The sequence below is a fragment of the Sciurus vulgaris genome, assembly GCF_902686455.1.
Source record: "Sciurus vulgaris genome assembly, chromosome: 6".
Lineage (NCBI taxonomy): Eukaryota > Metazoa > Chordata > Mammalia > Rodentia > Sciuridae > Sciurus > Sciurus vulgaris.
Window position 1 is genome coordinate 151,742,411 of NC_136466.1, and position 72,089 is coordinate 151,814,499.

The 72,089-nt window shown below is 38.1% G+C and overlaps 1 protein-coding gene across 1 annotated transcript; it reads left to right on the forward strand.

Annotated features, from left to right (window-relative positions):
• Positions 1 to 18,702: 18,702 nt before the first annotated feature.
• On the forward strand, positions 18,703 to 49,942 carry LOC306663471 (poly [ADP-ribose] polymerase 2-like; the record flags this gene model as incomplete). The annotated part of the gene is made up of 2 exons (XM_079143799.1): positions 18,703 to 18,765; positions 48,124 to 49,942. The coding sequence occupies 2 exons, from the start codon at positions 18,703 to 18,705 to the stop codon at positions 49,228 to 49,230; spliced, it is 1,170 nt and encodes a 389-aa protein (XP_078999925.1). The 3' UTR covers positions 49,231 to 49,942.
• Between the last annotated feature and the right edge of the window lie 22,147 nt (positions 49,943 to 72,089).

The following is a 72,089-nucleotide window of genomic DNA, read 5'->3' on the forward strand; positions in this document are numbered from 1 at the left end:
CAGGTGGTGGCCAAAACAATACTAGAAGACATCTACCCGAGGTTCGGGGTGCCCAAGGTAATTGGGTCAGACAACGGCCCTGCGTTTATTGCCCAGGTAAGTCAGGGACTGGCCAAAATCCTGGGGCTTAATTGGAAATTACATTGTGCTTATAGGCCCTAAAGCTCAGGGCAGGTAGAAAGAATGAATAGACCTTTAAAAGCGGTCATGACTAAATTATCCTTAGAGACTGGACAGTCCTCCTTCCCTTTGCTTTGTTTCGGGTGTGCAATACCCCTGGCTCCCTCAAGCTAACTCCTTTTGAAATCCTTTATGGGACTCACCCTTACAGAAGTCTCTGGGCAAGGCACTTGCTTAGGTACAGTTCCTGCAAACCGTAGACATCTGTGCAATCAGACAATAGAAAACCCTCAAACAACTACCAACTATCATCTGGTTCCCCCCGTAGGCGGATAGTGGGCCTGCAGCACAGGACTGACCCCATGTGTATCCTCATCAGTGTTCAACACCACCAAAGACTACTGTGTCCTCGTACAACTGGTACCTAGAGTTATCTACCACGAGGCAGGTTCTTTTGAGGCTGAGTTCGACCTACGGCCCCGTAGACAGAAGAGGGAACCGATCTCACTCACTTTGGCTATCTTTCTGGGCCTAGGAGTAGCGGCTGGAGTAGGGACAGGGACTACTGTACTTGTTCAGACTCCCCAGTACATCGAAGGGTTATGGGCAGCTGTAGATGAGGATCTGAAGGCTATAGAGCAATCAATCACAAAACTAGAGGAGTCACTGACCTCTCTATCCGAGGTGGTACTACAGAATAGGTGAGGCTTAGATCTCCTATTCCTTAAGGATGGTGAATTATGCACTTCACTAAAAGAAGAATGTTGTTTTTACATAGATCACTCTGGTGTAATAAAATATTCCATGTCCAAACTTAGAGAAAGGTTAGAAACAAGACAACGAGATCAAGAAGCACATCAAGGATGGTTTGAGAGTTGGTACAGCTGGTCCCCCTGGTTTACCACCCTCATGTCCACCCTGATGGGTCCCCTTGTTACTCCTCAATTTTGGGCCCTGCATCCTAAATCGCCTAGTCACCTTCATCAGGGAGAGAGTAAGTGCTGTACAGGTACTAATGCTCAGGCAACAATACCAGTCCTTCCACCAAGGAAATAGCTTCGGAGAAGAGTATATAGAGACAGAAGTTCCATGATTAGAACTTACCAAAAAGCAAATGGGGGAATGAAAGAATGGACTTTTTTTTAAGCTGTTTTAACTCAACTCCCTAAGGTCTCCCTCCCAGTGATGGGAACAAAGCCCTTAAAGCTGTTCCAGGAAACAGCCCCAAACAGAGAGTAAATTGAGCAAGACAGTGCTCAGACAGTTAAGATACACAGGATATAAGATTACCAGAAACTGTTGACCAGAATCTACGCCCTGTTGTAAAACATTGTGAAATATGTTGTATGTTATCAGCAAACCCAGACCCCCTTTGGAATTTCCCGGCGGCTTTGTTCCCCTTTTCTCCTTCCGTGTGTGACCCCTCCTGATGTGTGGTTTCTGCCTTTATAAACTTGTAAGATTTTCTGCTAAGGACTCAACTCTTCGACTCCTGCATGAGTCACGAGTTGGGTTCCAGCGCACTGGAATAAAAGCCTCTTGTTGTTTGCATCAAGTGATGCCTCCTGTGGTTGATTGGGGTTGCCGTTGATCTGTGGGACAGAGTTAGGGTCTCCTTTTTGGGGGTCTTACACTTCCTGCCGGGAGAAGTCTATATTATTACCTTTAAATAAAACCTGCTTAATATGCTTGCCTTGGCATGCTTCTCTAGTGTTTAATCTTCAACATTAAAAGGAAAAGAACTCATCACGCATAAACAGTGGTATCATTACCATCAAGGACTGAAAGGTTTCAGGGCTGATGAACACACACTCATGAAATATGGCTTACCCTGGAATCACCAATCTCTCACAGCAGATCTCTTAATATGTACATTTCCCATTTGTTCCATTTCTCTGGTTTGATCCATAACTGATTAAAAATTTGGGTATCTAGAGAGGAGGACTGCTATAACAAATACCTGAAAATATGGATGTGCCTTCACAGTATGGTAGAAGGTAGAGGGTGGAAGGATTTTGATTACAATAATTGAAAATAATCTAGTTTTCTTTGAATAGGCCATTGCTAGAAACAAGGACATGAAGGACAATGTGGATAAAGGCTCAAAGAAGAAGTGGGGATCATAGAGTAAACTAGTTTCATAGAGAATATATTTTTTTAAATTTTTTTTTCAAACTTTATGGAGTTATGATTGACAGAAATTATTTTATTGTTTTTGGTGTGTGTGTGCCACATTATTTTTTATTATTATTTTTAAAGTCTCATTAAAAGGGTTGGTGGCCCAATGAGAAAAAGAACCTGTAAAAGAAGACTTAGCCTTTTGCCCTAGTGCATCAGAGGCTTGCATGATCCCCAGGCTATTGGTGGGATGGTAGTTCCCACAAACTGGCTTGGCTGCCCTTCTAAGGAAGTAGCTCTCCCTGGTGTAAACAATAGCAGAATTTCAGATGGGAAAGAGACAATACCTTAGTAACTGGCTGTAGATTCTTTTGCTCAACTAGGGTAGAAATCACAAATAGGCAAAGTGCAGATCCATGAGTGCTAGCTACTCTAGGCTTCAACACCTGTGGCTCTCAGCTCTGAGTCAGCAGCCCCTCATCCTGCTCTTCCAGCAGCTGGAATAGGCAGCTATGACAATTCCCTGGAGCTCTTCTAGTGGCTGGAGCTATCAGCTCTTGGCAGTTCTGTGTGGCTCCCTGCCATTCTCTGGCTACTGGTGACTCTCAGTGTTACCAGTTCTGGCTGCTGCCTCTTCCAGGGCTACAGACTCAGTGTTGCCAGCTTTTGCTGCAACTAGTTCATGGTGATCTTCTTGAGATAGGATTTATGAACAGGCAAAGCATAGCCCTTGGAAGAGGATCTACTTAGGCTGTAGCACAAGGGAAAGCAGCACAGATTGCCTGTATCACATACTTTCTTTTTCTCTTTGATTTGTTCTAATTAGTTATACATGACAGCAGAATGCATTTCAAACTCATACACAAATGGAATACAACTTCTCATTTCTGTGGCTGTACACGATGCAGAATTACACCGTTTGTGCAATCAGACATGTACGTAGGGTAATAGTGTCTGTCTCATTCAACCATCCTCCTCACTCCTCTTTCCCCTTGGCCCAATTGAAAGTTCTTCCATTCTTCCCCAGTCCCTGGCTCCATTAAGGATCATTATCCCAATATCAGAAAAAAACATTTGGCCTTTGGTGCTTTGGAATTTGTTTATTTCACTTAACATGATATTTTCCATCTCTATCCATTTACCTCCAAATGCCATAATTTCATTCTTCTTTAAGGATGAGTAATATTCCTCTATGCATATATACCACATATTCTTTATCCATTCATCTGTTGAAGGGCATCTAAATTATTTCCATAGTTTAGCTATTGCAAATTGAGCTGCTATAAACATTGATATGGCTGCCTCACTGTAGTATACTGATTTTAAGTCTTTTGGGTATAAACCAAGGAGTGGGATAGCTGAGTCAAATGGTGGTTCCATTCCAAGTGTTCCGAGGACTCTCCATACTGCTTTCCAGAGTGGTTGCACAATTTGCAGACCCACCAGCAATGTATGAGTGTGCCTTTTCTCCCACATCCTTGCCAACATTTATTGTTGCTTGTATTCTTGATAATTGCCATTCTGATTGGAGTGAGATGAAATCTTAGAATAGTTCTGATTTGCACTTCTCCAATTGCTAGTAATGTTGAACATTTTTTCCATATATTTGTTGATCGATTGTATATCTTCTGTGAAGAGTATTGCATCCTTTATCCATTAATTTGCTCACAGACATTTAAGTTGTTTGTGTCTTGGCTATTATGGAATTAAACAAAGAATTAAACAATTGTGCAAGTGAAGCCAGAATTAAGGACAGGTAGTTAGTGTAGAAATAGGGGAACGGGTCAAATCAAGGAAATGAAGCCATGAAGTCATCTGCCTCTGGAAGTTGGAGATTGTTCCTGGAAGAATGGAATGTCAAGGATCTCCAGAACTCATTGATTACCAAATTTAACCTGCCTTTATCAAGGACTGAAAGCAAGGAGCTGCTAATTAATGCCCCCTGTGCCCTTGCCTGGCTGAATCACCTTGGCCCTCCCCCTGCCCATCACTTCTCATTTTATGCAAAACTGGGACTAGTCACATAGGCAGGAAGGAGAGATAAGGGGGGAGAGAACTGGAGAACAAAAGAGACCTTGACCTATACAAGATGTAGGGTGCGATCACTTCTGGGGACTTTAGAACATCAGCCACAGTCCCCTTCTCCCTTTTGGGAGAAGTCTGTATTATTACCTTTAAATAAAATCTGCCTAATATGCTTGCCTTGGTGTGCTTCTCTAGTGTTCAAACTTCGTCACCAGTCAATGGCAGTATCACAAGTATCACTTTGAGACAGTAATTTTCTTTTGGGTATATACTCAAGATTGCTGTATCATATGGTAAAAAAAAAAAAAAAAAATATATATATATATATATATATATATATATATATGTATATACATATATTCTTGTGCCCAGATCACGAATCCCCAAAGACCACCAGGGTACCGTCTCTGATGCAAAAGCAAAAGGGTCTTTATTGCAAGCTCGAGCTCGGACTCACAGCGTTCACTGACGCAGCAGGTACTGACTGAGAGCCCCGAGTCTCGATTTGGTGGGATTTTTATGAGCTCCACAGTACAGCAGGAAAATTTGAACAAAGCAGAGAACACAATTGGCTGATCTTTCAGCATGTGTGGTTTGGCATGTTTCCATTGGCTTAGGGTACCCAGGTCTTAACATTTTGACGTATATGGTTTGGAATGCTAGGCAATGGCTTGTTAGCTCCCGATTGGTTGTTGGCCAAAGGCCAGTCCTAATCTAGTAGCCTTCCAGGAATTGGCTACCTAGGCCTGAAATCTTTCATGCCCTAAATGCAGCCTGTCATGGCCGTGGTTTAGCTCCCTTTTCAATATATATATATATATATATATATATATATATATATATATATATATATATAGTCTCCCTTGTCTTATCAAATGAAAATGTCAGAAATTTGGATTTTGTTTGTTTTCATACAAAATAATATTTTTCATTTATTTTATATTATACATTAAGTAATGGTATAGAAATGTATAAGAGATAAAGAACAACATTTAATCTACAATCAAGATAGGTGCATTTTGTATGCATTTAAAACATTTCACGGATGGGCATGGTGGCTCATGCCTATAATCCCAGCAAACCTAGGAGACCGAGGCAGGAAGTTTGCAGGTTTGAGGCCAGCTTAAAGAACTTAATGAGACCCTGTCTCAAAATAAAAAAAAAAAAATAACAAAAAGGGAGCAGGGCTGGGAATGTAATGCACCCCTGTGTTCAACCCCTAGGTTAAAAAATTTCAAGTAGATTATTTCTAGGTATATGGATAGATGGACAAATAGGAATTTTCCACAATTTTGACATGAATACCCTTGTCAGGTCAGGACTTCGAATGGCAGAAACTACTAACCACTTCCCACTGTCTGGTTTCTCCCATTTTTTCCAGTAATATTTTTTCTCCTTTTATTCAATTTTTGTAAAACACAGGCCAGGTTACCTATAGGCTACATCTTGCTTCTCTAGCCCCCTGTGTAGTGAGGTGACCTAAATTCTTACTAACATGAATGCAAATTCTGCATTAGTCCATTTAAGAGAAAATTGCTTGCCCTTCTCTCTTCTTCCTTGCTGGACCCATAACAGAAAAAATACATGTGAGACGAGGTGCCAAATTCTATGAAACTGAAGCCAGAACTGAGGACAGGCAATTAGTGTAGAAATAAGGAATCAGGTCAAATCCAAGAAATAGGACATAAAAGCCATCTGCATCTGGAAGTTGGAGACCGCCCCTGGGAGAATGGAATGCCAGTGTCTCCAGAGCCTTTTGATCACCAAGGTTACTACCACTCCCAAAATGCTGCAGGCAGGGAATTGCTGATTAATGTCCCCTGGGTCCCTACCTGAATCTCCATTTGGCCCTCCCCCTGCCATCTGCTGCTCACCTTTTTGCTAAGTCACTGGCAACTCCTGGGCCTAATCACAGAGGCAGGAAGGAGAGATAAATCTGCCCTGGTCCCCTTCTCCCTCCCAGGAGAAGTCTGTATTATTACCTTTAAATAAAACCTGCTTAATATTCTTGCCTTGGTGTGCTTCTCCAAAATTCAAACTTCCACATTTGAGGAAGCAGAACTCATCACGGGTAAAAGGTGGTATCAGAACAATGAAGATCTGCCTGTGGTAATACAAATAATAGTCAAGAAATCTTCATATCTTAATGACCCTTGCAATTGAGCCACCTGCCTGTCCTGGTACTTCTGCTTACATTACAAGAGAAAAATAACTTAAATCATTTAAATTGAATTTTAGAGTCTTCAGTTTTATTTCCACTTAATGCTTATAGTATGTAGTTATTTTTTTTTTTTTAATTTCAACTGAAAAATAAGGGGAAAAATCAGGAGAGCAATTCCACAAAGTTACCATTAATTTATGTACAAACCACCTGTAACTGAAACTGTACATTTCAACTTTCCTCAAAAAACTACAGTTAACTTTTCTTTAAAACACTAACATTTTATAATGTGCACTATAGTCTATTTTGACTTAAAATGATGTATTTACAGAAATTGAAGGCATATGCCTTTTCATTATGAATTTTGCAACCATTGAATAATTTTCATGAATGTTCAAAGATGTATATCTACCTCATTGCATAAAATAGAATGAAACTTACACTTCTTATCAGTGACCTTTCATTTTTATTCTCTCTTAGTTATTCTGCCTTAAGTATAGTTAATACATTGCTTTGATAAATTTTCTTCCATATTTTATTTCATCTACTGTTTGAGTCATTTCATGATGCTAAAATAAAATACCATAGACTGAGTAGTTTATAAATAGCATAAATATATTTCTCAATGCCCCAGAGTCTGCAAAATCCTTGATCTGATCCAGGCTCGGACAGATTCAGTTTCTGGTGAAGACTGATTCTAGGGACATAGACAAATCCTTCCTTTGTTCTACACGGTGGAAGGAGTGAGGAAGCCTCTGATATAGGAGCACTAACCCCAATCCCGAGGCTCTGCCCTCCTCCCCTAACCAACCCCCAGATGACCCACCTCCTAATAACACCACATTGGGGATTAATATTTCTGTATAAGAATTTTAGTAAGTGTTAGGGAGATCTGAGCAGATGGATGGGGGCGGGGCATCAGGCAACCCACCCCTACCAAAGAACAACCAATCAGACGCTGGTAGATGAACCCTAACGGCACCTTGCACTCACTTGTCACTCATTGGGACCCCCAGCCAATTCCGGACTATAAAGACCCCGTCCAGCCAGAGCCAGGGGCGGACTCCCCAACCCTCTACGTTGGCCTTCACGCTAGAGGACTGGTGAATCTTGCCCAAGAGCCAATCGCAATAAAGCTTTGTTCAGCCGCTTTTGGTCTGACTCTTTTGGCCACCCTCATCTGGCATCTGACCTTACAGTAAGGGAAAAGGGTACCATTTTAGCCATGTTTGTCTTTTTGCCAAATATTTTCTCATATTACTGTCTTTTATGTCTAGTGCTTAGTGGTTTCTTGGATCTCATGTATTAAGGGCCCTAACAACACAGGCTGCTATATGATATGACTAAATATAAAATAAAAATCATTCTGTACTAGAAGAAAGTAAATGTCTTTAACTATTTTGCTTTAGTAATGGGCCCTAAAAAATGAACCGGAATGAAAAGGGCTAGTTATGTCCTTTTTAGAATGGAGAATTGATCAGGAAAAGAGAGAGATATAACCACTAGACATTTTTTAGATATGATCTTTTTGTTGAACATGTATTTCAGACATGACAATATAAATACATTGAAGACACTGTCAATAAAGCTTAAAATTTTTGAGCTTACCCAGACTATTTTAATGCAAACACAAAAATAATATTTTGTTTAAGAATGAACAAATTCAACAAAATGGTTAAGCTAGCAAGGAAGCTGAGGAAATAGACACAGATTAAGACTATCCTGGGGAATCCATGTAGTCACCCCAAATGATACACTTAAGAACTAATGGAGTCCATGGTGGGAAAGCTACTCAAGTTCACTGGAGGACATTGAAGAATTTTCCGTCAAGCTAAGCATTTTTAACTTTATCCTTAGGCTATGGATAGTTCAAGCATGAAAATACAAAATCACATTGGCATTTCAGAGTCATAACTATATAAATATAGGGAATGGATTGGACCAAGTATAAACAGAGTAATAAAAGGACAATAGAGAAGCTATAACCATTTTCAGGACAATAATATTAGAGGAGGGTATGAAAGAAGATTGTAGCAATAAGAACAAAGTAATAGGATTTTTTTAAAATAAAATCTAGAATAAAAATTAGAGCCACATAATTATCAAACTTTTAGTGTGGTATAGTCATTGCATTTTTAAACAATTTTAATTTTAAGGTAATGTTGAATTTAATAAATGATATTACTAGAAAATCCAGCTTAATTCTTGACCAGAAAATTAAGATTCAACTGCTATGCAGATCCTCTTTACTGATTTAATATTTGACATATTTCAACATCAACAAAAATTGACTCTTTATCAAAAGTCATTTCTAAAAATCCAGTTCATCCAGCTTAATATAATTTTAGTGCAACATTCCAATGGATTGCTTATTTTCTGGAAAATATTATTTTGTTTATTTTGTTCCAAATGGGACTATCTAAATGAGACATGAGTAGCTTTATGAAAGACCTTCATGTACAAAGCAGGCTGGCTATAGCAATAGAAAGACCAGTGCATCCACCCTATTTTTCATGGCAATCATTGATTTTATGGAAGTAGGGTGATTTTTGTTGGTTTACTATTTTCAACTTGATGCTTTTCAGTATTAAATATGAGGAAATTCAGACTTTCTCATGAAGTACGTTCAATGTGCATGGTTACCAACTTTTCTGAATTCAGTAAGAAAGAACTCTCACGCATGCAACAAGTTACATGAAGTAGGTTTATTACCTACAGATGAGCAGCAAGGGACAATAGAATCAGGATTAACTGCTCGCTGGTCCTTTAGGTTAAAGAAAGCTTCTAGTCTTATCTATACTTTGCCTACACAATAGATAAATTCTTCCCTGAAGAAAGGAATTTCAATTTGAGACCTGAAAGTAAACAGTTTTCTGAACTGAGATAGATTATGCAGAAGTTTAGATCTAGTTGCCTCTAGTTTTATCTACACTTACACTTATCTTACACTTATTCTCTTGAACTGGAATTGAGGTACCCTGAAAGATTGCCTATCCTGGGATGGATATCCTCCCCAGGACTACACAAATCTCTGGGCAAAAGCACCAAAGGACCACGTGCAGGGGGCCAGAAACAGACCTCAAACTTTTCTGACCCATTCCCCTTACTGAGGATGGTGCATTCCCTGCACGTTCTATAGTTCTGTAGTCATTATTGGGAACTACAAGCAAGAAAGGGGGTGAAACTGGGTTCATCAAAGGTCACATGAACTTCATGTTTTGAAGTTGACACACAAACATACATGGTGTTTCTACATAATCCACAAGGGAAAGTATGTAATAGCTTTCAGGAAAGCCAGGATAGCAAGAATTGGTGGGAAAGGGCAAATGTCCGAAAATTATTAATGATTTATTAAAATTATTAATAATGTAATAAATTATTACATAAAAGCCAGTTATGACGAGTGTGCCAAAATGCATTTTGCAGTATTCAATTTGCACGGGGTGCCATGTACTTTTTGCAACTGAGTTCTCTGCAAGAAAACTGAAATTATCATCCTTAGTTTTTACCTATAATTTTCCTTAGCCTAGAAACTGAAACATGTGTATTCTAGAATCCTGAGAAGAATTTCAAGTTTTTTCTCCTTTAGTCATCTTTTCTTATCCAAGAAAAACATCCAGGTATTTATTTTTTACTCATTTTGTGTAAATTTTCCTATTTATTTTGTGTTATCCCTTGGATTCATCTCTCTCCAATCACTCCTGCTTCACTTTCTTGAGCATTCACAATTTTTTTCCCTAATGTGTAGCAATCTGCTTCTATTCCACACCACATAATCATTATTTCAGCTTCAGGACACTAATTCATTTGCTCAAATAGGCCAAACTTGTTACTGCCTTATGGCATTCATATATAGATAGATCTAAACTTCTGCATAATCTATCTCAGTTCAAAAAACTGTTTACTTTCAGGTCTCAAATTGAAATTCATTTCTTCAGGGAAGGATTTTGTCTACTGTTGAACATGTTAGAAATGGCAATGATACCCTTATATCTGTTGTGTTAGTCATCATTCTTTAGAGGAACAAAACCAACAGGAGGTATGATTTTGAAAAGGGGATTTATTAGACTGGTTTACACAACCAGAAGCTGGATAATCCACAATGGTCATCTGCAGGCTGGAGAGCTGGAGGAACAAGTAGCTGCTGCTCAGTCCAAGAGGCTGAAGCCTCAGAACTAGAGGGTCAATGATGCTGCCCGAGTCTGAGACCGAAGGCTTCTGCAAACTCCCTGGAGAATCACTGGCAGAGTTCACTATGCAAGAGTGAAGGAAGGAGAGTCTGATGTCCTCTGGGGATCGTAGCAGCAATAAAGAACCCATTCAAGAAGAATCCAGGCTGCATATGCTGCTGCTTCCTTGTTCTTCCAAATGTTATTCTATCTGAGCATCCAACCTCTTTCATGGTGCTGCCCATGTTTAGGAGGGAGGGTATCCAATCCAATTCACTGTTCCACATTCCAATCACTCCTAGATACACCATCCTATACACACCCATAAACCTCTTAATCTTCAACATCTCTTCATCTAAGTAAATTGACAATTTAAAATAACCATTACACCCGTCAAATTTGGAACATAAAGGACTCTGAATAAAAATCATGCCTGTAAAATGAAGGAATCAAACTTAGTGAATCTGTAAAGTTAAGCTGATATTTGCTTTTTTGTTTCAAAGAGGAAACAGTGCAAGGAAGTGCAGACCTTTGGCTGGCTGGCTTTCTTTCTTCTTAATGAAGGTGTACAAGAGTTAGGGGAAAATGAGAAGAATGAGGTTAACAAGAATGAACATATGGGTTTCCCAGTTTAGTTACTGGTGGTAAAAATTGTTTACCAACTTTGTGATAATTGTTTTAAGAATAACCCCCAAAATTATCGTGTTTCCTTAGATCAAAATGGTGTTCAAAGCAGCCCTCCTGAGTCAAACGAGGGTTCCAGGACTGCACAGATGTCTGTCTATTCACTGGTCTTGTTGCCCGCAAAGTGACTCATGTTTTATCTACTAGAGATACAATAGGTACATAACTACAGATTAAGGCAAAGTCTAAATGTGGTCATTTCTGACTCTCTTTCTGTATATGAATAGAAATGAACACGACATTATCGGTAAACATTTAACATTATTTTCACCCTATTTTCTTGAATAACATTGATTTCATTGTTTAAATATATCAAGATATGTTTTTTTTTTTTTTTTGAGCTCACCAGTGATTAGTTATTTTATTTAATTAACATCCATCTAGAACTGGTAATGATACCGCCGCTTACCGGTGATGAGTTCTGCACCTTCTAATGTTGAAGACTGAACACTAGAGAAGTACGCCAAGGCAAGCATATGAAGCAGGTTTTATTTAAAGGTAATAATACAGACTTCTCCCGGCAGGAAGAAGGGGGCCATGGCTGATGTTCTAAAGTCCCAAGAAGTGAGTGCACCCTACATCTTTTATAGGTTAAAGTCTCTTTTGTTCTCCAGTTCTCTCCCCCCTTATCTCTCCTTCCTGCCTGAGTGACTAGGCCTGGTTTTGCATTAAATGAAAAGCCATGGGCAGGGGGAGGGCCAGGGTGACTCAGGCAGGTAAGGGCCCAGGGTGCATTAATTAGCAGCTCCTTGCTTACAGTTCTTGATAAAGGCAGGTAATTTGGTAATCAATGGGCTCCGGAGATCCTTGACATTCCATTCTTCCAGGGGCAGTCTCCAACTTCCAGAGGCAGATGACTTTATGGCTTCATTTCCTCGAATTGACCCGATTCCCTATTTCTACATTAACTACCTGTCCTTAATTCTGGCTTCACCCCCCCCCCCCCCCGTTAGCTTTAGGAACTCCTAACTGCTTGTTAAGGAAATGAAAGGGGGAGTCGATCGTTCTGGCTCCTTCAAAGCTGAAAGTGGGCAGTGAGGGGCAAGTAGTTTGGAGTTCCTTTTTTTAAAAATCGGGTCAATCGAGGGGTCCAAGGTAGAAGTCTGGTTGGGGAAGAGCAGGTTGTAGTCATCTGGGGGTGGGTGCTTCTATGATAGAAGAACAAAAAGACATGAGTACTGAAATAAGATTAGTACAAAGTAAATTCTGCAGCATCTGAAACATGCCACTGAGTATCAAGAAAATGACAGAAGTCAATCTCTCACCAGGAGGTGGAAGAACTGAGAAATTGTTCCCATAACTAGGCCTAGCAAATGCTGGAGAGGACAAGGCCTTTATTTAGGGACTTTAACATTGTCCAGGTTATCAGGAATATAAACACAACAATTAACTCTTAATGTCATAGAAGTCCCCAGAAAATATAGTTAAGCTACTTAATGTCATCTGATTTTTCTAAAATATCCCTTTATTGGTATAGCCTGTGTTTAGTAGAGATCTCTATACTTCTGTTACTTAGGGATAGATAATCATACAAGCAAACATAGATTAAGTCTGCCTATGTAGCTCAGGAAGGTCTGCAGGCCTTAAACTGACTAAAAACTTCTGACTCTGGCAGTTTCTCTTGATAGTTGTCAGAAACATTTGCTGAAGAATCTTTCTTTCATTTGTAGCTTCCAATCTTTATTCTAGTGGGCTAATAAAAGTGTACATCTTAAGTTACATTTAACTATTATTTCCTTTAAATTCCCAAGAATGGCTATACTTTGGTTTTAACTGTTTTGATGGGTGTCTAAGATCAAGCTGGTCAAATTGACCTGGTTTCTGTCTTGTTAAAGAGTCAGTTGAGTTCCCACAGGGGCCACTCATAGAGCAGCTTCTTAGAGCCACCAGGGCCATTGGTTAGGCAGGGTCTCTTTGATCAGGTGGCTTCCTTTGGAAGCATCAAGGGATGTCTCCCTTTTTCCATGACCCTCCTCTGCAGCAGATGCACTGAGTGATTTTTCATCCTCTAGTCTCAACAATCTCCTTGATCAGGAGGTCGTGTGACCCAGAGTTGCAAAGCTCCTTAGAGAAGTTCTCTTGTTCTTGGGTTCAGGCTGATTGAGAGCAAAAGATCCAAATACTGGTCTATTTTGCCTTCTGTATTTAATTCCAATCTCTAAGTTTGATCTTGATCATCCAACAAGCCAGTCTCACCAGTCATAAAGTGAGAGTACTGGGCTTTAACTTCAATGTCCATAACTTTACAGTTATTTACCCTTTTATCTAACTGGAGTCTGTATTAGTACTGGAAGTTACCACTATTTGTTCTATAGGTGATGGCTTATTATCACAAGTTACCTAGGTTGTGTGTTCTTGAAGCAGTTACTTCTGCAAAACATTAACAGGTAACAGTTTTACAAAATGAAATTAGCAAGAGTAAAAATATATTCAGCTTGTATAATAGCTATCTTAAATTTGGTTGAAAACCACATTATATCCCCTATTTGAGATCACAGTACTTTTACAACAAGAACCAATCTTTTGCCTATAACTTTAAATAAGCTGAAGTCTGACTTATTTTGAAGTCACTCTAACATGCAGTAAGGTGGGAGGCAGAGCCTTATCTCAGGTAAGGCATGGCTCTTTACAGATCTTAAGTGTTCAAATTCTATGTTGATCTTTGCTTCTTCCTTAAATATCATTGAGTAGTTTACATATACTATTTCCTGAGTCTATATAAACTTTATAATTAACACAATTTAACATTGTATCTAAAACATGATACAATGATACAGCCTATCATGATACATGATACAGCCTTTCTCAAAGAAAGGCTGAGAGAGCTTTTAACTTTCCTTTTGTGTGTCAAAGTGGCAAAATGTTTTCATATTTCATAATATTAACCTTTAAACAAGTCAGGCTCTAACTTTTATAAATACATTTATATTTGAAATTCTTTATCTCAGTGTAAAAAGAAACAAATTTTGCATATACCCTATTGATAGCAGGTCCTATAATAGGACATTAAATTATACAAATAAATCCCCAATAAAATTTACTCTTTATAAGTTTAAAATTACCATTACAGACAAGTTTAATTGAGAGAATAGCAGCTTGATAAATCCCCTACTTTAAAAACTTGTATACCTGGAAAATATGAACACCTTTAATATACAACTAGTGACCATTTCACAATTACCTTGACACTTTTATCTTATCAAATTTAGTTTTTAAAGAAAAATGTAGACTCTGTAACATAGTACAAAACTCTAACAGTTGTTTAACCATAATTGTATAAACCCCAATTTTTAAGACTAAAGAATAAAACTTAATAGACATAAAGTTAAGAGTAAATTAGTGTTTCTAAGAAATCCTTGTCATTTTGCCATATAGATTAAACTTTGGTTTATATGATAACATTAGTATTTCACCTTAGGAAAAACCCTAAATAAGTTTAGCTGTCTCACATACATACAACCAACTTAGTTTCACACAAACTTGTTGAAACTTGCCCTTTACTTACACAGACTTTCTTAGCACTTACTTAGACCCTCATGTATTTCATCACACAAGCACTTTCTTACCCAGAAACATTTCCTTTTCCCTTTTACTAAATATATTTCCATACCCAGAACCTTTTATTTTCTCTTTCCTATTTGTTGACCCCTTTTTGTTCACATTCTGAAACAACTCTTATGAAATTTCTGAATTTAGATAAATTACTCTATTTTAATAAGATTAAATATTTTGTTGTTTATAGTACTCTAATTGAAACACAGCTGAAACTTTTGGGACCCTTTGTATATAGAATCACACTTGTTAGGACATAACTCTTAGTAACCTTGTTTTTAGTTTAGTAATGACAAAAAGCAAGTTTAAACCCTTTTGTTTACTAACCTATGAAAACACCAATAATGTTTAAGTATGATACCCCACGGAATTTAAGGAGTTAAGAGTACTTGATGTTATTTAACAATTAGCATTTTTAACTTTGTAAATTAATCAGATGTCTCTACAAACACATTTCAGTAATCCCATACATGTTAACTCTAATTCACTTGTTCTGTAAAAACCAAGATATCAGACAAGTGTCCAGGACAGTATTTGCTGTCTCTTTCCTGTTGAAGGAAAGTCCTAGAAACAATTGATATTAGACATTTTATTAACATCAATATTTTATTAGCTTGACCACCTAGAGACTTGCGAGTTATTTTCAAAGATATTTTACTTTTATTAGTTTACCCAATTTGAATTGAACCTTTTTAAATCACATGAATTAAAATATCTGGATCCATTTTTAAATTTTAATTTTAAAAGTGCTCTGTTTTGATACAGGCAAAACATGACATCAGACAGCATGACATACAAATAACACAAAATTAAAGGCCTTGTAACTTTATAGGTGAATCTCCATTGCAATGTAACAGATGTTCAAAAACTCTAGTTGAATAAAAAATAGAACTGATCAAAAAAATCATGAGCTCAAAAAAAAATATAGAATTAAAAAAAACTAGAGTCCTGGAAAAATGATACGGCCGTTAATTACTTCAGTAAAGCACCATAAAATTTACTTTTGCTGGAGTTCAGGTAAGACTCTTTTTACCTTTTTTTCCTTGGGTTTGAGATCAGTCTCCTACTGAGCCTTTAGGCTTCTTTTATTTACATTTCAATATAAGCCTTGACTGAGATCTGGAAGAATCTAACAGGTTTTAACAGAAACCTTGTGCCTAGGGCATTTTAGCCATCTCATCAGGACAGGTTGGATGTCAAAGAAAATTATGAGACCTTATTTTTCATTACTTTTGAGAATGAAGTGTAAGACCACCAAATTGAGACCCTAACTCTGTCCCATGGATCGACGGCAACCCCAGTCAACCACAGGAGGTGTCACTTGATGCAAACCGCAAGAGGCTTTTATTCCAGTGCGCTGGGACCTGATTCTTGACTCACACAGGAGTTGAGGAGTCAAGTCCCTAGCAGAAAATCTTACAAGTTTATAAAGGCAGAAACCACACATCGAGAGGAGTCGCACACGGAAGGGGAAAAGGGGAACAAAGCCGCCGGGAAATTCCAAAGGGGGTCTGGGTTTGCTGATAACATACAACATGTTTCACAACAGGGCATAGATTCTGGTCAACAGTTTCTGGTAATCTTATATCCTAAATATCTTAACTGTCTGAGAACTATCTTGCTCAGATAACCCTTTTACTCTTTGTTTGGGGCTGTTTCCAGGAACAGATTTAAGGGCTTTGTTCCCATCACTGGGAGGGAGACCTTAGGGAGTTGAGATAAAACAGACAGCTTAAAAAAAAAAAAAAAAATGTCCATTCTTTCATTCCCCCATTTGCTTTTTGGTAAGTTCTAATCATGGATCTTCTGTCACTATATACTTTTCTCCAAAGCTATTTCCTTGGCAGAGGAGCTGGTATTGTTTCCTGAGCATTAGTACCTGTACAGCACTTACTCTCTCCCTGATGAAGGTGACTAGGAGATTTAGGATGCAGGGCCCAAAGTGAGGAGTAAAAGCAGTATAACAAGGGGACCCATTAGGGTGGACATGAGGGTTGGGGCTACTTATCGCAGGAGATGCGTCAACAGGAGCAGGAACATGGTAGATGCGGAGCTTGAGGGGGTTGTCCAATTTTTCCACTTTTCACGTTGGGTCTGGTGGTGGTACAGGCTTGACATGCGAAGCATGAATCCAGGTGGTGATGCTATCAACTTTTACTGCAGTTGGAGTGGTGAGCAGCACTATGTATGATCCTATCCACCTTGGTTCCAGACTGGCCACACAGTGGCGCCGGATGTACACTGAATCTTCAACCTGGAACTGATGAGGTACTTGCATATTTCCAGGCTTGTAGGCCTCGGCCAACCAATTCCACACCTCCCTCTGCACAGTCTCAAGGGCTTTTAATCTGGTGTACAGAGATTGAGAGGGGTAAGATTCTGGGGAAGGAAGGTGTTGTATGGTAATGAGTGGGGGGTGAGTCCCATAAAGGATTTCAAAAGGAGTTAGCTTGAGGGAGCCAGGGGTATTGCACACCCGAAAAAAAGCAAAGGGAAGGAGGACCGTCCAGGCTATTATGCCAGTCTCTAAGGATAATTTAGTCATGACCGCTTTTAAAGGTCTATTCATTCTTTCTACCTGCCCTGAGCTTTGGGGCCTATAAGCACAATGTAATTTCCAATTAAGCCCCAGGATTTTGGCCAGTCCCTGACTTACCTGGGCAATAAATGCAGGGCCATTGTCTGACCCGATTACCTTGGGCACCCCGAACCTCGGGAAGATGTCTTCTAGTATTGTTTTGGCCACCACCTAAGCAGTCTCCTTCTTGGTAGGAAAAGCTTCAACCCATCCTGAAAATGTATCTATGAATACTAATAAGTATCTGTATCCATACCTGGCTGGTTTTACCTCAGTAAAGTCCACTTCCCAGTAACTCCCAGGACGGTCTCCTCGGAGCCGTTTGCCGTGAGGTAGCTTGCTGGGCTGGGCATTCACCATCTGGCAAGACTTGCATTCTTTTACAGTTGTATCTGCAAGCTCCCGAGCTTCATGATGTAATACACTGAGGACAGGACAAGAGTTTTTAAAAGTTTTGGGACAGATGAGTTAACTTGTGAAGGTGTCGGGGAAAAATGATCGCCTGTTTTTCAGGGAGAATTCTTTTTCCTTCTGAGGTTTCCCAGATCCCCTCTGGAGTCTCCAGGCAAAATACTAATCTGTCCATTTCCTCAAGGTCTAGTTCTGAATATTCAAAGTTCCTAATAGAGGGGTATACCGCCTCCTTACAGTGAGACCTCAGTTTTTCCCCCGACAAGGACAGGACGTTAAGTCCTTGAGCCGCCCACTTGGCTTCCCTGTCAGCCCTTTGGTTCCCTCCAGCAACTTTTGACCCCCCTTTTTGGTGTCCGGGGCAGTGAATAATTGCTACTTTCTTAGGAAGGTGAATGGCCTCTAACAGGCTTAGAATTTCTTCTTTATTTTTGATTTCCTTCCTGCTGCGGTCACCAGCACCTGCTGCGGATAGATGGCCCCGTGGACATGGGCAGTAGCAAAGGCATACCTGCTGTCAGTGTAGATGTTAATTTTTTTTCCATCTGCCAACCCCAGAGCCTGAGTCAGAGCTAGTAACTCGGCCTTCTGAGCTGACGACCCCTCAGGTAGGACACTTGCCCAGATAGTTTGTTCATCATCCACTACCGCCGCCCCGGCTACCCTTTTACCTTCTATTATGTAGCTGCTTCCATCAGTGAACCAGGTCAGCTGAGTGTCTGGTAATGGAGGTCCCTTCGGATCCCCGCTTCTTCTGCTAGTATCTCTTGACAGGTATGCAGCACACTCTCCTGGGTGGACGTGTCAGGTAGTAGGGTAGCTGGGTTGAGGATGGCAGGCAGCCCGAACTGGATCCTGTCTCCATTCAGTAGGAGACTCTGGTAATGCGTCATGTGGGCGTTGGACAGCCACCGGCCAGGGGGCTGTCCGACGATGCTCTCCAAGGAGTGAGGGGCAATGACCATTAGCTTTTGTCCCACAGTTAATTTGTCAGCATTATCCACCAATACTGCCACTGCTGCCACGGACCTCAGACAGGCAGGCCAACCACTAGCAACAGTGTCTAGCTTCTTGGAGAGGTAGGCTACCGGCCTCTTCCATGGCCCTAGAAGCTGGGTCAGCACCCCTCAGGCTACTCCCTTCCTCTCATCCACAAATAGGATGAAGGGCTTTGCTACGTCCGGCAATGCCAGGGCTGGGGCAGACAGTAATGCCTTCTTGATGTCATCAAAGGCCTGCTACTGGTCGTTACCCCACTCAAATGAGGCACCCTCTCTAGTCAGAGGATAGAGGGGAGCTGCCAGGGTAGCAAACTGGGGATCGACAGGCAGGAAAACTCCGCAGTCCCTAAAAATTCTCCCTCCTGGCGGGATGAGCGAGGAACGGGTATCTGAGTCAGTTTGTTTTCTGGCCTCCGTTAGCCACCTCTGCCCCCTTTGAGGGCATACCCCAAGTACGTTACCTCCTTTTGGCAGATCTGGGCCTTCTTGGCGGAGGCCCGATATCCTAAGCGGGCAAGTTCTTCTAGCAGTAGTCCCGTGCCCCGTTGGCATTCCTCCTCTGTGGCCCCAGCCATTAGTAAGTCATCTACATAGTGCAGAAGTTTTACCTGGGGATGGCTGGCATGGAAGTGGGCTAAATCTTGGTGGAGAGCTTCATGGAAGAGGGTCGGGGAATTCTTGACCCCCTGGGGTAATCCGGTCCAAGTCAATTGTCCTGTTGTCCCAGAGTTAGGGTCCCTCCACTCGAATGCGAAGATGTTTTGGCTGGAAGGGTGTAGTCGCAGGCAGAAGGAAGTGTCCTTTAAGTCCAGGACAGTGTACCAAATATGATCCAGGGGAAGAGAGCTCAGCAAGTTGTAAGGCTTAGGTACAGTTGGCTGGATGTCCTGTACTCGCTTGTTTACTTCTTTTAAGTCCTGTACCGGGCGATAGTCTCCTGTGCCAGGCTTTTTAACAGGTAACAAGGGAGTGTTCCATGGTGACTGTCACTTCACTAGGATACCTTGCTGAAGGAGGCACTGATATGGGGCCTAATTCCTTCTCGGGCCTCTTTAGTCATAGGGTATTGACGTACAGCCACAGGAGTAGATGTGGCCTTAAGCTCTATAACTATGGGTGGTCTTTCTGCGGCTAGTCCTGTTCCAGCCATTTCAGCCCACTCCCCTCCTGGATACCTGCTCAACCAGTTATTTATGTGACATATTTTTCCTCCATGTCTATGTTCAAAAAGTCTGTGTTTATCATCCAGACGCATAGTCAGGGCAGTAGTTATTCTCTTGCTTCTGGTCACCTCTGGGCCATCAGGGGTGAAGGTAATCTGAGCTCCCATTTTGGTTAGGAAATCTCTCCCAAGTAGAGGCGCTCAGGTATGACTAGAAAGGAGTGGGTTACCCGTCTCGTTCCTAAGTCTACCGTTCTTCGGGTAGTCCATGAGTACTGCTGGTGCCCTGTAGCTCCTATGACCCACGATATCTTGTGGGATATGGGCCCAGACTGTTCAATTAGGACTGAGTGTTGAGCCCCAGTATCTACTAAGAACTCAATTGGCTTCCCCTCCACCTCTAGTGTTACCTTAGGCTGGGGGAGGGGTTCTGAACCCTGTCCCCGCTAATCTTCTTTTTCTTCTAGGGCTAATACTTTCTTGGAGGGCCTGGTCTTCTTCTTAGGACACTCTCTATCCCAGTGACCTCTCTCCTTGCAGTAGGCACACTGATCCTTGTCTAATGGAGCTGGGTTCCCAGGTTACCTGACCCTTTTGTTAGCCCTGCCTTGTGTTTGTTCCTGGCCTTTTTCACCTACTACTGAGGCCAAAATCCATGTTAGGTTCTTCTCCAGCTTACGATCCCTTTTGTTTTCTCTTTCCTCTCTCTCCTTTTCTTTCCTTTGCTCCTTCTCTTCCTCAGTTTCCCTCTTATGATACACTTTTTCTGCCTCCTTAACTAAATCCTGTAGGGTATAATCTTACAACCCTTCTATTCTCTGCAACTTTTTCTTAATATCTATTGCTGACTGCCCTATAAAAGCCATGGCCATGGAAGTCCTTTGCCCCTCAGAGATACAGTTAAACAGGGTGTAGCACCTGAAAGCTTTCTTTAAGCGCTCGAGAAATACTGAAGGGGGTTCCGTGGCCCCCTGGATAACCTCTCTTACCTTAGCCAAATTAGTGGGGCGTCTCACTGCCCCGCGGAGGCTGGCCACTAGAGTCTGGAGATAGACTGTCAGTCGCTCCCTACCTTCTGCTGTGTTGAAATCCCAGTCAGGCCTGGAGAGGGGGAAGGCAGTCTCAATGATGTTGGGGAGCTGGGTGGGTCGTCCATCTGCTCCTGTTACATTCTTCCTTGCCTCCAATAAAATCCTCTTCCTCTCCTCAGTAGTGAAAAGGGTCTGCAGTAGCTGCTGGCAATCATCCCATGTGGGCTGATGAACGAACATTAAAGACTCCGTCAGCCTGGTTAAGCGTTGGGGGTTCCTCTGAAAAGAGAGGGTGATTAGTTTTCCAGTTATACAAGTCTGTGGAGGAAAAAGGCCAGTACTGGAGGTGCTGAAGAGGAGCCGGTCCACCATCTGATGCCACTGGTGGGGGCCCATAAGCCCTCAGGGGAAGGGCAATGTAGTGTCAGAAGTTATTCCATGGCAGCTCCTGGTACCCCGTGCAGGCCCTGTGGTGCCCTGCTTGGGCCCCAGCAGAGACTCATTAGGGGGAGCAGGGGGGCGACTGCAGGGGCCAGCGGTTCTTCTGGTTTTTCCTGACCCCCTACGGGGACCGAGGCGGGAGGGCATGGGGGAGGTGAGTCAAGGAGAAGGTGGTCAGCTTGGGTTTTGGCATAAATCTTCTTGGGGGGGGGATCTGAGTGACTGGATTTCCCCCCAGAACTGGGAGATTGGGTGGCTAGGATTTGTGTGGCTGGCCGGGGCTTGGGTTTCGCAACCCAAGGTCGAATCCAGGGGTGTGGATTTTGCACCAGATCCTGCCAGACCACAATGTAGGGCTCCTGATTCAGATGGGCTCCAGGTTCCTTCTGAAAAACAAACTCTTTAACAGCAAGAATGACAGATAGATTAAAGGTCCCTTCTGCTGGCCATCCTACATTAAAAGCAGGCCATTCTGAGGAGCAGAAGATCCACCATGGGCCTTTCTTGATCTCAACTGATAGGTTGCGACCTCTTCCCTTAACTTCAGCCCAATGGTCTAATGTCAGACTAAGAGGGGTTGTCACAGTCTGTCCCATCATCAGTTCGTCCATCATTAGAAACACAAACAACAAAAATGCTGCAGACACGAGGACCCACTTACTCCCCCTTGTCTGCCACAAACAAGCAACAGAATCAGAGGGGCACGATCTTGACAATCTCTGATCCAACAATTGAACCCAATCAGCGCCCTTACCGTAGGAGACTACCAGGAATCCCTGGCTCTCCTCCACCCTTGGGGCGTCCCCCAGGGCCGCAACCTGCGGCCCTCCAGGCATGTCTACCAACCACTGTTTGGCCACTCTCACGAGTCATGGAACTGCTGCAAAACCAAAAGCGCGCTCACAAGACCAGAGCAACTAACAAAACACAAGACAAAGACAGACAGCCTTGGGGTACCCCTTCTTACCTCCAAGGTCGACTCCGCAGATGAGGGGGGGCTGTCAGATCCCAGGCAAGCCCCCAAATGTAAGACCCCCAAAAAGGAGACCCTGACTCTTTCCCACGGATCAACGGCAACCCCAATCAACCGCAGGAGGCATCACTTGATGGAAACCACAAGAGGCTTTTATTCCGGCGGGCTGGGATCCAACTTGTGACTCACGCAGGAGTCGAGGAGTCGAGTCCCTAGCAGAAAATCTTATAAGTTTATAAAGGCAGAAACTACACATCGGGAGGGGTCACACACGGAAGGGCAAAGGGGAACAAAGCCGCCGGGAAATTCCAAAGGGGGTCTGGGTTTGCTGATAACATACAACATGTTTCACAATGTTTTACAACAGGGCGTAGATTCTGGTCAACAGTTTCTGATAATCTTATATCCTATATATCTTAACTGTCTGAGCACTATCTTGCTCAATTTACCCTTTTACTCTCTATTTGGGGCTGTTTCCTGGAACAGCTTTAAGGGCTTTGTTCCCATCACTGGGAGGGAGACCTTAGGGAGTTGAGATAAAACAGACAGCTTAAGAAAATGTCCATTCTTTCAGAAGCTACTTTGCTAAGTTCCTCACTGAGATATGCCATTGGTTATTGAGCTGCCTATGGCTGCTTATCCAGGATTTATTTTCCCCTTTGTGACAAACAGGTTAAATCTTGCTTCATAGGTAAGCTGAGAACCGGAACTTGAAGTAAGCCCCCTTCTTGATATTCCTGGGGCAGAATATTGTCCTATAGTGGCTATTTCCTTTAGTATTGAACCTGTTGATTATATAATTAAGCTTTATCCTGCAATTCCTATTAGCTAAGGAGTTTAGGAACTCCATAATTGCTTTTTTATATTCCTCCTGGGTGGAGGCAAATAAAGGATGTCATTTACTTACTGGAGAACAATCACAGATGTTTTATCTCTGAATTTTGTTAAGTCCTTAGCTAAGGTTTGTCTGGAACAGGTGAGGACCATCTAATTCCTGAGGCAACACTGTCTAGGTTATTTGAGATACAGTATCTGGTTCCTCAAAGGCAAACAGAAATTGCCATTCAGAGTCTAGCATAGACAGGAAAAGTCATCTTTTAAATCTAACTTAGTAAACCAAGATAAAAGTGTATGGATTAAGAACTACAGGGTGGGGGAAATTACTGCTTCATTATTCTAAGGTTTTGGACTAGGCAGTTTTCTTTTTAACTCCTGAAATGGGCAAATTGCACGGACTATTGCAAGGCATTAAGTGTCTATCAGTTACAGTGATCTTTAATAAGTCCTTTTTCTTGCCTATATGTTCTCTTTTCTTTCTTTTTGATGTCTACTAAAAAATGGAAGATGCAAGCAGGAGAAGATCATCTGAGGATTGATCAGGGCCATGTGCCAATTTTTGTAATTCCCTCTAAATGTTTGGGGCTGACTGAATGATGAATTTATACCTTAAAAGTAGGTGGCCCTTTATGGATTCAGGATTCAGAGTGGTGTGTTTTCTTATTGCTTTCCTAAGTCTCTCCATGAAAATAGCAGGACTTTCCTGAAGGCTGCATAATTGTTTTTTTTAGGCATCCTACTCATTATTTGAATCCCAGTTAGGATGGTTTCTGTGAACTGCTTTTTCTCTAGATGGTTAATAGCATCATTTTCCAGGTGAAGTCAAATACCTGGTGTAAGTTTTGAAACATCTCAATATTTATTAGGATCTTCCAAAAGCCTCCTTAAATTTATTTTTGTCTGTCTTAAGCTGGGAGGGTCCCCTCGATTTTCCTCTCTTAGTGGGCGATTCCTCAAGGCTTTCTCCTCTCATGGTAGAGATTATTGCTGTCAAACAGTGTCATTTGTAATTTAGCAGTATGCAGGCTAGTGGTGAACCTGGCAATACTGTTGAGAGAGAAGCTCCCTTCTGAGTTATTAAGGACGTCTCCCTAACTTTGAGCTTCCTTACAGTCCAGAAAAACCCATCTCTCACTTCCTGTCTTTGCCAAAGTTATTTCTGGTTTTCTTTGGCAAAGTGCTAAGGTCCTAGTTTGCCCTGTGCTAGAGACCCTGGGAGGATTCAGACTTAATGGAATTACTGCTTTCCTCCTGCCACTATAAACTCCTAATTATGAAAAATGATGACACAAGTAAAAAGTGTGCCTTTAGCCTATCTTCTTGCTCTGTAGACTAAAGGAATCTCCGGAGGGTGAGGGGACATCTGTTGGTTGTTAGGCATATAACGCCCTTTGCTTGGAGGGTCACACAGGAGGGGTTTTTAAATGCCTCCCTCTTGCAACTTAAAGAGAACACAGTGAGCACATTTAAGCACAGGAACAGTAATGGGGAGGCTCTAGATGTCTAGACTAGTGAAGGGTAACTATGCGAACAAAGGGAACCTGGGCATTTTCATACTAATCATCCCAGGCCGTAATCCTACAGCTTGAATTCCTAATGTCTGACCAGCAAGGGAAGGGGAGCATCCAGGAGGGAGTGGATGTGTTGAAGTGTTGTGCACTGTGCGGCCCATACAGGGGCAAATGTAATTGGCGCTTTCCCTCAGTGCCATTCGTCTACCAATCACTCTGGATACCCCTCAGGGCTGTCGGGAGGGGGAGTCTGGAGAAGGAACCTTTGGGGTCCACCTGAGAATAGCCCGGGCTAAGAACCCCGCAGTTGTTCCAACCCTTCCTCCACCTCCACGCATCCTGGGCAGATCAGGACTAGGGACACTGTGTCCTGGCAGCAATTGCGCTCCAGGCCTGGACAGAAAAGGAGGAAGCGGCTTCAGTACAGTCCAACATGCCTACAGAGCAGGTGATTGGAAACTTGCCTGGGCCAGAAAACCTCTCACCCGAGTCTTAAGAATGGCGGCTGCACTAACTGCATTTAAGTAGCTGACGGGTGCCCACTTTGCCCTCCAAAAATAAAGAGACAGAAAGATGCACCTCAAACAGATGTGGGGTGTGTGGAGAGAGAAGCTTACTTACCTTGGCGTAAGTCTCTGTGGGACCTCCAAATCTGATACCGCCATTTACCGGTGATGAGTTCTGCACCTTCTAATGTTGAAGATTGAACACTAGAGAAGCACGCCAAGGCAAGCATATTAAGCAGGTTTTATTTAAAGGTAATAATACAGACTTCTCCCGGCAGGAAGAAGGGGGCCATGGCTGATGTTCTAAAGTCCCAAGAAGTGAGCGCACCCTACATCTTTTATAGGTTAAATTCTCTTTTGTTCTCCAGTTCTCTCCCCCCTTATCTCTCCTTCCTGCCTACGTGACTAGACCTGGTTTTGCATTAAATGAAAAGCCATGGGCAGGGGGAGGGTCATGGTGATTCAGGCAGGGAAGGGCCCAGGGTGCATTAATTAGCAGCTCCTTGCTTGCAGTTCTTGATAAAGGCAGGTAAATTTGGTAATCAATGGGCTCCGGAGATCCTTAACATTCCATTCTTCCAGGGGCAGTCTCCAACTTCCAGAGGCAGATGGCTTCATGACTTCATTTCCTCGAATTGACCGATTCCCTATTTCTACACTAACTAACTATCCTTAATTCTGGCTTCAGTAATACAGTTCAGTGGTAGAGTGCTTGTCTAGCATATGTGAGTTCCTAGTTTCCATCCCCATCATTGAAAAAAAAATCTATCAAACACTTAACTAATGAGATTTATAGTTTGAGCCATACAAAGATTTCATAAAACACACAGAAAAATGGTTGTTTTTTCTGTCATTTGGGTGTAACCTAGAAGTTTAAATACACAAAGTATTTAAAACAGAATTACCATACTAACAAAAGTAAGTCATTATAAAAGATCCCGTACATATTGTTTATAACATTATTATTATTATTATTATTATTATTATCAGGGATTTAACCTACGGATGCTTTGCTACTGAACTACATCTCCATTTCTTTTATTTTTTATTTAGATACAGGATCTTGCTAAGTTACTAAGAGCCTTGCTAAACTGCTGAGTCTGGCCTCAAATTTGTAATCCTCCTGCTTGAGTTTCCCAAGTCATTGGAATTACAGGCATCTGCCATCTTGCCTGGCTATAACGTTATATTATTAGAATTAAAAATAAGGTTAAATTACAAAAATTCTCTGTCGTGTTATAGAAGAATCTGAAGTTCTTTCCTCGGGTAATTACTTTTCATTGCTTTGGTTTTCATCATTCTCAAAAAATAAAATTAAAACAAAACATATTTAAGAAAAGCGGGAGTTAAAATTATGAAATATTTCTTTTAAAAATTTGGAATACATAACATACTTACCTTGCATACATCAAGCTATATCCAGTATTGATCATTTTCATTTGGAATCATGTCCAGTATTTTATTTATGTTGCAATGAAAAAAAACAATAACCAGTGTATTTGGAATTACCTTGGATTAAATTCCAGTTTTCCTATTAATTATATACCCTGAGCTCCTAGGTTTTGCCTCCATAACATGCAAAATTCTACCTATACCTTGGTTAGGATATTAGAGGTAATGATATATTTTGGGTATAATTTACTATAGCATTGTTTTGTATCATTTATTTACAGAAATATGGATATAATGAAAATTCATGTTTTAGAATTTACATGCTTTTCTCATGTTTTTCCTACATTTAAATTTCTGCTAATTAGCTAAAAGCATTCAAAGAATTTAGATTTTAATAACAGGGACAAAACATGGAAAACATAGGAAAATGCCATTCTTGAGATTATGCTACCACCCTGTGACTTTATGCATTTGATTGATTTATTTTATAGACTGTGGCGGGCGAAACCCAGGGCTCAGGGTTACGCCACTTGCATCTAAAGATGGCAACTGGCAGAGAGCAAACGGCGTCCTTATTATGCCTGGAGAAAGGCAGGAAGCGTTTACCATTGGCTGTATGATAATCAGTTCAGCCACCTAGCTCGTGGACAGATATACTTTACATGTATGCTTTAGCGAGTGATCACTTGACCTTTAACAGGATTGGATGGACATATCTGGTTACAATTGCTTATTCATGAGACTGTTTATATATTGAGGGTATGTTATCTGAATAAAGGGGAAGCTGCTTCATGAACTTCTGAAGAGTACATGTCTTTTGTCCTGCTGGTTGGGCCAAAAGAGCAAGAAGCAGCGCAAGCCACTTGAAGCGACCCAGGCTAAGAAGCGGCAGTTTTCCGTAATAGACTTTCCTTGTAGACTGTTTTGGTGGAGCCCATGTGGAAAGGAAATGCAAGCTACTGCTAGTAATGTCGCCTCTAGGATTTGAGGGTGACCTCGATAATGGCCCATAAGAAGTAGAAATTCTCAGTCATTGTCACGAGAAAGTGAATTCAGACATTTTTAAAAAACTTGAAGGGAATTGTTTCCTAGACCAGTCTCCACAAAAGAATAAAACCTTGATTGAAGGTTTCTGAATCCAATTATGTTGTACCCAGTCTCCAGCTCCACAGAAATTTTCTTTTCTTTTTTTTTTTTTTTTTTTTTTTGCGGTGCTGGGGATTGAGCCCAGGGCCTTGTGCTTGCGAGGCAGGCACTGTACCAACTGAGCTATATCTGCAGCCCCACAGAAATTTTTTGAAAAATAATAAATCTGTGTTGTTTAAAGCCAGTAAACTGGGCTGATCTCTTAGGTTGTAATAGAAAATTAAAGGAATGAATATAGAAGAAAAAGGTGACCCTGGAAAGAGTGTCCTGGTCATGTATTATTTGGAACAAACACAATAACTTCAAGGGCAGTATAAAGGTACTTTCAAACCCAGAACATTTTTTTTTAATTATTTAGTTATTTTTTACTGACTGCATTTTGATTCATTGTCCACAAATGGGGTACATGGTTTCATGTCTATGGTTGTACACAATGTAGAGTCATAATATTCATATAACCTTATATGTACGTAGGGTAACAATGTCTGTCTCATTACACCATTTTTCATCCCCCCTCCCTCTCATTTCCCTCTACATAATCAGAAGTGCCTCCATTCAACAAAACAACCACCCCCTCCACCACCATTATATATCATAATCAACTTATTAGGGAAAACATTCACCTTTGGTTTTTTGGGATTGGCTTATTTCACTTAGCATGAAAGCAAATACTAAAGATAACTTGTGTTTGCTAAGCTAAGAAAATAAAAATATCAGTAGCTTCTCCCATGTGACAAATGCTCAATCTTCAGACTGAACATTTGAGAAAATCCAAAGTTCAGTATGTATAACTGAAGGTCCCTCTTCCACACAGTAATTTCACTTCTTCTAGAATTCAGGATTTGCATTTGATCTCATTGGCATTACAGATCATCCATCAGTCTTTAGTCATCATTAACTAGGGATTTGATTACAAGGCCTCTGGTGCAACACAGAATAGCTTCAGATCATAGGTCCTTCATGTTCAAAAGGTATGATCAGGAATGAGATAACTTTTAACTCAACTTCCACAAATATCAGTTGGAGATGTCAGTTGATCCCACTACCTATAGCTCTGGCAAGAACCACAGAAGTTGTTAAATATAAAAACACTGAGAACATAAGCCAGCACACAGGAGATAAATGATCTAATTTACCATCCAATATGGGACAACTTGAGAGCAAAAGGAGGATGCTGCTTATATTCATGCTGAGCCAGTTAAGACCCGAGTCTGTCCTATGCACAAAGGTCCATAGATTCACTTAATTACAGAGCCAGGTGCTCTGGGATATGCCTGTAATCCAAGCAATTTAGGAGACCAAGGCAGAAGGGTTGCCAGGTTGAGGATAGTCTCAGCAATTTAGTTGAGATCTTGTCTCTCTAAATAAAAAATAAAAGGGATTAGCACCACTGAGTTCCATCTCTAGTACCTAAAAATTAAAAAAAAAAAATTGCATATACATTTTGTTATTTTCTTATTTAAAAAAAATTAAGTTGTAAATAACATTAGGATACATTTTGATATAGTCACAGAAGAGTGGAATATAATTTGCTGTAATTCAGTACCCCCACTTCCCTGCTGCCTGCTTCTCCCTCTTCTGGTTCCCCTACTGGTACTCTGCTGATCTTTATGAAATTTAATTCTATTTTTTTTTTCAGTATTAATTCTTGAATCTTTACTTCACATATAACTTAACAAATCAAAGAGTGCCTTTGAACCAGATACTGTTAACACAGCAGTGACAGAACAGTTCTCCAAACCACAGGAATCCTACTTTGAGTTCAGGAACAGTGTTAGATATAAAAAATTGTACAAAGTATTCAGTTATAATTGTAATAATTTTATGAAAGATTTTTTTAATTTGGTGATTTAAATTTAAAAATTTAAAATGTAGTGATCTAGAGGTTGCATCTTCTTTGTACATTTCTACCGATTTCCCATTTTCAAAGTCAAAAAATATGACTGTTATTTCTAGTGAGGCATGTCTCTTATAAACTTTGTATAAGTTACTTTAAGTAATTTGCTTGATTTCAACTGAAGGAAATAAGATCATGCACAGTGATTGGGAACACAAAACAAAATTGCACATACCACATAAATGAAGTAAAATAAAATTAATAACCTAATTTTCATCAGCAATTAAGCTGAAGGCTTTTGATCATTATATTTAATAAGTTTGTAGATATTGTGTGCCTAAAATACTAGAAGAAAAAAATGCTAATTAAATTGGAAAATATATGCCCTGTTTTGCAAACTGAGCCTTTAAAAAACTTATAGAAAATTTGGTTACTTTTAAATGGTGAATGAAAAGTATTAATTACAATGTGTGGTAAATAGATCTATTTGAATGGTAAGTCTATTTATTAATATTAACTATTGAATTATTAATATATGCATCTAATTTTTAACATTTTAATCATAAATAATAAAATTGATTCATATCAAATTGAATAATATTTTAACATGGGCATTAACATAAAATATGATGCCTTTATGAAATTTAAATATTATTGGACAGAATGCTTTCCTAATAATCAAATTAGTAAATATAAAAGTAAATCAATACAAAACATAAAGAATATGATGAGTTAATTTTACCTGCCCCTTTTGAAAAATGTGTAATTAAATAATACAAATTTCTAGTGCTAGTCACAGAACTAGTAAAACTTTCATGACGATTATTTTATAGGGACATTTGTGTTAGTGTTGAAGAGAACTTCACAGATAAACAGCAAACTACACAGGATCCTGCAGTTCAATATTAACTCTACACCAAATGTTAACTCTCATTCTTAAAAGTCTTGTCTGTGTCTCTTGCATGCATGTATTGATTGGGATGCCAACCATGATTAGCACCATGAGGGAAATCATGCTTGTGTATCTGTTGAGTGAAGAGCATTAAATAGAAGAGTGAAAGTACGAAAGTAAACTGTAATCCAGACCTTTATTTACTCTTTTCCTTCTATACACTATCAGTGGATAACCAATGAGTAGATATAAGAAACAAACTGGGCAAAGAGAAAGTGTGCAAATTTCAAACGAATTTTCCATAAGGAAGGAATGGGGATCTGCAATCTGTCATGTCGCCTTCTCTCACTCACTCATCTCCACCAGAATGGAATCTTTGCAGTGCCATGAGTCACATCTAAAGTTCTATTGGAAAAACTGAGGGCAGTAGTAGGCCCTTCTTTTAAGACTGTTCAGGTTGAAAAACCTATTAAATCAGAGCTCATAACTTCCACTATGAACTATGTTCTTTCCACCATTTTTATCAAGAAATATAACAGCATTTCCTTGTTCTTAATTTATTGAGAACTTAAATCTAAGAATTCTTTTGAGGTTGTATTTCTGACTTTTACAAGGAATTGGAAAAGTCATTTACTCTTGTATGCACTTCAGTCACGATATTTTTCAGGAAGAGGAGTATTTAGCTGTCTCCCCTTGGTACTTGGCTTAATTTATATTAGTACAGAACTTTTCATTTTATATCATATTTCATGTAAAAATACTAAGCTTTTATTTCATCTTCATATACTTCCTGCCACTTGCTTCCTCTGTTTTATTTCATAGTAACATTTTTAGGATCAGTGCCATTGTGATGTCTTAAGAAATAACTCTCAGGACTGTATATCAATAGCACACCTTCTTTAGTTTTGATTTTGCAGCGAGCAAATGTGAATGAAATGTGTACATTTCAGACATTGCCTATATTAAAACATTTCTGACCCTTCTAACTCTTGTAGAGAATAAAAAGATAGAAAAGCACAAGTATATTTAAAAAATTATTTTAAAATAACTAGAATCAAATACTATTTTGTGACATCCAGAATAATTTTAGAATTTTCCTGAACAAATTTTAAAGGACAATACTTTCTAGTATTTTGTTAGTAGGAATTGATACATTTTTAAAATCTTTAAGTGTGATTTCTATGTTTTATACATTTGCTACTTCATTTTTACCTTAAAAACTTTGCAACTTGTAGCATAGAACATCATTTCAACCATATAATTTGAAAAATTAATTATAAGCAATATGTATTTGTGAGTCAGAGAAGTCATTCAAGTACACAAACACAACCTCGAACACTATTTTGCCTGGGGTTTTTAGAATATACAATTTATCTGCCACAAAGAAATTTATGCATATTATTTCTGCTACAGGAATACAAATTATTAGCTTTTATTTATGAACAAGATAATAAAATGATTGTAACTGCTATTAACTCAAAAGATAGACCATAACAAAGAGCATGTTCATCTTCCTATTGTTATATTCATTGAAATTAAGATTTTTCATGATATAGTTTCAAACCAATAAAATAATGCCTATATCAGGAGATTAATATAATATATATTAATGTAAAAAGGCATAGTTTTCTGTTCAGAGTTACATTTCAAAATAAAGGTTACTAAACATGAAGGCAATGATTTCATGAGATAATAATTTTAAGATGAAATACAATGTATTAAATGTAGATGATCCCTTCTTTTATTCTAGAAAAAATTTCAAATCGTAATTAACAAGTTAAATTGAAGCAAATTGCCCTGACTTCTAATAAAAGGAATAAAATAAAGCTTCTATCTAAAACACTACAAAAGGGATTATTATATTGTCATAACTAGGAAAATTTGTTTAAAACAAGAGGGATGAGTGCTGGGCTTGTAACTCAGTGATCGAGTGCTTGCCTATCATGTGTGAGGCACTGGGTTCCATCCTCGGCCCACCTAATAATAAATAATTTAAATAAAGTTATTGGGCTCTTCAAGAACTAAAAAATATTTTTAAAAATATAGGGGTGAAGAGATATATTACAGTAATAAATGGTAATGATATTAAACTGTAAATCATAAATAGAAAAATGTTATCAAGAATTAACAAATTAAATGATAAAACAAATTGTAATGTGTTGTGGGGCACAACTTAAGAACAGACCTATCACCACTGAGAAGTCTAAAGGTGAGAGTCTGTAAGCCAGCCAGCTGACTGTCTCACACAATGCCCCAAAATATAGCTATCAGGAGAAAAGCCCCTGTTGGGACTAGTGACACGTTAACTAACTCAGGCTGACTCCTTACTCCCTGGTGAGTGAGCAAAATCAAGGCTCAAAGGCAATTTCAAAGGTTCATGACGATAAACCGGACCACCGTCAGGGATTAGTCAACAACAGTTCCAGGAACGTGATCAGCTCGTGCTTGCCAAATGGTCCTATGGGACTCTCGCCTGTGTGAACCCCCCTGCCTTGCTGACCTTTAAGCTGATTGGTTCCCGCCTAGCCCCCACCCTACATAAAAGCTGTGTGATTTCCTCAATACACGAGTTCCTGCTATGACTGGTCTCCCTGACATGTCTGATTGTCCTCTGCCCGGAGGGCTGGGAGCTGGCGGTCAGTCGGCCCTACCTATCCTGGTCTGAACTTGTAGGGGACTGTCCCCTTCCCTTGTCACTGGTTGAGAAGAGCAGGGGGGCTTAAGACTCCAAGAAGCCCCGATCATAAGGTTGAAGGGGCTTTTATACCATAAATCACTGCATCAATCATAAGTGTCTGTTGCTATGATTCAAAATTACAAACTAACATGAGATCTACAATCATTAGCAGAAGAGAGAAGTGGACCAAAATGATCTTACTTAGGTACAAGCTAAAGAATGGTTACTAACACTGAAACAATCACTGTTGACATCACTGTTAACATGGTACTTGTTTAGGAAACTAGGAATCAAAAAGAAAACAATTTTTCATTATACAAGAATTGCCATTTCATCATTTTGTATTGCCAAACAAGTCATGCTAAGCAACTATTGACAGGTACAGAGGTGGCACATTCCCAAGGGAGAAGTATTTCCTACATAACATGGAATCTCAAGGTAAAATGGAGTCTGTTTAGTCATTGTCCATATAGCCTGGCCTATAACATTTCCATGGAGCCAAATATTGCAGCCTGTTAACAATAAAGTAGCAAAATGCAATAGTTCTGAAAATGTGCTATAAATTACACTGAGGGAAATGGATGAATAAATAAAGAGTGAAGACTTTGGAAATTAATTATTATATAATTATCTCATATACTATTACTGTTATGTTTTTGTTTTTCTCTTTATTATTTAATTAAAGTCTACCTTCTAGAATTCTATTTTTGCGGGGGCGTCCAGAATTCCATCCAGTGCTTGACAAAGATCCTCTGGAGGATGTTTGCAAAGGCTCATCCTAAAGGGAATTGCCAGATGTTTTGCTCTGGAGCATGGTATTTTTTCTGCTGTGTTTTTCTGATAATATATTACTCATTTCAGTCTGAATAGATTACTTAAGGGGATGAGGGGAATACAACAAAAATTCCAGAAAATATTACCTACAATCTGAAAAACTTGAAAGTAAACTCTGCTCTGAATTTCTTCTTTTTCTTATATTCTCTGTAGTAATTTATTTTATATTGATATGATAACATACTTTAGAATGGGCATTTTATTTAAAAAATAGTTTTATTTATTTCATAATTTAGGAAATTCGAGAGATAACACAAGTTTCTGTGGGGCTCTGGTGAGGATCTTAGGCAGAATCACACCACAGTGAGCTTGCCCAGTAGATCTTGGGGTGTGGCGGGAAGCCAGAGGATGAGAAGGGAGCACTCTTCCTCTTTTACAACAACTTGCTATCTTAAAAACTAATTTCACAGGACCTGCTTTAGGATTCTTTCTGAGAGTGATGCCCCTAATGATCGATCTATTTACCTCCTACCAGCCTCCATATCTTGAAGATCCTACTACCTGTCAGCATGTGCTCACTGGGGACCAAGCTTCCAACACAAAAATATTTGGGGGACAAATCACAAACACAGCATAGCATCCCAATTATTCTGATTCCCCAGAAAATGGAAGGTCATGCATGATGGCTATACTCCCAATTTTGTTACAACTCTTGCTGCAGACACACAAATAATGTTCTTTACATGGTCCATGCCACCAGAGTCTGATTTTCCTCCTTGTTGCTTTAAAGATAAATCTGTCCCCCCAAGATCATGGTATGTGTGCTCCATACCATGTGGAAAGAGTAATCAACTCATTCTAATACTATTTACAACAAGTTCTCTTACTCTAATCTTTATTCCAAACTCATATTGTTCACACATTCATTTGAAGTCATTCCATCCAAATCCAGGTTTCTGAATGTAGGTTGTGCACTATCATTGTATGGAATTGGTTAGTTCTGAAACTCAATTTCCAGATCACTTCTTAAAAAACACATTGCTACACTGGCCATCATTTTTCCATACTTGCTGTCATCTTTTGATCATCATTCTCATAGAAATCTCCATACCTTCTTTTTTTCCTGAAATTTCTTTTTCATAGGTTTCCCACTTTGAAATTTTTTTCTAGTCTCCAATTACCTGTGTCTACAATTCTAAACATATGCTCAAACGGTTCAATTTCTTGAACTCTGGAGAACATTCCTTATTTGTGTGATACCTATAACTGCATATTTAGAGTCTGTAAAGTTAACTCAGTATCCAGCACCTCAATTAATCCACTGAAGTTTCCCCAGTGAAGTCCCCTTCTATAACTACTATCAAACACATATACTCACACAAAAAAACATGCAACATCTGTGCATATCTGTAAATCTATCTGCCTCTATATCTGCCAATCTCTCTAACAAATGCCGACTCAACCACCTCCTGAGTATTTTGCATGTGGATATTTTCAGAAAACTTGAATATATCACCAAAGGGAAATAGGAAAAATATCTTGGGCTCTAGAACCTTATGATAAGATTTCTATAAACAGAAATTGAAGGGTGAATATAATGTTCAATTACAGAGAATGTTGTAAGACAAGTACTATTCAAAAGAACAAAAACAAGGTAAGGGAATAAATAGTGCTGAGCAAGGTGAGGATTGCAAATTGTGATTATTTTTATTATTATTATTATTATTATTATTATTATTATTATTTAGCTTTTAATTTTTTACAGACTGCATTTTAATTATGATAGCAATGTGGTGCTCCTTGAACTGGTGATATGTGAGCAAATGCTTTCTTATAAAGAGAAAAAGGATTGAAGTTGATATAAGGTCACGTGAGTGAAGAGCATTTCTAAAAATTATAATATTCTGTGCAAAGGCCCTAAAATAAGGAAATGTCTGTTATATTCAAGACCAGTGTGCTTGGGGTGAAATAATAAAAATGAAAAATAAGATCAGTCCAATAAATAACTAAAGGCCAGAACTTATAAGGTAACATAGAGCCTTAAAATAATTTTGATTTAAACCTGGGTGAGATGAGAAGTGTATGACTCAGAATTTAGTTGAGAAAATCTAAGTCAATGATATACTGAAAAGAAAAAAGAATAAGATATAGATAATTGGACACTTACATATTCAGAAGTTCAGGGAAAAATACATATTTTCCAATTAGAAATACCCAAATTAGAGCTATAATATCTTAGGTCATCTTCAGTATTTGTATCTTATCTATAATGATTCATAAAGCAAGACTACACTTCTCTGGTTTAGTTCCAATGGTTATACATAAAGAACTCCCCATAGGGCTAAAGGTGTGGGTTGAGGGATAGGTGGCAAGGGAGTACAAGGGAGTGTTGTGAGAGTTTGAACCACTTGACTATTCAACTTGATTGAGTCTTAGGACCTGCTGCAGCTCAATTTCAGACATACAATTTCCAACCAATTATCAAGGTCAGTAGCACAAAACAATCTTATGATTCAGTGGATCAGGTAACCCCTAGTTCATGAAATATACTCAAGGTATATTGTTCACTTGGCTCCCCATAATCAGGTGTCAAGTCCAAGCAGGATGCAGCAACAAGGTAATTTTCTTCCAATCCTAAGAATTGCAGTATTCTTTTTCTATTGACCTTACCAGAATTATCATGCTATATCTGTAACTGCCAGAAACTGTTTAGGCATAATTACATCTGTAAAATTAAAGGCACAATTGGCGCAATAACCTGTACCATTGGCTCTGATCCCCACTCACAAGAAATAACTTAAGAATTTTCTCAATATATAGTTTAAAGTGACACAGAGATAGATATGATAAAAGTTACCTCCATAAATGAAAGAGGTTCAGCAGTTATTGAACTTCTTTTTGAGGTGACGAATCTCTACATCTTCCTAGAATTTTACTTTATCTTCTGGCTAATGTATTTTCTTAAGGAGTTACATAGGCATTTGCTGCCTCTTGGTTATCATCATGAAATCACCAACTCAGGATTTTATGGTTTGAATATGAGGTGCCCCCCTAAAGCTCAATGTGAGACAATGCAAGAAAGTTCAGAGGAGAAATGATTGGGTTGTAAAAGTCTTAACACAATCAGTGATTTAATCCCCTAATAAGGATTAATTGAGTGGTAGGGTATGACTGGAGGAGGTGGGAATTGGGGCATGGCTTTGGGTATATATTTGTGTCTGGTGGGTAGACTCTCTCTGCTTCCTTATTATGACATGAGCTGCTTCCCTCCACTGCCTTACCTTCAGCTCTGAGAAATGAAGCCTGCCTTCTATGGATTGAGGCCTCAAAATTGTGAGCCCTCAAATAAACTTTTCCTTCTCTATCATTGTGCTGGTCAGATCCTTTTAGTCACAGTAGGAAAAAAAGCTGACTAAAACAGAAATTGGTACTGAAAGTGGGGTCATTGCTGTGGCTAACCTGACCATGTGGTTCAGAAACTTTTTTGAATTTTTTGGAATTGGTGGGAGGAATTTTGAGATGTTTAACAATGCAAGCTAGAAATACTTTAGGTTGTTAGAAGTGAAACTTAATGGTCAATTCTGGTGGGACCTCAGAAGACAAGAATGCTAATAGAACTCTGGACAGTGAAGACAGGCTCAAGAGGGAATAGAGGAAAAGGAGGACTCTATTGGAATTTGTAGTAGAGGCCATTAGTGTTATGTTCTGGCTGTGAATTTGTCTGCATTTTGCCCATATCCTGAGACTTTCTGTAACACTGACTTTAAAAATGATGAACTGGGCTGGGGTTGTAGTTCAGTTGTAGAGTGCTTGCCTAGCATGCATGAGGTCCTGGGTTCAATCCTCAGCACCACGTAAAAATAAAATGAAGGTATTGTGTCCGTATACAACTAAAAAAATTTTTTTGTTTAAAAAGTGATGGACTTCTTAATCTGGTGGAGGAAATTTCTAGACAGCAGAGCATTCTGGCTGTGGTATGGATATGGCTTGTGGCTTTTAGCCAAGTTTATTGTGATATTCTGGAGCAGAAAACAGACAAAAAAGATTTGGAAAATGTGAACTTGAAAGACCTGAGTAAAACTAGGGTTAAGGAAGTTGCAGTTGTTACTTTACCACCACTAAAGAAATGCTAAAGTCTGCCCAGAGACAATAAGAAAGATGGTTTGAGAGCATCTTAGGAGCTGGTAAGACCACACCCATGTAAAACTTATAGGAGTAAGGGTGAAAATTCTATTGAGAAGAGACCATTGGGGCACTTGCTCAAGGGGACTTAGGGAGTTTTTTTGACATGCTTAGCCATCCAGACACTCAGAGGCTGCTGCAAGGGCCCCTGAAGCTTCACTACTGCTCCAGATGGTGGCAGACCTTGGCGTCAACTGTGTGGTGCAAGTTCTGCAGGAATGCAGGATGCTGAAGTTAGAGAGATGGTCATGGAGGTTTGTACAAAAATTTCAAAGGAAGGCCTGGAAATGCAGCAGGGTTGGGGTCCCTGTGGGCAACCCCTGAGAAATTGAAGTGTGGAGATGTGAGGAGGAAGCCTAGGCTGCAGTGGAGACCCCAGAGATTAAGAAATACAAGTATTGTGGGTTCTAGGAAAGCTGTAAGAATCAGGCAGAAACAAGCCAATGGAAAGCCCACTTGGGCTGCAACAAATGAAACCAGAGGGACGGAACTACACAGGCTCTTTGAAGAGAACATCAAGATGCCATATGTCCCAGATTCCGAACATGGAGCTATAGGACTTGTTTGCCCAACTGTATTTTGGTCTTGCTTTGGTCCTATCCCTTCTTATTCTATGCCCTTAATCTTGTGAATGGAAATGTTTAATCTGTACCATTATATATTAGATGCTTGAAAATTGCTTTTAATTTTACAAAAGCCCAGAGGAATGGAGCCTGGTGTTTATGGATTGAAACCTTTGAAACTATAAGTCCTTGAATAAACTTTTCCTCCTCTATAATTGTGCTGGTCAGATCCTTTTAGTTACAGCAGCCTAAAAGGTGACTAAAACACAGGAGAAGAAGATTCCATGTACACTATCAAATGATTGAGATAATAGTGAACCTGGTTATGACAGGGGGTTGTTGAACCTCTTAGTCCTAAGCTTAGACATTAAAGTGTTACTAAAGTACTTACTATATATGAATATTGCCCTTGACATTTCCCACTTGATAAAGGAAACATAAATATTTGTGCACTAGGGACCAAAGCCTTGGTTGATTGGCTCCAATAAAGATAAAATATCTGTCACACCAGGTGAAATGGAAGTCAACCTCTGATAAAAATAACAATAATGGACACTAATTTATCAAAACCCTTTTCTGCAGAGGTCAAATGGAGAAATCTAAAGAGGAAGCGATAAAAGACATCTCTGTATTTTTCATGTCTTTGAGAGTGGCAATAATATCTGCAATCTGTCAGCTATGGTATATTGCTTTTGTTTTAGTATATTTTTAGGAAACAAAAGTTCCAAGGGCTTCTGTTTTTCTTTTTAACAGTAATTAACCCCTATCTGTGGTTCAAGGAGCTGATGTAGAGATTCTGCCAGCTGTTTCCTCACTGTGTATTCAGGCACAAGGGAAATAGCACAGTATTTGTTATGGAAACATGGAGACAGATTCAGGAAAACCTCTTCCTGTGCATTCTGATCACCTGTGCTGCTTATCAATTTGTTTTCTCTTTGGTTCAAATTTACCCATCAATATTTACTTAACGATAACCAGTATAGTTTCTTTAGTATGTCTCCTTTACAAGGAACTCAAACCTAACCTTCTTTAGCAGAAAGTCCTAGAGGGATATCACAGGTAGAAATATTTTTCAGATTTAACAATTATAAATCCATTCTCATGTTTATATCCTTCTTGGTCTTTATCCCCCTGACTATAAAAAAAGAAATTCTATAGTACATTTATTCTAGGTTACTGTGGAATCTACATTTCTGTCAGCCAATTGGTTCAATGTTAATTCTTAAAAGGCAGGAACTTGCACAATAAATTCAAACACTTAAGCAGTTTCAGCTTTGCCCAACATTGCCTACTCTCCTCTATGATAGAATTTATTCTCACAAATATTTCTTAAATTCTGCCAACACAAGTCATATAAACCTTGTAGTTCTTTCAATAATTAGTCTTTTACTTCAAAGTAAGGTTTTTGTCCTCTCTATGGGTAATTTACCCATTTCACTCTACTTTTGTGTTTTCGTGAGCTTCTTCAATGCTATAACTAAAAGGACCCAACCAGAACAACTGTAGAGGAGGAGGAGTTGAGTTGGGAGCTCAAGGTTTCAGAGGTCTTAATCCATAGAAGGCTGGCTCCATTCCCTGGAACTTGAGGTAAGGCAGAACATCATGGAAGAAGAATATGGCAGAGGGAAGCAGCTCACATGGTGATCAGGAATCAGAGAGAGACTCCATTGTCCAGATATAAAATATATATATATACCCCAAAGCAACACACCCAATTCCCACCTCCTCCAGCCACACCCTACCATTCAGTTACCACTTAATTAATCCCAATCAGGGGATTAAATTCACTGATTGGGTTAAGACCCTTACAACCCAATCATTGCTCCTCTGAACCTTCTTGCATTGTCTCACTTGTGAGCTTTTGGGGGATACCACATCTGAACCATAACATTTTGCATCTGGATTCAATGAGAAGTGCTGAAGTAGGACTTCGGGAAAGTTGGTGTCTTCACATAAGAAACATACACCTGCCTTGGAAAGCATGAATTCCTTAAGTACGAGGATCTTGTCTCCTCTTATAGGGGAGAGAATGGTGGTTTTGTCTGGAGGGGAAGCTCAGGGGGACAAGGAGATTTAATAGGCAGATTAATTAGAATGACCCCAAGTGCCCACATTCCAATTTTCAAATTTTCTTAGTTATTTAAGTTTGGTATAAATGATCTTCAAAAAGCTAAATGTTATTTATTTTGTAATTATTTATATTGTAGTCATATGCATCTGTATTGGGATTTGGATATATTGACTCCAGAGCTATAAGAACTAATAGATTATTTCAAGATAATCATGAAAGCTCTTTAATATTCCTATCTGATCTTGCCATGAAATTTAAAATCATATTCTGACCATTTATTTCTATAAATTCTTTCACATAATGATTAGTCACTTTATTAATTACTTCTAACATTGTATGTGCAGCTTTCTCAAAGGCATGCCTTTGATAAAAACTTCATTCCAACAATGGTAGATTATAGCTTACGTATTGATATTGCACTATGTATTCATCTGTCCAAACTTATCACTGATGTTAAGACTATTGCTACATGAAATCAAACCAAGTCAGATACAGAATTACACATTTCCATTCATTATGCTGTGTTCTAAAACATTTCAAATACGTGAGTGGCATAGGATTTAGATGGAAAAGAACATATCACTCTGGATTTTTCAAATAAGAATGATTTAATATTGAAAGTGTCATGATTTAAAGCTACTGAGAAAAATAATCAAGAAACTATTTCTAGTTTTGAAGCACTTCTGGAATCACAAGGAAGTAATGAATAAGGTTGTCAGTTGCTTTCAGTACCAAAGTGGGAGGCCATTAGAAATGTGTATGGAAGCTACTGGAAAACCCAATATTTGTTTACTGCATACCAAACACATCTGTTCACATTAGTCACTAGACAAATAGGTTTTCCTTCTTTTTATATACCTCAAAAATTTATTTCAGTACTTCTAATGAACAACATTGAACCTTAAGCTTAAATTTTAAGGGAGTAAAAAAGGGAAGATTTAGGGATATCAGCCTTTGCAGTTCAGGGAAAAGAATAGCAGGGCCCCAGTGTAGTATCTGGCAAAGGAAACATTGTTTTGCACAGATGAATTCTAAGTCCTTTTTTTTTTTTTTCCCCTTTTGGTACATGGAATTTAACCCAGAGGTACTTAACCATTGAACCACATCCCCAGTCTTTTTTGTAAATATTTTATTTAGAGATAGGGTCTTGCTGAGTTGTGTAGGGGCTTGGTAAATTGCTGAGGCTGGCTTTGAACTTGTGATCCTCCTGCATCAGCCTCCCATGTTGCTGGGATCACAGACATGTGCTACCATGCGCGGCAAATTCTAAGTTCTTAATAATCTAATTTCTCAAATGGTCAGGCTCTTTGTTGTACTGAAATTAGAACTCAATGAGGAAAGTAAGTGAAGAAACAGATGTTTGGAATACGAATTTCTTTCATTAATCAAAAAAAGGAACATGATGGGTGCCATCAAGATACCTATGCCAGAATTACTGAGAAGTCGTCATATTCTAAAAAGATTTTAAATTAGAACTAACATTGCTTTCTGGTGTTGAATCTGGAACATGAGGGAACGGGGGGAGTAAAAGAACAGTTTTTTCTGAACGCCAAAGGATTATGTTACCACTTATGTGGCCATTTATGTGAGTAGAGTAGATTAAGGAAGAAGAGTATTTCAGTTTGCAAAACACTGACTTTGAGAGTGTATTTAACATATAAGTAAGCCTATTGAATAATTACTTCCAATATTCCCTTCTAGTCTTGAAGGTGTAATTCAGGAATGATCAACACACAGGTGTATTTGAAACCATGCAACAAACAAGATCACATAAATAATGGAAGTATTGAGGTGAGAGAACAAAGACTGTGGCTCAGGATTTTCAAAAATCTAAACTCAGAAAATGAGGAGAAATCCGGAAATGAAACTACAAAAAGCCACCCTGTGAGGTAGGAATAAAATCTTAAATCCAAGCGAGGGAATAAAAGTGACAGGACAGAAGGACAAACTCTGTTGAATACTGCTGACAGAGCATGTCAGAGACATCAGGTTGAAAATTGATTATTATACCTAGAAATATGAACATGAATATTGAATTTGATAATAAAGTTATGAAATAATGTAGCAAAATGTTATGAAATGAATATGGTAAGATCAGAGATGAAGCTAGAAGGAAGTAAAAGACGTTTTGAATTCTCTGAAATTTCCTTCTATCACACACACACACAAACATGCAAACAGATATCACCATCAACAAACTAGATGGAAAGACATTCTATAAATCACAGAATATGATTTATTATTAAAAATTAATTCAACAGTATAAATGTGTGTGAAAAATAAAAAAGAACAAAAGTGAGAATTTGAATGTTCCTAATAGCTTGAAACCTAGTAATTATCAACTAGTTCCCCAAAAGTTTGGTATCCCAGAAGCATGTAGGTAAAAGAGGATTTTTCAACAAGATAACCCAGACTAGAATAAGTCTCTTTAAAATTCCATTTTTTGATCAATGTTCAAGGCCCAAAGATATATTGGTATTTTCTAGAGTGCAATGGTAGTTAGAGACCTTGGAAATTACCAATGGAAGGCCTTTCTAAGGAAACAAAAATTAAAGAAACTAGGGTGGTATCAAACTTGAAGGTAGAGAAAAGAAAAGTTTGAACACCAATAAGAGAAGCCAGTAGATAAAATAGTTCAAAAGCAGTATGGAAAAGAGGAAAAGCAAGGGTCATTTCATAATGGGAATATGAGAAATAGGAGAAAATATTAAGAAAATTTGGTTTAATATTATATACAAAGTAAAAATAAAGTTTGGTATCCAACCTCTGTGACCTTATAAATATTACTAAAGTGTTTATTGTTTTGGGCTCCTGAAACCTAATGTGAAGGTTTGACCAATTATGTTCTTTGTCTAATATTAAATGATTGTTCATTAAAAATAATATATTGCCAGGTGCAGTGGCAAAAGCCAGTAACACCAGCAGCTCTGGAGGCTGAGGTAAGGAGGACTGAGAGTGTGAGGGTAGCTTCAGCAACTTAGCAAGGCCCTAAGCAACTTAGTGAGATACTATCTCAAAATATCAATCAATAAATAAAAAGGGTTGGGGATGTGACTCAGTGGTTGTGTGCCTCCAGATTCAATTCCCTGTACCAAAATAAATTAATTAATTGATGAAAAAATATGCTAGTGTTTTTCACTATACTACTTTCACTACTGAGTACAAGAATTTTGCTTCTGTGTGAGCCTTTGATGTTAAACTAGAAATGCACTTCTGATTATGTATGATAAAATTCAACTCTCTGTTCCTACATTGACGGTGTTCTTGAGATTCTAATCATAAGGACAGAAAAACATCTCTTTGTGTCACTTGAGGATAATGGATAGTCTCTAATATAAAAATATAACTGTAAACCCTTAACTCAATTCCTTTGTAAAAAAGGCACAATCTTATTTTTTACCATGGAAAGTTTAGAGGGGAGTGCTTCCATTTCCAGCTCTGTAATATATGAACTTGAAAATAAATGAGAAAATTTAAACAGTGTTTCTACCATTGATTACTATCAAGAGAGCATTTTGCAATTCATAAATTCTAACAAAGTCTATTTTGCAACATGTCATCTTTGGTAAATCACCATTTTCTCTGTAAAAAATAGAAGTGTGTTGGAAATATAAAACAGCAAAGCATATTTTAACCTATCTAAATGTAGGAATAAATTGTACTTTTATATTTGAAGTAGATAAAATGAGCATTTATCAGAAACATAACTTGGTTTAGTTGAAGGACATTTAGACATATTTTCTAAATAAGACTGCCATTGATCTGGACAGATCACATGAATATAAGTTGTGACTAAATATAATCATTCACTCTTTGGAATGATTAAATACTTTTGGGTTGTGATTTATTTAGCTTAGAAACTTAGATATTTTACTTTGTAAACAGATGTTGGTGATTTCAGTCTTACTGGAATAATTTACTATCTCCTTTCCTTTGCAAAAGGAACATGAAGGAAAACTGATTTGATTCCTTACTTCAGGAGAGACCTCCTGTGGAAAGTGGTCATAAAAATATAATATGTACTATTTATTATGGTATTATGCACCAACTTGAAGTAAGAGAGAAACCAAACTGCACTTTATATGGTAATGTAATTCTTGGATTGCGAAAGAAAACAGAAACACCTTGCTAATTTCTTCAACATATACCAACTCTTAAAATGAATGTACTTGAAAAGTATTGGTGTTTTAAAAAGTTTAATAATAAAGAAATAATACTTTCATTTGGCAATTTCGTGATAACTATAATGTAAGTCTCACTACCCAAACTGGGTTATGCTTTTTTTGGGCACAGAATTTGGTAAGTCTTATTTATGCCAATGCTAAATATCATGTCTATGTAGTGAATGGCTCAGTTCAGGTGACATCAATGGATCAGAGTGTGATGGTTGATCTCAATTGTCAACTTCTTTGAATTAAGAGGTGCCAAAATTTAAGAGTCTTCTGAATACCTCAGTGAGGCTGTTTCTATGAATGATTGACATATGGTTCAATAAACCAAGGGAGTCACCCATCCTAACTGTGGGTGGCAGAGTCCAACAGGTTGGGGCCCCGAATGGAACAGAAAGGTGGAAGCAGTAGCAGACTTAAGACTAATCTTGAGTTGGGTTCTAGATAATTGCTGCCATCGGCTAAGGACATCAGACTCCAGCTCCTCCACTCCTCCAAAGGGACTCTGACTGGCAACTCTTCAGGGAGTTTTAGGCCTTTGCTCCCAAACTGAAACTACACTTTTGATCTCTCTTGTCCTAAAGGTCCATCTTCTTGAACTGCATAGTGCCTGGTTTCTCCAGCTCTCCAGCCTGCAGATGGCTATTGTGGGACTATCCAACTTTGGGTCATGTAAATCAATCATCTCATAAATTCTCTTTATGTATAATCCTTGTTGTTTTAGTTATCATTGCTACAAATCAAAGCCTAATTTTAGATCTCTAATTTATAATAATAAATATTCCATTTAAATGATTTTTTCCTCAGATGTGCCAGATATTTGTGTAAACCAAGAATAATTTCATCACACTTGCTAACACATCAAGTAATATCATTGACATTGAGATGAAAGATACTCATGTCAGTATTGAATGCAGGTTAAAACAGGAATTCAATACTGACAAAATTTTAATGAAAAAATACTAAGTATTATTTACAATTATCTTTACAATAACTTTCAAAAATAAACGTGCTCAATATGATTTTTCTGGGCTTCTAGGAAACAATAATTTCTATTTTATACAGAAATCTGTTAAATTCAGTTTTTGGAAGGGTATTTGTTGATTTTAGTTCTTTTTCCTATAAAGGTTAATTGGGGTCTAGCTATAAAGGTTAAGGTGAGAGCTAATAAAGAGGCAAGCACACAGGATGGTGAAGAGCAAGAAGTGGTCCTGTGGGAAAGCCAGTCCAGTTTTATTATCTATTCCAGGGTCATATCAAGTTACCTAGGCTACATAGTGCAGTTAGCTTTGCACATGTGCAGATTACAGAACTTGCTTGCTTCTCAGAGTCCATTAGTATCAAAGGTTATTACAATAAGGTAATGTCTCCAGGCCTCAAGGACAGAGGAGTTGCAGAGTGTTCCTAAGCCATTCAAACAGAGAGCCTATTATGTCCTGAGGATTTTTCTGGACTCCAAGGACTTTCGCTCCTCTGTACATTGACTGACCTGAAATCCCTACATTTTCCTCTCAAGCCCATACTGAACCTGCCAATGGTTTAGAAAGAAAGAAAAAACTCTAATTTTGTGTATTTCATTATTTTTTAGGATTATTAGCTTATAGCAACTGTGCTTAGGTATGATGAATTATCTTAAAGTAAACATTGTTTAATATGGAACAGCTGATCTAAAAACTTTTTTTTTAGAAAAATAAAGCTAATATATAACATTATAAATCTTTGCTGTAAAATAATAAATATATTTTGTGAAAGTAAAAATTATAGTTTATCCTTTCTTGACTTTATCAATAAACACTGCGAAAATTTGAAATGTAATTTCCTAGGAGAAATGCCAAAATAAGAAATAAATAAGAAAGAAAGAAGTGCTTTGGCCAAAGTAGCAATGCATGAGACAGTTAATATATGGTGTTCATAGAATATTTTCTAGAATGTATACTGCACTAAATTATTTTGGTAATGGTTTTTATTAATTTAAACACTTAATGCTATTTTCAAGCTTTTAAATTTTTTTTTGTAGATTTCCTCGTTTATTCCCTCACTTCCTTTAATCACTTATCTAAATGACATGTAATTTTAATGACTTAGACATTTCCTTTTATTTATTTATGTATTTATATATTTATTTCTCATGGTGCCTGAAGAGAAGCAAACCTAAAGCTTCATGCATGTGAGGTCCTTGTTTTACCGCTTAGCTACATCCCATTTTCACTTAACTTTTTATGATGGTTTAGGATGAAACAAAAGTAGTTTTTATCATCAACCTGAGAATACATATCCATGAATATAGAAGATAAATGAATAGATGGATGACAGGTAGGCAGATAGATAGGTAGATGATAGGTAAATATACATTGGTAATTATTGACATTTGTCCAAATTAAGAGATTTGAATTATTATGTGCATAAGACAGTTTATATGATTATGTTAAGTGTAGGCATGGCTTCCACTCTACTGCTCCACACAAACGTACACTCCTTCACTTTTTTTTTTATTCTCGAAGTGCAAATAAACCAAAAACAACTATTAAGAACTGGAGTTATTCACCGTGTGTCAAGTGTTGCTTTGAATCTTGGAGTAAAATCTTTCTAATAAGATAAAGGTCTAACTCATAGGGATCTTATCTTCTTAAGGAAGAGAAAGATAAATCAAAAACTGCAGTGTAGTGGCTGGGATGGTGGTACACTCCTGAAATCCCAGTGACTAGGGAGACTGAGGCAGGAGGATATCAAGTCAGAGGCCAGCCTCAGCATCTTAGAGGAACAGGCATCAACTTAGTGAAATCTTGTCTCAAAATAACAAAATTAAAAGTTTGAGAATGTGGTTCAGTAACAAAACACCGTTGGGTTCAATCCCCAATACCAAATTCAAAAAAAATAAAGCATAAGAAAATAAATTATAGTGTAAGGCTGATAAAACCACTCATTTATCTTCATGCCATCTTTGAGTTTCCAATAGTAGGTACAGGCCTCAGTATCATATGTCAAACATTTAGCTAAATGCTTTACATATTTAAATTCAATGAATTTGCAAAAATGCCAATGAGTTCTACATTATCATTTTTTCACCTTCTTTTAAATTAAGAGATGTGAGGCATAGGAAACCAAATATCTTCTTTAAGGATATTCAGTGAGGACGTCAGCGTCTGAGCTCCACGGCGGCGCGACGGCAGGGTACCAGCTATAGCCAGCGGCAAGCATTAAATGAAACCAAGAGACTTAACAATGGCAACTCAACAACAGAAGACTCTCCTCTTGCCAAGAAAACTAGAACATGTCAGAAAAAAAATCCTGAAACTGGAGGAAAGGCTGATAAGGACAGGACAGAAGACAGGCAAGAATCTGTGAAAGCCTTATTGTTAAAGGGGAAAGCCCCTGTGGACCCAGAGTGTACAGCCAAGGTGGGAAAGGCTCATGTATATTGTGAAGGAAATGATGTCTATGATGTCATGCTAAATCAAACCAATCTCCAATTCAACAACAACAAGTACTATCTTATTCAGTTGTTAGAAGACGATGCCCAGAGAAACTTCAGTGTTTGGATGAGATGGGGCCGAGTTGGGAAAATTGGGCAGCACAATTTGGTGGCTTGTTCAGGTGACCTCCACAAGGCCAAGGAAATCTTTCAGAAGAAATTTCTTGACAAAACCAAAAATAATTGGGAAGATCGTGAGAAGTTTGAGAAGGTGCCTGGAAAATATGATATGCTACAGATGGACTATTCCACCAATACTCAGGATGAAGATAAAACAAAACAAGAGAAATCTCTTAAAGCCCCCTTGAAGCCAGAGTCACAGCTAGATCTTCGGGTGCAGGAACTGGTAAAGTTGATCTGTAATGTCCAGACCATGGAAGAGACGATGATTGAAATGAAGTATGACACAAAGAAAGCCCCACTTGGGAAGCTGACAGTAGCACAAATCAAGGCAGGTTACCAGTCTCTTAAAAAGATTGAGGATTGTATTCGGGCTGGCCAGTGTGGACGAGCTCTCTTGGAAGCATGCAATGAATTCTATACCAGGATCCCACATGACTTTGGACTCCGTACCCCTCCTTTAATCCGGACAGAGAAAGAACTGTCAGACAAAGTACAGCTGCTAGAGGCTCTGAGAGACATTGAAATTGCCATTAAACTGGTGAAGACAGAACTGCAAAGTCCAGAACACCCATTGGACCAACACTACAGAAACCTACATTGTGCCTTGCACCCTCTAGACCATGAAAGTTATGAGTTCAAAGTGATTTCCTAGTACCTCCATTCTACCCATGCTCCCACACACAATGACTATACCATGACCTTGCTGGATGTTTTTGAAGTAGAGAAGGAAGGTGAAAGAGAAGCCCTCAGAGAGGACCTTCATAACAGGATGCTGCTATGGCATGGTTCCAGGCTGAGTAACTGGGTGGGAATTCTGAGCCATGGGCTTCGAATTGCCCCACCTGAGGCTCCCATTACAGGTTACATGTTTGGAAAAGGAATCTACTTTGCTGACATGTCTTCCAAGAGTGCCAATTACTGCTTTGCCTCTCACCTAAAGAACACAGGACTGCTACTTTTATCAGAGGTAGCTCTAGGTCAGTGTAATGAGCTACTAGAAGCCAATCCTAAGGCAGAGGAATTACTTCAGGACAAACACAGCACCAAGGGGCTGGGCAAGATGGCTCCCAGTCCTGCACACTTTGTCACCCTGAATGGGACTACAGTGCCCTTAGGGCCAGCAAGTGATACAGGAATCTTGAATCCAGAGGGTTATACCCTCAACTACAATGAGTTTATTGTCTATAACCCCAACCAGGTCCGTATGCGATACCTTTTAAAGGTTCAGTTTAATTTCCTGCAGCTATGGTGAATGTTGATATTACATAAACCAGAGAAGATATAATCTTTAGGCAGGAAAATGAGTGGTTTTGTACTTTTGAACTTTTTGATACTTTATGTAATAAAATAAAAAGAGTATAAACCTAAAAAAAAAAAAAAAAAGGATATTCAGTGAGTAAATGCAGAAGCCAAAATTCAAACTGAGCTTATATTAGCCCCAATTTCATGTTATTACCTATTTGATAAAACTACCTATTTTTGGTGGAAAATAAGTCATATTGCCCCTTTGAAGACAATTTCGGAGTTTATACCTATTCTACATATCTTTGATTTCTGATTTTTATAGTTGTAATTCTGAATAAAATCTTGCTGACAGAGAGGATCTAGTTATAATGGGCACTCAGCTGAAAGCTCAAGGCAGTGGTGAAGTGGTAATTACATAGGTTACTTCTGCTTCTTAGGAAGCGTTGCCACTTTGGGGCTTTAACTAGAATCTGGAATCCCACAGAATGACCAGGGGAAGGGCCACTACTTGAGCATGAAATGATGAAGAATCAGCTGTAAATATGTAGGACTCAGATCTTAAAATAATAATATAGGAATCATTTTTATGTACCTATTAACCATTTGTATATCTGCTTTGGAGAAGTATTTACTGAAGTCCTTTGCCAGTCTTAAAACTCATTTTGGTTTTTTATTGGTATTGAGTTGTAGGTGTTTTGTATATATTTGGTTTAGTAACCCCTTATCAAACATGGCTTACAAATACTTTCTATTATTCTGTATGTTGCCTTTTCACTACTTTTGTTCTTTTCTTTGCTGTGTGGAAGCTTTTCAGTTTGATGTAATGCCTAACTCATCTCTTGCCTGCATCCTTGGTTTATATTCAAAAATATATTGCCAAGACCAACATCACAAAGTTTCTCTCCTTTGTTCTTCTGGGATTTGTATGGTTTTAGTTTGAATGAGTAAATTATTCATCCATTTTTTTTAGTTGATTTTTGTGCATGGTACATGATAGGATTGAATTTTGCAGATCGGTTTCCAGTTTCCCAAAGAACATTTGTGGAAGAGGCTACCCTTGCCCCCTCCTGTCTTCAGTAACTGCAAGCTTAGGCAGACTGCTTTTCCCTCTACCTCATAGTGACTGCATATATAAAAGACCAATGACGTTATGAGACTCAAAATCCAGATGCTATCAACTACACCAGATTCTAACATAATGCCTCTTACCAGGTAACTTAGAGACTAAACCAGCAAGTTGCCAGTGCTCCCTTTTCACTTGTTCTTAGTCATTTTCAAATCTTTCTGTTGGAGTGGATGCTTGTCCTTGCCCCACAGTGAGAACAGGATTTCTCCCTAAGTAGGTCTTAATTTTTCTCACTGATATTGTCTCCCAAGCCATTGTCCTCAGTGTGTTCTCCATCTGCTCTCAGAATGTCTTTCTTTTTCTTTTTTTTTTTTTTTTTCCCCCAGCGGTGCTGGGGATTGAACTCAGGGCCTTGTGCTTGCAAGGCAAGCATTCTACCAACTGAGCTACATCCCCAGTCCACGTCTTTCCTTTCATTCTGTCTCTGATGGCTGCCCATAAAAAAAATATATTGAAAAATGTGTTCTTTTTGGTAGCAGCCTACTTTCGGTCTCTAAATGTTCAAATCCCTAAGGATATTTTATGCTCCATCACTTCCCATTGCTTACTAGGTCATATACAGTTCTAAGAACTTAAAGTTTTGTATGTATTTGATTTCAGTTCATTAGTCAAAAGCTAGATCTACCATTTTAATATAAATAACACTGTCTTAAGATGTGAAGAAATCAAACTGCCAGGGGAAAATTTTCTGTACTTAGATTTTTTTAACTAAAGAAGTCTTCTATACATAAATTATAGCCCTCTACATGGAAACCTTATGATTCTGATAATACTTTGAATTCAATGTAAGATCGCCTACTGTTACTGAATTGAAGGTATTTTACTCATTGAAGAATCTACCTACAAGAAATAGTTTAATTTTTGTATTTCCTAGTTTTACCTTCAAACTAGTCAGTTTTATTCTGAAAATATCTTCCTTGTGGCACTTTATAATATGCAGATAAAAGACCAAATATCCTAATAGTCTACCTATACACTTTTTGATATTTATGTTAGATATATTTTCAATTTTAAAAATATTACATTTTTAATTTTACCAAATATTTCATAACTAGATATTAAAGGTCAACATTTTTGGGTAGCCTTCAGCATTTCTGGCAATGCCTTATCATTGGTTGTTCTGTTAATAGCTACTTTCTGTCTTCCATTTTAAAATCTTTGCCCACGGTGTGCATGAAATGACACCCGAACTCTGTGGCAATCATTTATTTCCCATAGTTAATGTTCAGAGATTAGAGTCAGTTGGGCAGCTCCAGAATCACAGGTGGTTTCATGAATGTGCTTTTGGTCAGCTTGTAGAAAATTGTTCTTAGAAGCAACTTGGGCGGCTAACGTAGATCTCTGTATGTCTCTGTGGGTCTTTGTGTGTTTGCTTTGTGTGTTTCTGTTAGTCTTTTTGTGATTGCTTTATTTGTCTCATTCTCCTGTGAGATGAGCAGAATAACCCAAGCATGTTCCCCTAATAGCGTAGCATGATTAAGTAGAAGAAATCTAGTGAAAATGAATCAAGTGCAGGAAGCCAAAGTCAAAATATAATGGATTCCATTAGTTGGAAGAACTTCAAAGTTGCCCATGAGGCCAAGGGTGTGGATACAAGGAAGACTGAAACGAGACACAAACACAGTGTGTTGAGTACAGATCCACGTAACTCTCTTGAATTTTACTCTGAAAGGTTGCTCACATACATACTTTTCTTTGAGTTTTATTTATATTTTATTGTATTTTAATATTATAACCAGAAATTTCTGGATGCAACACAAATCCTTTCTTCCCCAAAACATTTTCCTGACTTCCCAACTAAAAATTATATTTTGTTTTAATAATCCTATGACAGTGTTTTGATCACTAACATGAATGCTTTCAAGGCTTTGTTGTATACCAGTGTGGATTTATTTATTCAAATCTAGTTCTCACTTTAAATTGTAATAAGACAAATAAACATCATATTCATTATTGTATTAGCTCGAGTGCAGCATATAATATTTTTCATTGCAATTGTCTACAAATGGCTTAGTTTTTAAATGACACAAGTTAATAAATTAATAATATTCTATTCTTAAACTATCAATGTACTCGATTCAAGTCTTCAGAGTTATTTTTCTTGCATAGACATTGAAACAAAAACACATGTACATATTCATATAACTGAAAACTAGGTTGTGTTTACATAAAAATCATGTGTTTTGAAATACTTTTATTTAATAATGAAAATAAGTATAAGCTGGAAAACTCAAATTATTATAAACTTCTACTAATCTTAGTATGATAAAAAGTTTACATGACTTTGAAACTTCACCTCTAAAGTGCATTACATGACTAGGAAAAAGATTTCTACAATCCATTACACAATTCATTGCCTTATAGCTAACATGACATTTATAAACCAATTCAAATGAAGTATTACTATTATAAGAATTTCATTTTGGTATCTAACCATGTAAAAATCATTTTAATCATATAGTCTACTTTTCACATATCTAAAAACTACATTAAATTTAATCTATTAACAATTTTATACATCAAATATTTGACTCATGTACTAAAGTGTGCAAATAATTGTTAGTAAATATATGCTGAATGATTAAAAATATGGAGTTTTAGATAATAAAAAGTTCAATGCAGAACATAAGCATAAGTATCTTTTGGCAACAACTAATGAATGCATGCCACTGTTCAATATAGAAGTGTTAGTAATTTGTCTGGCAGCCATACTCTTCCTTTAGATTGAATGCTATTAAATGTGATGTTTTTGCAGTTGAAAGGATTTGCTTTTTTATTACCAAGCCCATATTATGTGTCATTATGTTATATTCTGATACATGACTCTCTCATCTTAGATTAAGTTTCAGCAGCAATTTAAAATAACTAATAAACTCTGCAGCAAATTACCATAGAAGAAAAAAGGGGAAAGTTGGTGCCATTTGATACTGAATTTAATTTAAAGAATCCATTTATTCAGCAAAAAATATTTACAGAGTACTGCATTTCTTTATGTCAAAAGCAATTTTTATCATGTTGGGTTAGTAGCCATTAAGCTACTCTTAAAATATTCATCTTCCTAACATAGTCTTTATGCAGATTATATTACAAAATCATATTAAATTGCTTGGTTAAAAGTAATTTTGCGTTCTATGTACATTCATGAGCTACTCAGACTTGACCCAATCAATCATAAATATTTTTCGAATTATTGTTGCATATGAAATTATGTGCCTCTATGAAGTTTATATATAATATATGGTCTCTGATATAAAATTGCTTATGTTATACATGCATAAACTCAATTTTACCAGCTATTGAGGGAAGATTAAAAACTATCTTAGAAAACAGATTTTCCCTACAATCTATCAGCACTTTTCTTCACTTAGCAGTGATAGACAAGAGGTAGGCCTACGAGTAAAACTCATATATAAAATTAGTATCTTTATTTAAATGTCCAATTATCCCTTGATAGGTTTTAATAACTTATTTGGTAGTTATGATGTTATATTGGGCAGAGGATGCTTCTTGAAAAGAAAGATGTGAATATAATAATACAGGTGCAAAAATTAAAAAGCAAAATATGAGGCTAAGAAAACACTAGAAGCAAAGTATTAGAGACAAGAAAGGCCACGGTCCATATAAGGTGGGTATGGCAAACAATCTCTAGTGTGTTTCCCAGGGGACCCATCTCAAAGTGTTCATAGCCTTGCATGAACCCCTTCCTTTGAATGTGCACGGAGTCTGAGAGTCACTTCTCACCACAGGAGACGGCAAATGTGAGAGGATGCATGTAATGATTAATTGCGTTAATGAATTAATGATTTTTGATGTATCATCATTCATGTAGCTAGAAGATTCTTTGCTGTCTTCAGTAATCAAGGCACCATGTTGTGAGCTGCATTGTACAAAAGACCACATCTAAAAAGAGCGTCCTGTCAATAACTAGCAAGAAATTAGTAGGTTCCTCAGTCAAGCATTCCATAAGATTGTTGCCAACAGCTATGTCAGCTTGGAATCTAATCCTTTTCCAGTAAAGCCTCAGATGAGACAGTAATACAGGTTGATACTGGAGTCATCCAGTGAGATCTCGAAGCAGAGGACCTAGCTAAACTGTGTCCTAAGTTTGGAATCACAAAGTGTGAGATCAATAAAAGTGACTTCTTTAAGTCCACTAGTTTTGCTACAATATTTCCATATAGAAATAAGCAGTTATATATAACTAAAGTTTTGATTGTTATTAATATAAAGACTATGATAGAATTATCAGAAAAAATTAAACCATTAATTATTTGTAATATTCTGAATATGTGGAGGACTGTGAATGCCTTTATTATTTGAATATTTTCCTGTGTGTGGGAGGGTGGTAATTGCATATTCTGCTGAAGAAAGGGATAGGATAAAATAATAAGTTTTAGAATTAATTCAATAAAGAAACCAGAACATAGGAAACTGTTTAAATGGTTTATAAAGGAGTTAAAGAACAAAGTATGAAAGTTTATTATAGACTCAAGGACACAGTAAAAATAAAAAAAGTGAAATAAATTGTCACGGTACAACTTAGAAGATGCTTGTATCATGGGACAAAAGGAAGAAATATAAATTATAATGTTATATTGAAAATCTTTTAAATTTGATATTAAAAATGAGAGAAGAGAGATGGGGAGATAGTCAGTAGAATGCTTGCCTTGCAAGCACAAGGCCCTGAGTTCGATCCCCAGCACCACAAAAAAAAAAAAAAAAAAAAAAGAGAGAGAGAGAGAAGCATGCACAAAAATTGCATTGATTTAGAATAAAGATCTAAAAGCTGAGTTTATTTTTATGCATCCACAGTTGACATACCAGCAGAGAACCATGAATGAAAATATAGGAAAAGGGATTTAAGTTTGAGTTAAGTTGAAGTTGAAGGGTTGTGTATGATTATCATTGCAATTTAAGTAGTCTGCTGGCCAATGTGGTGCACACCTGGAACCCCAGTGACTCAGAAGGCTGACACAGGAGGATTTCAAGTTCAAGGCCAGCCTCAGCAAATTCATGAGATCCTAAGCTATTTAGTGAGACCCTGTCTCAAAATTTAAAAAATAAATTAATAAAAAGGTCTGGCAATGTGGATCAGTGATATAGAACCTCTGGGTTCACTTCCCAGTAAGAAAACAAAACAAAACAAAACAAAACAAGACACAGAAAATTATTTATTTATAAATTGCAGTTTTTCCCCCGAATATGCATTTCCAAGAATGGGGTAATATTAACAGCTCTGATGAGTCACTTATGTGAGGTATCTAAAAATGTCAAAGTCACAGTAGCAGAGAGTAGAATGGAGGCTGCTCTTAATTGGAGAAAGGGGAAAATGGGGAATTTCTATTCAAGGGGTATAAGGTTTCAGTGATGCAAGGAAAACACATTTCAGAGATCTGCTGTATCTTCAATATAGGCTTGAAGTTAACAATACAATATGCTTAAAAATGTGTGAAGAGGGTAAACCTCATCTTATCTTCTCTCACTACGTTTTCAAAATGTCAACTACAAGGGTTGGTGCAGAAATGCAATAACCAGAGGTAGAGTGTTTTGGTTTTTTTAAGTTCCCTCTCTTATTCTAGATTCCTCTGGTCTTGCCATCCAGGAGAGAGAGGATTTATACTTGGAAGAATCATTGATGAATCTTGAAAAGTAATGCCAATTCCTAGTACACAATGGACAGAAAATTGGCTTCTTTACTGTATTATGGTACCCTGTGAGCTTTACAATGACCAGCTGAAGTTTTTCTACAGGAACTTATTTCACTTGCTGGTATAATAAAAGTTAATGGAAGCTTTAACTTCAAATGTTAACCATGTATACTGATTTGTAACCAATTAGATGAATTAACTTTTTCTTCCTTTGCAGGAATACTACAAATCTACATCATTTTGAACAGATACATATATGTTCAATTTTTATTGTTTTTCACACAGTTTAATAAACCCTGTTAAAGTGTATGATAGCATCCTATTTATAATGTTATACTCCATGTATATATTATATGTCAAAATACAATTTACTGCCATGTATATCTAAAAACAACAAAAAATACATTTATTTATTTAAAAATTTTAAGTTTGACTTTATATGTTTATTTTCCATTTTAAAATTTCTATTTGTTTTCATTATTTACTTATAGCTTGCATTTAATGCATATTTTATTCGTTAATTATAACTTTTTCAGATAAAACCTGAGGTAAAATTTTTATTTACATTGTTTTTATATTTTATGAAATTTTACTGTATACACAAATTTTTGTGTATACACTGTGGTAATACGTTATTAGATTTATAAAAATCTGGTATGAATATAACTTCTTGGTTGATAAAACATAAAGTATATGATAACAACTATAAAATACTTTTAAGAATTCTAAAGTAAGTATTATCATTATGAATATTTTAAGAAATATTCAGAAGTAGACAAAAGAGTTCTTTGCAATAAACACAGGTACATAATTGTTATTCAACAACTTATTTCTAAACCCATTGTTGCTATCAACTTTGGAATACCACATAATCTATTACAAATCTCCAATGATATGTTATTGTATATTTTTTGCATGCATTTTTTGGGGGGGTACCAGGGATTGAGCTCAGGGCTACTCAACCACTGAGCCACATCCGCAGCCCTATTTTGTATTTTATTTAGAGCAGGATCTTACTAAAGTACTTAGCACCTCACTTTTGCTGAGGCTGGCTTTGAACTCTTCACCCTTCTGCCTCAGCCTCCCAAGTTGCTGGGATTACAGGCATGTGACACAATGCCCAGCCTTAATTTTGTATGGTTTTAAAATAAAAAAAAAAATCGTGGACTACCTATTAAGAAACTGAGAAACTGCTATAGGCACAACTGTTTATTTGATATGAAAATAAGAAGTGTCAATAAATATGCTAGATAGGGCAAATGAAAGTTTCTTGTCATCATTTACAATAGAATATTGTGCAATATTTATGGATTTGGATTTAGTTTGGATATATTTGAAACTGCCTAACATTTTGTCATTACAAATGAAAAAGATGGACGAGATCTCCCCTTTGTCAATTATATTTACTTTGTTGCATTTTCTGTACAATTAATCAGATTTAAATGCATACTTCATATGTTGTCACCGAAGACCCCTATTTTGATTCTATATTTAAATATCTTCCTGTTAGCTTTTTAAAGAAAAAGATTAAGAAAATAGTCTAATCAATGCACGTGCTAAAATTTACCTTTCCAAAGATAATCTTGAAAACACATTTACAACTGATGTTTTGTCTTTTAATCAGTGTACATGACAGAAAGAAATTCATAACACGAATACCTGATAGAAATTGATGAGATGAATGATAAGGATGTTTTTAAAATAACTCCTGTGGATTCTGATTAGGATTAATTATCTATTACCTAAATTTAAATCTGTGAATATAAAATCCATCACTCTAGCATATGATCTGTGTGATTCATATATCCTTCTAAATTAAGTGCATAAATGGCTTCAGAGTTATTTAGAAAAAAATATCTGAGGCTCCTATGCATCTGTATTTTCATACTCTTTTAGAAAAAATGATCAGTCTTAAATATCATTTTAGCTTTTATCAGGCATTTTAAATATAATTACATACGGTTGTCTTCTTATATTGAAAATAAGGTGGGATTTTATAATTCCCTGTGCTGTATTTCTAACTGTGTGATACTGTGGCACTTGGATGCTTTAAATTCTCATTTTCCTAATTCCTAACTAATCCTGAACATTTAGGTAAACTTTTTGTTTGGCTCAGTTTCTCATTTTTTAATGGAGACAATAAATTAATAATTTCATATGCATTTTGTGACACTTTTATAGGAACATGCAAGTCAACCATATTAAAGAGCTTGAGACAATGTAAGTGATCAATTAATAGAACGTTATGGATGTTTTTATAATTATGTGATTTTACCTCAGATTCTGATCATTTCCCTTCAGACCTATTTTATATAAAAAAGTCTCATTGCTATGCTACTACATTTCTACCATGAACTGGTGTGAAAAAAAATCATTTTTCAGCAGAGAAACCCAGGTGAATTGAAAGATTTAGTAAGACTCCCACTCAGTGACACGTTATAGATATGGGTAAAATGCACTTCTGTGGTGACACTGTAGGACTGGATTATTCTGCACAACTCTTACCTTCTCCCTGAACATCCCATTACTCTTGCTATGGGGACTTTCCAGTGCTTTTCGTAGAGTAGGAAAAGTGCACTTTTCTGCACACACCCACCCCATTGACTCTGGGTTTCTCCCTGTGAAGGTCTTTCACCAACAGAATGTAAGAAAAGAGCAAAGCACTCAATGGAAATAAACACTTTCAGAGGCACCAGAGTGCACCTGTCCCTCTTTAGTTCCCTTCAGTAACAGTATTCTGTCCCGGAGAACAGGTACTTCTTCAACCAGGATGATTGTGCAGTTCACCTGAGCACATACCTGCTGCAGTCCTGTGGGAAGAAATATTGCTTTTCTAAGCAATGAGATTGATAGTTATTTGTTATCACAGAAAAGCTGACTAATACATGTGCTAAAGGCCTTTATATGAAAAGAGGAAATAATCTTTACCTCCACAAGGTGGAGAAAAGTAAAAAAAAAAAAATGGACAATTTAAGCACTTAATTAAGAATCAGTTCTTCCCTTTAGAATGCTAGAGATAGAAACATTTGTTATAATAAAAAAGATATTTGGCATAAAATAAGACATATAAAATGATATATATTTCCTGTTAATGTAAGGTGAGATGGTTATCTTTATGGGTCAATATGTTTGGACCATGGTGCCAATTATTTGATCAAACATTTCTCTGGAAGTTTCTAGAAGGCTATTTTGATGAGATTAGCACTTTGTGAACTGTGAGTGTAACAAATTGTTCCGTTCAGAATGAGTGGGTCTCATCTAATCAGCTGAATAACTGAGTAGAACAAAGCACAGAATTCTGTCAAGAAAGAAGGAATTCCACAAGGACTTCTCTTAGGTCTCTTCTACGTCTTCCCTCGGTGTCTAACTTATCAGTCAGCCCATCCTACAGATTTTGGATCCACATAGAGATTCTGGATTTAATGTTGTAGATCAAGGAGTTAGAACAAGTTCTAACAGATTGTTGACTTGGCTGTCTGAAACAGACAAAAAGGTAACCCACATTAAATGAACTGGATATCCCAGATCTGTCTTGGCTTTTTGTTGTACTCTTGAGATGATCAACCAGGTACAGGTGATAGGTTGCTTCCATTTTACTGTAGACTTGTGGAGTAGAATTGTGTTTGATTTCTTCTTTTTGCAGTAGATGCTTATATGGATATAAATTTACTTTCTCTGCACTTAATATGTCTTCCAAAACTACCTTCCAGAGATTTTACACAATGTCTCAGTCTCATTATATTTTATAAAACATTGATTGTGAACAAGGAACTCACATCACAGCAAATGAAGTGTGGGATGGATTTGATCTCATCATGTTTCTTACTGTTATGGGCCAAATTTTTGTGTATCCCTAAAATTACTATGTTGAAGACCAAAAGTTTTGTGCTGATGCATTTGGTGATGAGGTCTCGAAGGAAGTAACTAAAGTCCAATGATGTCATATGCATGGATTTTTTTTTTCATATGAGATATTTTTGTGCCCCTTGAATTCTTTTTTTTTTAATTTATTTTTATTGTAAACAAATGGGATACATGTGTTTTCAGTTTGTACATGGAGTAACAGCATATCATTTGCATATTCATATATTTACATAGAGTAATGATGTTTGATTCATTCCGTTATTTTTTCCTTCCCCACCACCCCTCCCACCTCTCTTTTCCCTCTATACAGTCCCTTCTTCCTCCATTCTTGTCCCCCTCCCACCCCCCATTAAGTGTCATCATCTGCTTATCAGTGAGATCATTCCTCTTTTGGATTTTTGAGATTGGCTTATCTCACTTACCATGATATTCTCCAATTTCAACCATTTGCCTGCAAATGCCATAATTTTATTATTCTTTATAGCTGAATAATATTCCATTATATATATATAAAACAGTTTCTTTATCCATTCATCAATTGAAGGGCATCTAGGTTGGTTCCATAGTCTGGCTATTGTGAATTGAGCCGCTATGAACATTGATGTGGCTGTATCTCTGTAGTGTGCTGATTTTAAGTCTTTGGGGTATAGGCCGAGGAGTGGGATAGCTGGGTCAAATGGTAAGTCCATTCCAAGTTTTCTAAGGAATCTCCACACTGCTTTCCAGAGTGGCTGCACTAATTTGCAGTCCCACTAGCAATGTATGAGTGTACCTTTTTCCCCACATCATCTCCATCAACTATTGTTGCTTGTGTTCTTGATAATTGCCATTCTAATTGGGGTGAGATGGAATCTTAGTGTAGTTTTGATTTGCATTTCTCTTATTACTAAAGATGGTGAACATTTTTTCATATATCTGTTGATTACTTGCACATGTTCTTCTGTGAAGTGTCTGTTTATTTCCTTAGCCCATTTGTTGATTGGGTTATTTGTATTCTTGGTGTAGAGTTTTTTGAGTTCTTTATATATTCTGGAAATTAGTGCTCTATCTGAAGTATGAGTGGCAAAGATATTCTCCCACTCTGTAGGCTCTCTCTTCGCATTGCTGATAGTTTCCTTTACTGAGAGAAAGCTATTTAGTTTGAATCTATCCCAGTTATTGATTCTTGCTTTTATTTCTTGTGCTATGGGAGTCCTGTTAAGGAAGTCTGATCCTAAGCCAACAAGGTGAAGATTTGGACCTACTTTTTCTTCTATAAGATGCAGGGTCTCTGGTCTGATTTCAAGGTCCTTGATCCATTGTGAGTTGAGTTTTGTGCAGGGTGAGACTGATGATACAACATATCAAAATCTCTGGGACACTATGAAAGTGGTACTAAGAGGAAAATTCATTGCGTGGAGCGCATTCCAGAAAAGAATGAAAAGTCAACAATTAAATGACCTAACATTACAGCTCAAAGCCCTAGAAAAAGAAGAACAGAATAACAGCAAAAGTAGTAGAAGACAGGAAATAATTAAAATCAGAGCTGAAATCAATGAAATTGAAACAAAAGAAACTATTCAAAAAATTGACATAACAAAAAGTTGGTTCTTTGAGAAAGTAAACAAAATAGATAAACCCTTAGCCACACTAAGAGAAGGAGAGAGAAGATTCAAATTACTAAAATACATGATGCAAAAGGAAATATCACAACAGACACCACTGAGATACAGACATAAAGAGAAGCTACTTTGAAAATCTGTATTCCAACAAAATAGAAAGTACCGAAGACATTGACAAATTTCTAGAGACATATGCTCCTCCCAAACTGAACCAGGAGGACATACACGATTTAAACAGATCAATATCAAGCAACGAAATAGAAGAAGCCATTAAAAATCTACCATCCAAGAAAAGCCCAGGACCAGACGGATTCTCAGCTGAGTTCTACAAGACCTTCAAAGAGCTCATTCCAATACTTCTCAAAGTATTCCAGGAAATAGAAAAGGAGGGTACCCTACCAAACTCATTCTATGAAGCTAATATCACCCTCATACCCAAACCAGGCAAAGACACATCAAGGAAAGAAAATGTTAAACCAATATCCTTGATGAATATAGATGCAAAGATCCTTAACAAAATATTGGCAAACCGTATCCAAAACATATTAAGAAAATTGTGCACCACTATCAAGTGGGGTTCATTCCTGGAATGCAAGGATGGTTCAACATCCGTAAATCAATAAACTTAATCCATCATATCAGGGGGTTTCAAGATAGCGGCCTAGAGGGTGGCTGCATTTCATGTTGCTCCAGGACTCAGGATTCAAAAGAGGAGAAATTGAGAGACTTGGGACCAACTCAAAGCAGCCGGGTGAGTCTCTCCCATTGGGGAGGCGCCCCGGATGGGACGGTAGTCCCGGAATGCAGGGAACTTGTGAAGTAGAGCTACCGGTGAGACACCCCTCCCCCTGCTGGAGCAGTGAACTCGGACAACTGGGAGCGTCGTAGAGGAGGCCACTCAGCACAGTGCTGGGACTCGGAGCCACCACTGGGGCTCCAGTGGCTGCCCAGCGGAGGAGCGGCGAGAAGAGCTGTGTGGACTCAGGACACCGGGGCCTGCCCTGAGAAGGAGGAGGAGGAGCGCGGCCGTTTGGATTCCGAGGGACTACACCAGAGCTACAGGCAGTTGCCAGAGGAGAAGCTGCACGGTGAGCTGTTTGGACTTACAGCGAGGCTTCTGAACACCGGGGCCTGCCCTGAGGAGGAGGAGGAGAAGCGTGGCCTCTTGAATTCGGAGTGACTGCACCAGATCTACAGGCGGTTGCCAGAGGAGGAGCAGCGCGGCGGACTCAGACACTCCTGAACACCGGGGCCTGCCTTGAGGACAAGTAGGAAGAGGAGTGGGGCCACTTGGATTCGGAGTGACTGCACCAGAGCTACAGGCGGTTGCCAGAGGAGGGGCTGCGTGGCGAGCTGTTTGGACTCAGACCACTTCTGAACACTGGGGCCTGCCCGGAGGGTAGGAGGAGGAGGAGGAGGAGCGCGGCAGGGCGTTTGGACTCCCAGTGACTGCATTGGAGCTCCAGGCGGCTGCTCAGAGGAGAAGGCGAGTGGTGAGTTGTTTGGATTTAAAGCGACCGCTCCTGAACACAGGGGGGTTGCCTGGAGGAGAAGCGCAGTGGGTCGCTTGGTCTCCAGTGGCTGCACCAGAGCTCCGGGCGGCTGCCCAGAGGATGCGTGCAGCGGGTCATGTGGATTCAGAGCCACTCAGAGTGACCGCTCCTGAACACCCAGGGGGTTACCTGGAGGAGGAGGAGGAACAGGGAGGGTCATTTTGACTCGGAGCGATTGATTGCCCCGGGCTACGGGTGGTCATGGGAGGAGGAGGCACACAGTGAGTTGCTTGGACTCCTAGTGACCGCACCGGAACACTGGGCAGCTGTCTGGAGGAAGAGGCATGTGGCGGGTCTCTGGGACTCAGAGTGATTGTACGGGGCCCCAGGTGGCTGCTCACAGGAAGGGATGCATAGCCAGGCGATTAGGTGCAGAGCAGGGTCCCAGGATCTAGGAGGCTTCTTGGTGGAAGAGCCGCACAGAGACAGGCTTAGGGCGGAGCAAAGGTTCCAGGCCTGCGGGAAGATTCTCTGAGGAGGGGCAGCCTAAGGAGATTCATCTGTGAAGGGTGAGGCTCCCAGGCCCAGGAGGTAGGGCCGGGCCCCTGGGAACTTTGCAGAGGAAGGCAGCTCAGCCCAGGCGGTAGCTGTAAATCGAGGGGAACCTCTAGGAGGGAACTGACCAGTGCGACCTCCCCACCGGGTAAGTCTTCCCTGATGGGTGAGGTTTCCCCACAAGGATGGTAAAACCAGAGACACAGGACCGAACAGGCCTTGCCTCAGCCCACAACCTAGTTCCCCTTTGGATGACCATTGGTCAACAAGTGGAGGCACCTCTGCCCACTAGCAGGGAATATACCCCACCTGAAGGCCACCACTCCTAGAGAGGCAGATTCCTTGTGGAGCACCGCATTATCAACTTCCTCCAAGACTTCAGCCTACTGAAGGCTAAGAAGGGATATATATAGAAATCTTCAGGGACATTGTAAGTCAATAAAGGAAATCTGCAATATCTCAGCGGTCCACTGATACCTAAATAATATGAGAAAACAAGGAAAGAAAATGCTGCAAACAAATCTAGATGTTACATCAATAAAACCCAATGACAGCATGGCAGAAGAAATGACAGAAAAGGAGTTCAGATTGTACATAATTAAAATGATCAGGGAAGCAAACGATGAGATGAAAGAGCAAATGCAGGCATTGAATGATCGCACCAATTGACAGTTAAAAGAGCAAATACAGGAAGCAAAAGATCATTTCAATAAAGAGTTAGAGATATTGGAAAAAAAAAAAAAAAACAGAAATCCTTGACATGAAGGAAACAATAAACCAAATTAAGAACTCCATAGAAAGCATGTCCAGTAGGACAGAACACCTGGAACACAGAACCTCAGACATTGAAGACAAGATATTTAACCTTGAAAACAAAGTTGAACACTCAGAGAAGATGGTAAGAAATCATGAACAGAATCTACAAGAACTATGGGATATCATGAAAAGGCCAAATTTAAGAATTATTGGGATTGAGGAAGGCTTAGAGAAACAAACCAAAGGAATGAACAATCTATTCAATGAAATAATATCAGAAAATTTCCCAAATCTGAAGAATGAAATGCAAAATCAAGTTCAAGAGGCTTACAGGACTCCAAATACAAAAAATTACAACAGACCCACACCAAGGCACATTATAATGAAAATGCCTAACACACAAAATAAAGACAGAATTTTAAAGGCTGTGAGAGAAAAGAACCAAATTACATTCAGGGGGAAACCAATATGGATATCAGCAGATTTATCAATCCAGACCCTAAAAGCTAGAAGGGCCTGGAACAACATTTTTCAAGCCCTGAAAGAAAATGGATGCCAACCAAGAATCTTATACCCAGCGAAACTTACCTTCAAATTTGACGATGAAATAAAATCCTTCCATGATAAACAAAAGCTAAAAGAATTTACAAAAAGAAATCCAGCATTACAGAACATTCTCAGCAAAATATTCCATGAGGAAGAGATGAAAAACAAAGAAGCAAATCAGCAAAGGGAGGAATTATCCTAAAGGAATTGTCAAATAAAGGAGGAGCCAAGTTGTGTCAAACAAATAAATAAATAAAATTTAAAAAATGAACCAAATGACTGGGAAACCAAATCATATCTCAATAATAACCCTGAATGTTAATGGCCTGAATTCATCAATTAAAAGACATAGACTGGCAGATTGGATTAAAAAGAAAGATCCAACAATATGTTGCCTGCAAGAGACTCACCTCATAGAAAAAGACAACCATAAACTAAAGGTGAAAGGATGGGGAAAAACATACCATGCACATGGACTCAGCAAAAAAGCTGGAGTATCCACCCTCATTTCAGATAATATGGACTTCAAGCCAAAGTTAGTCAAAAGGGATAAAGAAGGTCATTTCATACTGCTTAAGGGAAGCATAAATCAGCAAGATATAACAATCATAAACATCTATGCCCCAAACAGTGGCTCATCCATGTATGTCCAACAAATCCTTCTCAATTTCAGAAATAAAATAGAGCATAACACAATAATACGAGGTGATTTTAACACGCCTCTCTCACCACTGGACAGATCTTCCAGACAAAAATTGAACCAAGAAACCATAGATCTCAACAACACAATCAATAATTTAGACTTAACGGACATTTATAGAATATACCATCCAACCAAGAGTGAATACACTTTCTTCTCAGCAGCACATGGATCCTTCTCTAAAATAGACCATATATTATGCCACAAAGCTAATGTTAGCAAATACAAGAAGATAGAGACACTACCATGTATTCTATCAGATCATAATGGATTGCAGTTAGAAATAAATGAAAGAGTAAAACACAGAAACTATTCCAACATCTGGAGATTAAACAATAAGCTATTATATGATGAATGGATAACAGAAGATATTAGGAAGGAAATTAAAAAATTCTTCGAGGTAAATGAGAACAAAGAAACATCATATCAAAATCTCTGGGACACTATGAAAACAGTACTTAGAGGGAAATTTATTTCATGGAGCGCATTTAATAAAAGAAGTAAAACTCAACAAATAAACGACCAAACACTACAGCTCAAAGCCCTAGAAAAAGAAGAACAGACCAGCACCAAAAGTAGTAGAAGACAGGAAATAGTTAAACTCAGAGCTGAAATCAATGAAATTGAAACAAAAGAAACAATACAAAAAATTGACAAAATAAATAGTTGGTTCTTCGAAAAAATAAACAAAATTGATAAACCTTTAGCCACACTAACAAAGAGAAGACGAGAGAAAACCCAAATCACTAAAATTCGGAATGAACAAGGAAATATCACAACAGACAGGATTGAAATACAAAACATAATTAGAAGCTATTTTGAAAATCTATACTCCAACAAAACAGAAAACCTCGAAGACATCAACAGGTTTCTAGAGACATATGAATTGCCTAAACTCAACAAGGAGGACATACAGAATTTAAATAGACCAATTCCAAGTACTGAAATTGAAGAAGTCATCAAAAGCCTACCAACAAAGAAAAGTCTGGGACCAGATGAGTTCTCAGCCAAGTTCTACAAAACCTTTAAAGAAGAACTCATTCCAATACTTCTCAAAGTATTCCATAAAATAGAAGAGGAGGGAACCCTCCCAAACTCATTCTATGAAGCCAATATCACACTGATACCTAAACCAGACAGAGACTCATCAAGGAAAGAAAATTTCAGACCAATATCCTTAATGAACACCGACGCAAAAATTCTCAACAAAATTTTAGCAAATCGCATACAAAAACATATTAAAAAGATAGTGCACCATGATCAAGTGGGTTTCATCCCAGGGATGCAAGGTTGGTTCAACATCAGGAAATCAATAAATGTCATTCACCATATCAATAGACTTAAAATCAAGAATCACATGATTATTTCAATAGATGCAGAAAAAGCATTTGATAAAATACAGCACCCCTTCATGCTCAAAACACTAGAAAAAATAGGGATAGTGGGAACATTCCTTAACACTGTAAAGGCCATCTACGCTAAGCCCATGGCTAATATCATTCTAAATGGTGAAAAATTGAAAGCATTCCCCCTAAAAACTGGAACAAGACAGGGATGCCCTCTTTCACCACTTCTATTCAACATCGTTCTTGAGACTCTAGCCAGAGCAATTAGACAAAACCAAAGAAATTAAAGGGATACGAATTGGAAAAGAAGAACTCAAACTATCCTTGTTAGCTGATGACATGATTATATATTTAGAGGAACCTGGAAATTCCACCAGAAAACTCTTAGAACTCATAAGTGAATTCAGTAAAGTAGCAGGTTACAAGATCAATGCTCATAAATCCAATGCATTTTTATACATAAGTGATGAATCTTCAGAAAGGGAAATTAGGAAAACTACCCCATTCACAATAGCATCGAAAAAAATAAAATACTTGGGAATCAATCTCACAAAAGAGGTGAAAGACCTCTACAATGAGAACTATACAATGCTAAAGAAAGAAATTAAAGAACACCTTAGAAGATGGAAAGATCTTCCATGTTCTTGGATAGAAAGAATTAATATTGTCAAAATGGCCACACTACCTAAAGTGCTATACAAATTCAATGCAATTCCAATTAAAATCCCAATGACGTACCTTACAGAAATAGAGCAAGCAATTATGAAATTCATCTGGAAGAATAAGAAACCCAGAATAGCTAAAGCAATCCTTAGCAGGAAGAGTGAAACAGGGGGTATTGCAATACCAGATCTTCAACTCTACTACAAAGCAATAGTAACAAAAACAGCATGATATTGGTACCAAAATAGAAAGGTAGATCAATGGTACAGAATAGAGGACACGGACACAAACCCAAATAAATACAATTTTCTCATACTAGACAAAGGGGCCAAAAATATGCAATGGAGAAAAGATAGTCTCTTCAACAAATGGTACTGGGAGAATTGGAAATCCATATGCAACAGAATGAAACTAAACCCATATCTCTCACCATGCACGAAACTAAACTCAAAATGGATTAAGGACCTCGGAATCAGACCAGAGACCCTGCAGATTATAGAAGAAAAAGTAGGTCCAGATCTTCAACATGTCGGCTTAGGACCAGACTTCCTTAACAGGACTCCCATAGCACAAGAAATAAAAGCAAGAATCAATAACTGGGATAGATTCAAACTAAAAAGCTTTCTCTCAGCAAAGGAAACTATCAGCAATGCGAAGAAAGAGCCTACAGAGTGGGAGAATATCTTTGCCAATCATACTTAAGATAGAGCACTAATTTCCAGAATCTATAAAGAACTCAAAAAACTCTACTTCAAGAATTCAAATAATCCAGTCAACAAATGGGCTTAGGAAATGAATAGACACTTCACAGAAGATGTACAAGCAATCAACAAACATATGGAAAAATGTTCAACATCTCTAGTAATAAGAGAAATGCAAATCAAAACCACCCTAAGATTCCATCTCACCCCAATTAGAATGGCGATTATCAAGAATACAAGCAACAACAGGTGTTGGCGAGGATGTGGGGAGAAAGGTACACTCATACATTGCTGGTGGGGCTGCAAATTAGTGCAGCCACTCTGGAAAGCAGTGTGGAGATTCCTTAGAAAACTTGGAATGGACCCTCCATTTGACCAAGCTATCCCACTCCTTGGCCTATACCCAAAGGACTTAAAATCAGCATACTACAGAGATACAGCCACATCAATGTTCATAGCTGCTCAATTCACAATAGCCAGATTGTGGAACCAACCTAGATGCCCTTCAATTGATGAGTGGATAAAGAAGCTGTGGTATATATATACAATGGAATATTACTCAGCCATAAAGAATGATAAAATTATGGCATTTGCAGGCAAATGGATGAAATTGGAGAATGTCATGCTAAGTGAGATAAGCCAATCCCAAAAAAGCCAAAGGAAGAATGATCTCGCTAAACAGTGGATGATGACACATAATGGGGGGAGGGAAGGGTTAGTGTTAGGGTTAGAGTTAGGGTTAGGGAGGGGGGCAAGTATGGAGGAAGGAAGCTCTGTATAGAAGGAAAAGAGGGGTGGGAGGGGTGGGGGGAAGGGAAAAAAATAACAGAATGAATCAAACAACATTACTCTATGTAAATTTATTATTACACAAATGGTATGCCTTTATGTCATGTACAAACAGAGAAACAACATGTATCCCATTTGTTTACAATAAAAAATAAATAAATAAATAAATCCATCATATCAATAGACTTAAGGATAAGAATCATATGGTTATTTCAATTGACGCAGAAAAAGCATTTGACAAAATACAACACCCCTTCAAGCTCAAAACACTAGAAAAAATAGGGATAGTAGGAACATACCTGAACATTGTACAGGCTATTTATGCTAAGCCCATGGCCAACATCATTCTTAATGGAGAAAAACTGAAACCATTCCCTTTAAAAATGGGAACAAGAAAGGGATATCCTCTTTCACCACTTCTATTCAACATTGTCCTTGAAACTCTAGCCAGAGCAATTAGGCAGACTAAAGAAATTAAAGGGATACGAATAGGAAAAGAGGAACTTAAGTTGTCACTATTTGCGGATGACATGATTCTATATTTAGAGGATCCAAAAACCTCCTCCAGAAAACTTCTAGACCTCATCAATGAATTCAGCAAAATAGCAGGCTATAAAATCAACACGCATAAATCTACAGCATTTTTATACGCAAGCGATGAAACAGCTGAAAGGGAAATGAGGAAAACAACTCCATTCGCAATAGCCTCAAAAAAAATAAAATACTTGGGTATCAATCTAACCAAAGAGGTAAAAGATCTCTACAATGAAAACTACCAAACACTGAAGAAAGAAATTAAGGAAGACCTTAGAAGATGGAAAGATCTCCCATGTTCTTGGATAGGCAGAATTAATATTGTCAAAATGGCCATACTACCAAAAGGGCTATACAGATTCAATGCAATTCCAATTAAAATCCCAATGATGTACCTCACAGAAATAGAGCAAGCAATCATGAAATTCATCTGGAAGAACAAGAAACCCAGAATAGCTAAAGCAATCTTTAGCAGGAAGAATGAAACGGGGGGTATCGCAATACCAGAACTTCAACTATACTACAAAGCAATAGTAACAAAAACAGCATGGCATTGGCACCAAAATAGACAGGTAGATCAATGGTACAGAATAGAGGACACGGACACAAACCCAAATAAATATAATTTTCTAATACTAGACAAAGGTGCCAAAAATATGCAATGGAGAAAAGATAACCTCTTCAACAAATGGTGCTGGGAAAACTGGAAATCCATATGCAACAGAATGCATGGATTCTTGATCCAATGGAAATTAGTTTTCCTATATGAAGAGATACCAAAATATTTTCTTTTCTATTCCTTATGCTCATGCATGAAAGAAAGATAAGGACTTAGAATGCAACCCTCTACAAGGAAAGGCCCTCATTAGAATTGTTTTGCTATACTTTAAATCAAAAGTCTAGTCTCTAGAGATATGATAAACTATATTTCTACTGAAGCCCATCTGTGGTATTCATTATAGCAACTCAAGCAGAAAAATATCCCCACTATTCACAACAACTGACTTAATAAAGCTGTGGACTGACATTTTGAAGACTCAGTTGAAGCACCAGCAAGATGCCAGTACTTTGTAGGGCTAAGGAACCATTCTGCAATGCCTCTGTGTGCTCTGAATCAGTGGCCAATGTATGGTGATATTTTTCTTATAGTTAGGAATCTGGTTCTAGGTAGCAAGCAGTGAAAAATTGCAAAATGTTCCTTTCCTGTCCCTGTGACCTTAAACTATACTGGCATAGAAGTCTTATCTACCAAGAGCAGAGAGCTTCCACAGGAGACAACTGCAATTCCATTGAACTGGAAGTTAAGACTGCCATTCAACTACTTTTTGCTGCACATTGGCAGGAATCAACAGGCAAAGAGGTGAATCATTGTGCCGTTTGAGTTGATTGATGCTGTCTATCAGGAAGAAAATAGATGCACTGTCATGTAATCAGAAGCTGTCTTCAATGTCCAAGAGAAACAGAAGCAATCCGCTAAAAAAGGGATATCTTTATTACATTTTAAATAACTATATTTTCTTATGTTTTTATTTTGTTCATTGGAATAGGTAATACAAACAGATGGGAGAGAGAGAAAAATGAGGCTATTAAAGGGAGAAATAATGCAGAATAACTCATTTTCTCTTTCTTCAGAGGTTTCCATAATCTTTCCTCAGAGGCAGTTATTATTCATACGGTTACTAGTTATTAGTATTTACACAAATGAGAGCTCTTGTATGAACCCCTTGTTTTATTTTTAAAATGAACCTGCAATGTTAGCCTGCCTCATCTGGGGCAGAAAGGTTGCAACTGTTAGACCAGCCTGGGTACTTAGTGAGACCCTATCTCAAACTTTTAAATATAAAGGGCTGGTGGTGTTACTCAATGGTGATATGACACTGGGTTCAATTTCCAGTACCAAAAAAAAAAAAAAAAAAAAAAAAAAGAAAGAATTATATGGACATA